The sequence below is a fragment of the Benincasa hispida genome, chromosome 1, assembly GCF_009727055.1.
Source record: "Benincasa hispida cultivar B227 chromosome 1, ASM972705v1, whole genome shotgun sequence".
NCBI classification, from domain to species: Eukaryota; Viridiplantae; Streptophyta; class Magnoliopsida; order Cucurbitales; family Cucurbitaceae; genus Benincasa; species Benincasa hispida.
The window spans coordinates 37,938,077-37,995,072 of record NC_052349.1 but is presented as its reverse complement, the minus strand read 5'-3'; the positions used below and the strand labels follow the sequence as shown (position 1 = coordinate 37,995,072).

General features: G+C 33.9%; 3 protein-coding genes across 10 annotated transcripts; 2 read left to right on the top strand and 1 right to left on the bottom strand.

The window, feature by feature from the left end:
* Window positions 1-6,004: 6,004 nt before the first annotated feature.
* Window positions 6,005-11,577, top strand: LOC120088347. Of its 8 annotated transcripts, none has more exons than XM_039045854.1 (8): window positions 6,005-6,385; window positions 8,429-8,675; window positions 9,066-9,137; window positions 9,230-9,303; window positions 9,444-9,576; window positions 10,021-10,101; window positions 10,181-10,294; window positions 11,157-11,577. In XM_039045854.1, the coding sequence occupies exons 2-8, from the start codon at window positions 8,430-8,432 to the stop codon at window positions 11,238-11,240; spliced, it is 804 nt and encodes a 267-aa protein (XP_038901782.1). In that variant the 5' UTR covers window positions 6,005-6,385; window position 8,429; the 3' UTR covers window positions 11,241-11,577. The 8 variants fall into 8 exon arrangements, with proteins under 8 accessions (XP_038901782.1, XP_038901619.1, XP_038902003.1 ...); XM_039045691.1 differs by having other exon boundaries at window positions 6,011-6,385; window positions 8,003-8,675; window positions 9,444-9,582; XM_039046075.1 differs by having other exon boundaries at window positions 6,014-6,385; window positions 8,463-8,675; window positions 9,444-9,582.
* Window positions 11,578-14,571: 2,994 nt separating this feature from the next.
* On the top strand, window positions 14,572-18,027 carry LOC120089499. The gene is made up of 7 exons (XM_039047026.1): window positions 14,572-14,728; window positions 15,520-15,661; window positions 15,762-15,824; window positions 15,913-15,960; window positions 16,069-16,122; window positions 17,186-17,243; window positions 17,703-18,027. Exons 2-7 carry the CDS (start codon window positions 15,575-15,577, stop codon window positions 17,744-17,746), a joined length of 354 nt encoding a protein of 117 aa, XP_038902954.1. The 5' UTR covers window positions 14,572-14,728; window positions 15,520-15,574; the 3' UTR covers window positions 17,747-18,027.
* Window positions 18,028-20,390: 2,363 nt separating this feature from the next.
* Window positions 20,391-29,169, bottom strand: LOC120085129 (EEF1A lysine methyltransferase 2). The gene is made up of 7 exons (XM_039040996.1): window positions 28,770-29,169; window positions 27,857-27,988; window positions 27,150-27,350; window positions 23,857-23,953; window positions 22,115-22,218; window positions 21,887-21,938; window positions 20,391-20,922 (listed from the first exon to the last, which is right to left on the bottom strand). Exons 1-7 carry the CDS (start codon window positions 28,988-28,990, stop codon window positions 20,701-20,703), a joined length of 1,029 nt encoding a protein of 342 aa, XP_038896924.1. The 5' UTR covers window positions 28,991-29,169; the 3' UTR covers window positions 20,391-20,700.
* Window positions 29,170-56,996: the final 27,827 nt, after the last annotated feature.

Here is a 56,996-nt window from a genome sequence, read left to right as displayed (position 1 = left end):
AAATATTAATTTAATATCTAAATATTAAATTAATAAAATATCACCAATAAATCAATTTTATATTTAAATCATAATTTAAATATTAATTGATTGTCCAATTTCGTTTAATTTCGATTAAACTAAACGTTTTTAATTGTATCATATACAATCAATTGAAAACCCTAAAAATTGAATTTGAACATTTCAAATTCATAACCCTAGTTTCATACATCAACACTCAATTTGTTATTCCAATTTAATGAGCTAGTAGAGGGACCTAATGGACCTATAGATCATGAGCTCCTACAATTTGTAATTAATTCGTTAAAACTCTTTAATCAAATTAATTACTATTCGTTAACTATCAAGACACACCACTATAGCTCAATAGTTGCATTTTCCTCACTGTAGATATATTTCTGTCCATATAAACCATAATTAGTAAGTCGACCTTCTAATGAACAATTTTGATTCATAATACTATTTATGAATCATGTCCTTCTCCATCATGAGAAGGCGGGGACCCAATTGTTCAATACTTGGAATCAGCATTTAAGATAGCAACCTATCTGCTAACCTTAAAATGGGTAGGAGTGAATTCTATCTTGCAGGGCTATGTCATCAGCTATCTATCCGATCGTATCCCCAAAATGGAAGGTTTATTGGACTACTCCCACCCATGCAGAACAAAGGATAATCCCGAATAAACAGGAGTTCATAACTAGCTCAGGATTAAAATCGAGTTATCCTAGGTTACTTAAGTATGAAATATTCAGTTTTAACACTAAACAGTCGTTATAAAGAAAAGTGACTATTTCATGGTCTAGTCTATATGCAAACTCATTGCATGGGATGCCCCCACTCACATGTCTCTATATGAATGATCTGTAGATCACATCATTTGTATTACCTATACAAAATGGATCGCATCCAATAGTGTTACTAGGATGAGATACTCAATTTCATCCATATACTTATAGACCATTTAGGCTATATACTATTAATTTGATCATGTTTATGTCACCACGTAAAGTTAAAGTATTCATACTATAGCCATTGATATGTTTATTGGATTTTCAAAATAGAATGCAAAATCAACAACTTTATTGAATAAGATACTCAATAATATTTTATTGATAAATATAATGTTTAACACAAAATTTACATGAGTTCTGGGACATCCCCAACATGGGGCCCATTTCCAAATTTGTAATAAAAAAATGTAAACTGATTGATGAGCGGAGTGTGCTCAATCCAATTGTCTTTTAGAATTATATCATATTGTTATTGCTACTGTTATGATTACCATTATTGTTACTGTTCCACAAGAAAAATTATGAATTTTGACATATTTACTGTTACTGTTACCGTTACCCTTAGAGATAATGATAACAGTAACAATAAATGTGACAAAATTCATAATTATAAGTAAACACAATCAAAAGCAATTCAATTACATTTGCGATTTAGGCTCATTACAATTGATTCATCAATAGAATTCCATTACGATTACACCAATATTATTACAGTTTGGTAAACATGACCTTATTGTTGTTTACTAATATTTTTTTTATCGTAATGAACCGTGGGCCCTACAACAAAATCTATAATCCCCATCTGTAATCCTATTGCAGAGATGTGATGCTCGAATCTGATTACGTTTGAAAATTATGTGGGGTCCACTCATTTTTCTGCGTAAACATTTTAAAGATTTTTAGACTTTGTCCTCGTCATCAATTATCATTCCAACCGTTATAATCGGTAATGGTACTTGTGGTCTAAATGGTCGTACATCATTTTTGGTAAGATTATAGATATTGATTTTACAATTTTGTCTGAGCCATAATGAAAATGATAATGATAAAGTATCATGTCGTCAATAATCATTCCAACAATTAGTACATAAAAATGTTAAAACTTTTTTAAGAAATTGAATGAGTACATAAAAATGATACTTCAATTCTTATAACATATTATTTAGTTATCACTTTTTAAATGATTAGAAATATAAAAAGGGCATTCTAGTAATCATCTATATTTCATAAGTTTCAACACTAATAAATTTGTTATTACAATTGCATCAATTTATAGTAACATTATCAAAGGAATCTTAATCATTTCCTTTGCGATAGAGACCATTGATACATGAATGTAAATCCATTACATTTGCGACAATTTTGATTATGGATTAATAAAAATAATTTTAGTTATTTTACATAATTTATACTAAAAGGAATAGGTATAGGCTTTTTTAGTACAATATAGATTTTTAGTACAATATAGACATGAAGATTCAAACCACAATTTTTTTCTTTATTGTTTACACATTTTGAATGTCAGTTGCGCGAACTAAAATATGAATATGTATAGGTCATATTTAATTAGATAACATTTATGATTTTATTCGACTGCCCATTGTCTAAAATCCCAAGTGTAACCATGATTTAAGCTTTAAACTATTTATAATTTATTATAATAAACTTTATCACACTAACTACTTAGAATTAATGTACTTATTAAATTTGTTTGAACTAAATTAAATTTCATCCTCATGAGTATAGATCTGTAATAATTAGTATGTCCTCTTAAAATTTGAGATTTATACTTTTGTACTCCATAGTTATTAACGAAAACTAAACAAAAATGTAATGATTATTTTTTACTAATTAATGAAAACTAAACAAAAAATGTTATAATTGACTAGGTTGAATTGAATAGAAGGAAATCAAACTCAATTACGTAGAAATTATTTGATAAATAAATTTATCAAAAACTAAATTGAAAATTTTATTATTATACACAAATAAATTCGGAAGCTAAACTTGTATTTTAACCCCTCACTCTCTCTATATATATTGGCTGAATTTTGTGGTTGGTTTTAATTTTTCCTTTAGATTTTGAAATTTTGTATTCTTACTTTTGAAATTTGAAATTTGTTAAAAAAAAAAATATCATTTTCATAAAACAAAGAATGAAGATGACATGTTGATATACAAAAAATAAAAGGCATGTGATATTATTTAGTAACTACATAAAAGATTAGGATTGATTCAAAATATATGTGTGGTTATCATCATTTATTTCATTTTAAGGTTGATTAGTATTGTATTTCATCTTTACATTATTTCTCACTTTTTCTAATTTCAATGTTTTTTTACATCAATTTTAATGATTATACTCCAACAAAGTATCATAGTTTTGGTTTTCCTTTCTTCTTTCTTTTTTTCTTTTTTCTTTTTTAAAAAAAAGAACATATTAGCACAATAAAGTATCTTGGGTTGTTGGGGGCCAACATAAGATAGTATATCCTCACATCCTATATCATCTCAGTGTTGGAGGTCCATTATCCTATTTCACCGATTTTAATTGTTTGTGGGCCCATTTTCGAAACGTGTTTCGTATCTCACCGTCATTTTCTTTCTGTGTATTATATATCATCTCAGTGCTTGAACGTACTCGATCATACTCGATCAAAACTCTCCACATTCTATATCATCTCAGTGCCCCAAACAGCCCCTCATAGTTTAATAAGAAGGTGTAAGATTTAAAAATAAAAATAAAAAAATAAAAAATCCAAAGTAAAAAGTAGGATAATTTTTTTTTTTTTTTTTTTTTTTTTTTTTTTTTTTTTTTTTTTTTTTTTTGGTTACCTTTAAACTGAGTAAGATAGGTCAACTTTTGGCATAAAGTGTTGGCATAAATTTTACTATGAATAAGCATTATATTTCCAACAAGCTTTACTTCTATTACTTTTCTTAAATTCAATGACCTTTTTCTTTTCATCAATTATAGTTGTGGTAATTCAACAAACTATCAAGTTTAATAAAGAGATGTTAGATTTTAAAACTTACAAAAGGAAAAAAGAAAAAGAATAACACAAACAAACAAAGGTAAAATAGTAGGAAAAAATTACACTTAATAAAATGGATAACTTTTACTCAAAATTTTTAATTGCATATAATTGAACTTTAGATTTGAATAGTTATTCGATAGGTTAAAATAGCATTCTAGTCTCAGTACTTTAGAGTTTGTTCAATTTGAATCTATATACTTTTAAAAGTTAAATTTTAGTCTACGTACTTTGAATAGATCTTAGATTTAGTTCATTAAAATTCATTTTTTTTATTGAAATTGGTTATATAAAAATAATAATAATTTTCAGACAAAAAAAATACCATATGTATATGTATTTCTGAAATTTGTAGTAAAAATGTTAATAGATAATAAAAGGTTTTTTTTTTAAAAAAAATCAACCATAAACTAACAACATGGGCTAAATTTAAGATTTACTGAAAGTATACGGATTAAAATTAGATATTTAAAACTAATTAAAGTTGAATAAGCTTTTCAACTTTTATTTTAATTAAGTTAATTATGGTTGTTTTCAAATATATCAAAAATGAAATAAATATTCACAAATATAGCAAAATTTCAGAATCTATCAATGATAAACACTAATAGACACTAATAGAAATTAGTGTCTATTAGTGTTTATCATTGATAGATTCTGAAATTTTGTTATATTTATAAATATTTTCAATTATTTTGCTAAAAGAAATGGTTGAAACTACGTAAACACATAATATTAAATGTGTTACAAAATAGAGAACCAACTTGACGAGGTTTTAGAGAAGTACAATGGTAAGGTTAAATGATTGGGAATTTGTGGAATTTTGGGAGAACCATTTAATAGTTGATTGTATCTCATTAAATTTTGTGTAATACCTAATTTAAATTAAATTAGCGATTATTTGGACACTTCGGTAATACTTTTTTTTATTGTTAAAATTGACTATCTTATTAACTTCAAAGTAAAAACTTAGATTTTCCTCTGAGAATATAATTCAGGGTAAAAATTGGACTAATATTCGAAGTAAATTAATCTTTTCATTCGTGGATTTTTTATTTATAGAAGGTTAGACTAGAAGTTAGTTCATTAATTATTAATTTATATTTATTTAGTCCCTAAAATTTAAAAATTGTATAATACATCAACCAATTTTCTCGAGTATGTAATCAATTTTTTAATTTTCAATTTTATATTATAAAATTTATAGATGCATTAAATATATAAATAAAAGTCGAAATACCTAATAAGTAGTCTTTAAAGTTTAGAGATTCACATAAAAAAAATAAAACGAAGGTTTAAAGGCTCATTGTGCAAACATCAAAACTGTCAACGTGATCATAATTTAACTTGTGTAGGTATATACCATTGACTTGAAAATTTAGAGGTTCAAATCATCATTTCCACGTGTTTAACTAAAATGCCAAAAAAAAAATTAAAAAATAAAAAATAAAAGTGTGCACACAATTTGTTATTTAACTTTCTTATAACTACAAATTTTTTTCCTAAAAAGAGATAGGAAAAATGTTAATTTATAATGATCCTAAATTTTGGATTGAATCGGTCAAAATAATAATCTAATAATTATAACAATTAAAATTTTATAATTTTATAATTGTATCGATTTACACATTCTTCTGAAAAAAATATGATGTGAACTTATAATTGCATGCATTAAAGTTTTAAATTTTTATAAGTGAATCAATTTAGATTCTTAATTAACATTTCATTTTGAAATTATCTATCCATCAACTCTAACTATCCATTTTGTAAAATTAATATTCGAATAAATTTACACGTGTAAAATTTTTTCAAAGATTATTTTAAAAGGTAATTTTAAAAAATGATTAAAATTGATTTACTTATGAAAATTTAAAAAAATTAATTTATACAAACAAATGATATTCTTACAACAAAATTTGAACAAGAGCATAAATTGATACATCCATAAAAGTTTTAATCAAATTAATATATAGAGTTGTTTTTAAATATAAGAAAATTGATCAAAATATTTTTAAATATAGTAAAATTTTTTAGTCTATCTACAAAAAATCGCGATATATCTATTTGTGTCATGATAGACATAGATAATAGTCTAACATAGATAGACCGTGATATTTTGCTATTATTTGAAAATATTTTTAGTAATTTTGTTATTTAAAATAATTTTTCATATATGAGAAAATGAAAATATCCCTCGAGAAATTGATGATATTCGGATTTGTTAAACGGCGAATTGAGATATCGTTTTATGAAGGACAAGGACTTACCTTCTGCGGTTGGAAGAATCTCTCCTATTTCTCCTTCTCCCGCTACATTCTCCTAGAAAAAGAGGGAAAAAAGAGCACAAACTTTGCTTCTCTCAATCCATTTTTCGCTATAAATAATTGGTTGTTTGTTGATTTGGGTTACTGAAATTATCAAATTTTCTTTGAGAAATGTAAATGGAATTGTAAGAACACTCCATCTCTTGCTTCCTCTTTCGAAAACCAGCAGGAGGAGGAAAAGAAGGCTGATATTGTTTGTTTCTTCTATCGCACAAATTCTATTCTCATTTTCGTAAGCATCCTTGTTTCCTCTTTTTCTCTTGCATTTAATCTTAACTCACATCCTGTTCATAAGTTTTTGTCTGTAACGTGTTTGTTCAATTGCCAATCATGATGCTTGTTGTTTGAAGGTTGATGCCATTGTTTCTTTTCGTGCATTTTCGTTAATTTTAGACTTTTCTTGATCTGGGTTGCTGTTTTCATGAATTTCTTCGGTTTTGATTTCTGGGTTTTGTTTTTGTTTGGTTTCCCATTGTGGGTCCAATGTTGTGTGTGTGTTTGTGTGTGTTCTTTGAGTTTTTATATCACTTATGTGGTATTAATAACTTGATGTGTTGTTTGGTTTTTGGTGTTCTTAGTGGTTTTTTTTTTCCTTTCATTCTTACAATTTTTGTAATGAGGTGCTGCCAAAGCTTCAAAAAGTGAACATGATTGTGATTATGTTTTCATGCTCAGTCTTAAACTATGAATGATGAGTTCAAACGTCTGAATCAGTTCAGAGGTCTTAGGAACTACTTTCTTTGGGGCAAAATCCATGCATAATGCCCGTGGCCCATAGGGCTATTCCTACTCATTTTTGTGAATGCTTTGCCCATTCAAAGATCAATCTCTAGGGATGATAAGTCTTTTAAATTATTAAGGGTCATTTGATATTTTTAGTTTTTTTGTTTTTGAAATTTATGCTTGTTTCTTTCCAATTTTCATACTCACATTTCTTAAAGAAACACTTGAATTCTTTGTCAAATTCCAAAAACAAAAGCTACTTTATTCTTATTTCAAAACTTGACTTATTTTTTTCAATATTAATAAAAAGTTGATAACAAAACGAAGGAACTTATAAGTAGAAATTGGTATTTAAGCTTTATCAAACAGCACCTAAGTTTTCAACCTTGGGTTTGAACCTTGAACTCTGGAGGGTACCTCCAAACATCTCTAACTTCTTTTCATTGGAGTAAACAAAATTGTACTTAGAGCAGTGATATAAACAAAATTGTATTTAGAGCATTGATGTAAATTTTCGAGTATCAGTGAAAAGTTTGTCTATTTTCCCCTAAAAAAGATAACTTAAAAGGATAGCCGTATGGAGCGGTTGGTTTTTCATTTGTCCGAAAGTGCTATATCTCATGATCTTGCTTGTTTGTCAAACTAGGATCCATTTCATTGATTAAAGAGACTTCTTTCTTCTTGGAATTAGTTTACTATTGCTCCTCCATCTTAACATATGGAGAAAATAGGGAGGGAAATAAACATCTATAAATATTTAGTTTTTATTTTTGGAAGTACCTATAGCATTATGCTCAAAATAAACTTCTCAAAAGAAATAAACAGTTTCAACTGTTCTGCAGCAGTTGAACTTTCTAACAATTGATGCCCAAAAAAGTGAAGTTCCAAGGGCTCAAACCTTTAGTTTCTTTACTTCCTTAGCAAGATGATGGAGAATCTGATTGTACATTTACACATTTTTTTACTTTTCACAACACATTTAATACTCAGATTTTTGTTCCCTTTTCTTTTCTTCTGCATCTGATGATTATTTATATGCAGATTTATTATTATTACATTATGTCTAATCTTCAGGTAAAATTAATGAATCTTTCTTCATCATCTTTTTATTTTTCTACTTTTGAAGAACTGGGGAATCAGCTGTCTCATTCCTTGCATGCTCATGGCTCACCTCATTGATCTTCGAGAAGCTTTTCCCACCATAAAACCAACTTTAGAAAAACAACAAGGATTTTAAATAAGTATTTTTTTCCACCTAGGAATTGAACTTGATATCTTGGATGATATCTCCAAACATCCCAATTCCACAGCCCTTACCAGTTACACCATCGCTCCATGGGATTTAAATTCCACAAGTTTGAAAGTTTCTTTTCTTTCTATATTTTCTGCTCTTTATCTATCAATATATTATGCTGAGAAGCAATCTGAATTCCAATGGATGTTGGTCACTGAGACAAACAAAACTGATCTACATAGTTGTCAATGTTATTTGGCTTATTTTATTTTACTTTATTGACATTCATTCATACCAATGTCTATTGGGCAATTGAAGAATGGGGGATCATTTTGTGCTGTTGGTGGATCAGTTGCTCACTGAATCAAACCTTGAAGCTACTATTCAGAGAAAAAGCAGAATTTGTCACCCTATGGCATCAACAAATGCAGATAATATGATATCTTCTCTGAATATTGATGTCGAATCCGTGTCACCTTCAAGTATTGTTCAGTGCAGAATTTGTCATGATGAGGATGATGACTCAAATATGGAGACACCATGCTCTTGCTGTGGCAGCTTGAAGGTTAGATTTAGTTTAGTCAACACCAACTAGTTTTAATTATAAAACTCAGATAGCTATTTTTGTAATCCCTCTTTTCCAAATTGTATGGGTGACTAAACTGGTTTGAATAACATTCCTGTCAACATTTGCTGCATATAGTTCAGTATCCAAATTTATCTTCCTCCCCAAATCTTTTCCCAGGATGTTATAATATGCTATAAAACACTTGCTAAGTCAGGTATCCTAGTTTATAAGTACTTGTTACTATACTGAAAAGGTTAGAATCAGATTCATGGCACGGATAGAGCATCCTGTACTATTCTTGGTTTCCTTTCCCTTTCCAATCCTCCCTGTGTTCATTTAGATGGTTCACCTTGATAATTAGCTTCCAATTAGTGTTGATAATTGCAGTATGCTCATCGAAAGTGCGTTCAGCGGTGGAGCAACGAGAAAGGCAATACAATCTGTGAGATTTGCCACCAGGTTTGGTGTTTTTATTTTATTTTGTTTTCTTTAAATGTCTCATTGCATGGCTAAATTTATGGTAGTAAGAAGCCTTTTTTCTTATTCTGTAGGACTTTAAACCAGGGTATACTGCACCTCCTCCTGTATTTTATTGTGGAGATATTAGTTCACCAATTCATTTCAGGTTATCCATTTACCTCTCTTCCACAATGCATTTCATTTCACATGCAATTTCTCTAGTATACCTTGTTATTCAATTCTTGTTCATTCATTTTTTCAACACTATTGATATAACAGTGCTATCATTAAATTTTGTGGCCTTAGGGGAAATTGGGAGATGTCTAGACTGAACCTGCATGTACCTGCAGGTACACCCGATCAGGAGTATCTCGATTCTGACTTCGATGAATTTTTCGCTCCCTCTCCGAGAAGCATATTGTGCTGCCGCGTGGTTGCAGTAATTGTATTCCCTACCTCTTCATTTTAATTCATTTCAGTTTCCTTATTTTTGTAAACAAATTTAAGTGCCTCGATAATTGGTTATGCCTTCTGCAGATCAAAAAGTATTAATTCGTTTTTTTGCTAGTTGATTCCTTTTAATTCGCTTGTGAAGGTGGTCCTATTGTGATGAAGGTCACGTGTAGTATGCTAAATGTGGGATTGTTAAATATTAATGAAAATAATTTACGTAGTCCTTTATTTTAAGTTTAGGAGATGAAATATAATATTAAAAGTTGATTTTTGAAGCTTAAGGATGAGAATGAAACACGTACTGATGTTCATAACTAAAATAGGATTTAAACATGCATTCTCCTTGCTCATATTTGTATCATTAGGTTAGTTGGATTGACCAACATTCCCCATTTTGAAACTTCTAATCATATTTGTATATATGGTGCAGTTTATCGCTCTTCTCGTTTTGCGCCATACTCTACCAATTGTAATTAGTGGAGCTGGAGGGTATTCATTCACGTTGTTAATGGTAAGTTTGTTTCTCGGTTTCCCCATCTACTTTTCCTTCCCTTGGACCTTTTCCATTGTTGAGACCAATGAAGAACCAGAAGTTCATGTGCTGTATATTTCAGTTAATGATCTTGAGAATTGTTGGGATTCTTCTACCAATATATGTCATGGTTAAGGCATTTACTTCCATTCAACGGCGGCGTCATTATCAGGTTAGCGATGCAGTCTGTATCTAGATTTGTTCTGAAGAACATTTCATCATATGAACTGCTTGGACTTTCGATGTGGTTGATCCAAAATAGGGTACCTATGAATATTGTTGGCCTATTGTGTTAGAACCTTATTCTCTTGTTTAACCATGTTTCTAATTTTAAGTACCATGTATTGGTTTAATGTAGTCTCGCTGCATATAAGCTAACCTGATTTGATCACTCGCTGTCAACTTGAATATAGTTTAATTAGTTAAAACATCTGTCATCGACTAAGAAATTGGGAGTTCAAATCTCACTCCTAATAAATATTATCATATAAAACAGAATCGGATCAGCCATGATTTGAAATAGAAAAATCATGTTAAGGACCCATGAGTCCGTGGATATTAAATGCAAAAAGGGTAAAAAAAGTAAGAATAAATGCCTTTTTAGTTCTTTTTGGTTGTTAAGCTTCAAACTCTTACCAACTAATCTTGAAGTTTTTGAAATGCTTCAAAATAGTAAATTTTCAGGGGAAAGTTAAAGATTTGTAAAAAAGTGTCAGTGCGTCACTGGGTCCAGTGTACTTTTGGTACAATTTTTGGGCAAAATAAATGATTAATAAAAATAATAATAAAGAGTGTTTGGGTCCATCTAGTTGTACTTTTTTCACTCTTCAATAGTAAGCTTTTTGTTTTTTAAGAGAAAAAAAATTATGATTGTACTGTCCTCTATTAGAACACCAACCATGATAAACATATGGTAGTAGAGAGGGCATATTTCTGAAAATTGGTTCTGGATATCTGTTCTCTCTGAAGCTTGATGTCTAGCCGTTCACATTTAACAAATACGATGTTTGAGCCTACTCGTATTCTTGTGTTAGGCTCCCCGTCTTCAGCTCACAACATCAGATGACGAAGGTGACTCGACAAACCATTCTCAATCACGCTTCATCCACTTGAGATAACAATACATTGGCCTCGTCCATAATATAATGGAAACAACGAAAACGAAACGACAAGATGGAAAATGGTTTGATGAAATGCATAGAAGGTCATCAATCGCTTTTCACTGTGAGAAAGTTATGAGTCACGAGGCTGCGTATGGTCCTTGAAGCGAGGCGATCATGACCTGGTTATTTTCTGCAGTGAAGTTCACATCTGTGGGGAAGCAGCAGAAACTTCTTTGGTTGAATCAAACTTTTTATTCCATGGAATCGTTGGCTCACTATTTAATGTATGAAGTGTGTAATGGTAAACTAGAAAGGAATTTCATTTGTATAAAATCAGTAGTTCTTTCAAAGATGGATGTGTTTTTATTAGTTTCTTTTTCTTTTCTTTTATTTTTCTTTTAATGGTATGTTTATTTGTTCATGGCTGCCAAATTTGCTCTTAAATCTGTTGCGGAAGATTTTAGATTAAAAATAGTGTAGTTTTGGTTGGTATGGGTTGAGTTTTGTTCAAAACTAAGACAACTGTGACTTGTCAATTTAAGTAGTTTAAGGATCAAAGGCTTTCAAACTTAAATATAGATGAGCTATAAAATTTAATTGAGGTGACTAAATAGAAAAATGCAAAATTCCACTTAGTTATATATGTATATATATCATGTGGGGTGGGATTGAATTTTCGACTTCAAAGCTGATTGTACACATTTATGCTAGTTGAGTTATGTTTGTGCTGGACCCACCTGGTTATAATAAGGGCCTCTTTGGGAGCAATATCCTATGTGGGAAGATGATATAGTTCCTATAACATTGTTTGGCCCACCAATATATCATCTCCCATTTTCACTTCCTTCAACATGTACACAACAACCCTCATTTAACAATTCTCTCAGCTTCTCCACCCCCAACTTTCTAGGTCTCCTCCCTTCTCATACTCGATTATCACTCCCTCCTCCCTTCCTATTGCCCACTTACGTTTTTATTTCTTTATTCTTTTCTTCAGTTTATTTCATTATACTTCGGATGTAATTTTTTTCTCACTATATCCATTTTATTGAGAAACCATGGTATTTTAAACTAGTCCCATGCGTCCATTTTTTATCTTCAATTTATATATATCGTTTTTCCCTCCAGTGTCATGTGATAGAATATATTAATAATTTATTATCCATAAATTATGTCATTCAAGTTTTTATTTTTATTTACTTAGTATATCAATTATTTATCTATATAATGCCTATTAAAAAAATCACAATATTTTAGATTAAATCTTTGTATACAATATCTCAAATAAAAAAAAAATTAAAAAAATCTTCGTATACAACATTGATATTCAAAATCTACTATTCAAAAGCCTATTATAAAACCTTAATAGAAAACTCATCCGTAAATATATATGAGAAAAGCCTCAACAAAATCCCTAAAATCAAACAGAAGCAATACTTTTTTTTAAATGTCTCACTAAAATATTTAATTGACCATTCATAACCCTTTAGTTGTCGATAGTTTTTAAAAATTAAATTTATAAGTACTACTTTTCTTCGTTTATTTTTATTTTTTATTTGTCTTACTTTTGAAGACTCTTTTCAAAATTCAAGTCATGATTGAACATTATATATATATATATATATATATATATATGTTCAGTATTAAAAAGTGGAAAAAGATTTTACAAAAAAAGTTGGTACGTCCATCCCTGACTTAGAATTAAATTTCGTATTTTTAAATGTTGGTATTTCGTTGACTATTTATGATTATTATTAAATTTTTACTGAGTTTTTTTTAAACAACAATAATAAAGAATTATTTAAAAGACAATAATTGAATACAAAAACTGAATTGATACAATAATTGAATTATAAGATTTTTTTAAAAAAATAGTGTTCATACAGGCAAATTATTTTAGAGGACAAAAAACTGAACTAGATATCACTGACATATGAACTCTGCACACTCAAACACATATATAAACTCAGACAATACGACTCTGCATCCCAAACATAGACATCAAAACTCCCCAGACATCTTATATCATCTCAGTGTTTCAAACAACCCCTAAATTTCTTTCATATTGTATCTTGAATTTATGTAATAGTTACAATTCAATTATTTTTTAGTACAATATGAAATTGGGAGATTCGAACCATATATTTGTTACTATATGTTAGTTGAGTTATATGTCGTTTAGTATTCAAATAGGAAGAATAAAACAAATAAGTCTAAATTATCATGAGCATAGTTAGCTTGTTAAGGCAGGTAATATCGTTGGTGAGGTTAGAGGTTAGTTGAAATTTATCCACCCATATGTACTGAACTCTAAAAGGACCTCTTAATAATTATTTTTTAATTTTAAATCCATACAAAGTTTTTGGTTGCAATATTACTAGTAACTAAAAATACTATTTTTGAAATTAGCTTGCATTGTTTTGACACAAATCCTAGACCTATTAATTTGTAGGGTAATTATTTTGAATAGCAAAACTACTGAAAATGTTTATAAATATAGCAAATATCACTGTTTAATAGATAGTGGTAGACACATTTTGCTATATTTGTAAATAAGTTGGCTATTTTTCTATATTTGAAAATAGTCCTAATTTGTAAATAAAATATCAATTAATTAGCTAGTTGTGAATTGCATTGTTTTGACATACATCTTAGATTTAATTATTTGTAGATCAAATATCAAATTTAAAACATTTATTTTTGTAGGATAATTGTTTTAAATAGTAAAACTGATGGTAATATTTTCAAATATAACAAAATATCATCGTCTATTGATGTTGAAAACAATGACATTTTGTTATATTTGTAAATAAGTTGGATAATTTTCCTATATTTGAAAATAACTTTTTTTGTTTAAGATAATACATTTTAATAATACATATTACGAACAAAATGAAAATTCAAATTTACTAGTCAAAATAGCCAAAAGCATTATAACTTTAATTAAAAGACTAAAGATTCAAATTTCTCTGGTCACATATAGTTGAAGTAAAAATAACTTTTTGAAACATTAATTAGTGTTAAACTATTGAAAAAAAGTCTTCAAAACAACTATTAAAAAAGTAAAAATAAATATACATCAAGATATGATTCAAAACCAAATCTAAATTAGCCTATTCGAGCATATATTTCAATTCATAAAGGCACTTATATACAATTTTCTTAGGTCGAAGATTCAATCTCCACCCTCCATTTGATCAACCTAAAAAAAAATATTATAAAAATTTCTTTAAAAAAAAGAAAGTCAAATTCACTATTTTGTTCAAAGTAGGCCACCACAAATGTACATGTGAAATTGCCGTTTACATTCAGCAAGAGCAAAAAAAATTCAAACAAACAAACAAACGAAAATGAAAATGAAAATAAAAATAAAAATAAAATAAGAAACAAACAAAACAAAACAAATAATTTGGGATCTGTCGTTCTTCGAGCAGATCAGATCCGGGGTTCAAATTCATCGTCTTCATCCTATTTCCCCCATCGCCATTTTTGCAGCTTCAAAGGTATTATTACTCTATCAATCCTCTTTTCCATTACAATATGCTTCACAGTAAGCTTTGTGTTCTTCTATATTCTCTGTACCCGATGCTTCTTTATCCGTTTTTTTCTCCTTTTTTCTCGTTTTATATTGATTTTTAGATGCATTTATGATTTTTATGTAATTCAGTTAAGAAATTTATGGAATTAGAAATGACCGTTGTGATCTCTGTTTCCGGGAAATGGAATATTATGTATGCCGTTGGGGGTTTGTGGTAATTGGTATTGATTGTCTCTGGATTAGCGTGATATGTATTCAATCTTATGGAGAAAATAAGAAGATCTTGTTCTTCTTAGTTCTAAAGTTAATTAGGTAATTTTCAAGATTAAATATGGCGGTGTGGTGGGTGGAAACATGGATCCATGGAGAGGGGAGTGAACAATGTAGTTATTGGTAGTTTCTCTTTTCATTGTTTTCTCTTCCAATACTTTTCCATCTAATGAAATAAGAATAATGTAATCTGCATAAGTTTTTTTTGTTATTATTATATGTTGCTGTATATTTTTCTTTCCTTCCTTATTATCTTTGGTTCTTCCTTTTAATGCTGTGTGTGTGTGTGTGTGTGTGAGGGCTTGAGGAAGGTTGAGTGGTAGATGTTCCTGTTTCTGATATTGGATGGTTTGCTTTCTATTGATGAAATATTGTCATATTTTAGCTCTGATTTCCGTCTGTCAACTAAGAGAGTTGGCATAGGAGGGCTGGTTCCAGTTTATTTGCCCGACTTATAACTAATGATTCTTTAAATTTTACTTGCAGGCTGCAATTTTATAATTATTGGCGTTGCTGCTTAACTAAGCTTTACTAGTTAATCATGTCTGAGCATATCAAAGTGACCGAACGAGTGGATGGAGATGAACATGTTGGATCTGAAGAATCTATGTCGTCTTCTCGGAAGGAGGTTTGCAACTTCATACATAAGCATTTAAATTTTCTATAATAGCGTCCAAATTTTATTGCAAAGTTACCAATTTGAAGTTGGTGGCTAATTTTCACTACAGGAGGAAGTTATAAAGAAAAAATATGGAGGAATTGTTCCCAAGAAGCCACCACTCATTTCGAAGGTACTTTTCTCTTGTAAAAAATTCGATATTCTGGAGATCCGTTCATCCTTCAACATGCATGTCTAAAGCTTTTGAATCCCAACTTCAGGATCATGAACGTGCTTATTTTGATTCTGCTGATTGGGCATTGGGAAAGGTATTTTGCATTATATACTTATATTGCCATTTTTACTCGATTTTGAAATTAGTTTGCATAATTTTCACTAATTCACTAATATGTCCTCCTTAATTTATCTGATTGCAGCAAGGAGTTGAGAAGCCTAAAGGACCTTTAGAAGCTCTTCGACCGAAATTACAGGTTGGAAATATGCATACATAATGTGTGTGTGTGAACAAGAAACAAACTCTTCATTATATTATGCATATGGTCTTCATCTCAAGTAGATAACTTTAACTTTTGATGTTATCTTAGGGTAGAGATCTTGAGTAAAAACATGTGCTGAACAGAGTGCATGTGTCCATCTCAAAATTTAGACCTTGACCTCTTGCATAAAAAGTTTTAAGTCATGACAATTTTAGTTTCCATTTTGTTTTCAGTTGTCTAATTTTAGTATCTAGTTATTATGTTAGAATATAAGAGTGTTTTTCCTTCAAGGCAAAAGGAGGGAACCCTTGCTTGACTTTTGTTTTTGAGAAATTTAAATTGAAAGTTTAATAATATTTCATCTTAATCTCCACCTATAGAGAATTATAATAATAACAAACAACATTGTAATTTATTGGAAGAAAATTGCAAGAAGGTAAAAAGTGAAATGTTCATACAAGGAAATTAACCAAGAAGAATGAAAGAGAGAAATTGTTCAAAGACAAACTAGGGGGAGTAATGTTTCGGTCAAATAAAGTATATCTTAGAAAAAATACATGAAAGACAATATGTAAACAAGGGATAAGTGAGAGAGTTTTCGGACAGAGATGTGTTAAAAACAATTGTGTGAAAGCATACATAGAGAGAAACACACTAGGGAAAAAAAATATTGAGACTAAAGTTGGACATTTGAAAGTACCCAAAGAAATGAAAGTGAATATTACCAAAATCAGCCAATAGGACCCAATCAATTACAGTGACACCATATAGGTTTCCCAAGAGAAGAAAAGTTCTCCAAGAAGTTATAAGTGAAAAAGTTTGAGTACTTAGAGAATATGATCGAAAAGGTTGAAAATTAATAACGGACGTGGCTTAATCCTGAGAAGGATGGTGCTGTCATTGCCATATCTGCTACTATCATTACTTTGACAAGGCATCAATACAAATATTGTGAAATGATTTGTTAGTCTTGTAATTTTCTTTTTATTGTTCTTCTTTTGTTAATACCATCATCAAGCAGGACTTATGTGATTGCAATTTCTTTTCTCTTCCATAGCCAACACAACAGCAAACACGATACAGGAAGTCTCCTTGTGCTCCATCAGATGGCGAAGGTATGCCTATTATTTGAAGCTCTAGCTGAAACTAACCAACCTCGATTAAGTCTTTAAACTTTCAAGATCATGTCTATCTACTCAAACTTTAATTATGTGTCTAATACGTATTTGTCATTAGGTTTGTAGCTTAACGCATCTACCTGGCTTCCGTACTATATTATATAATGCCATGCTGCCTCTGATTTCAAACAATTCCAAGTGATTTGTTGTCATAAACGTTAAATTTAAGTAGTTGATGCCAAATATCTATTAAACATAAATTTAAAGTCTAGTGCCCCTTAGAAACCTTTAGAAGTTTAGAGATCAAACACAATCCCATTAGTTCAAGGACCTATTAGAAACTTCTGCAAGTAAAGAATTCAATATATACAAATCTTGAAAGTTGCTCGTCCATTATCAACAACTCTACGCTGTATGGTATTGTTATGATCGTGGTATATGTTTATATTCATGCAGATGGAGGAACTGCTCCAAATGAATATGCAACTCCGAATGAATGAAGAACAGCTTCTTCTAGTGCTTGTTGTAGCTGTTTTGTTGTATCTCACTCCTGTGGAATGCCTATCTAGGTATGAGCAATTTTCTTTTGTTTTTTAGAATACAATTGCTCGGGTTCAGGATTTGTTATTGTGTTTACATTAAGAATATCTATTGTATGGAGAATGGTAACTACATTGATCTATTTCATATTTGTCATTGATTACAATTGACAAATATTATGACTTATTTTATGAGTCATTCAAAAACGTTTTAGTAGATTTCTGAGATTTTGTGTATTCTAGACTGTGCTTTTATCTTACCACCCTTAATTTAATTTGATTTTAGTCCAATTATAAGATTTATCATTGAAATTTGTATGTCATATTCTCTCAGCTTCAAGTTTAGCCCCTAAACTTTGAGGCTCGTGTGACTATTTGATCTCTAAGTCTTTAATTCTTTCATTTTTTTGTCCAACAAGTCTCAGGACTTTTGATTCGGTACCTAATATGTCTTTGACAAATTTGAAGATTTTAAAAATGAATTAGATATAAATTTAAATTTTATATCTAATGCAATCCTAGACTTTCAAATTTGTCTAAATTTGTAATTTTAAAAGTTAGATCAAATAGCCAAAGTTTAGAATCTCAATTTGTAATTTAACTTAAAAAGTTCCCATAACATTTATGTTGGAAATTAAATTTTGGAGTATAATTTTATTTAGTCTTCGATTGTACGTTGCAGCATTAAGTAGATGATGGTGTGCATATCTAATGGTTTATCACATTATTTGTTAAATTTAGCCGATTTATCATAATAAATAGGTTGTGTAGTTAAAAGTTTTTTCTAAATACAACTGAAGTAATATGTGCGTCATTTATAGTTAAATATCCTAATTAGTTGATTACTTAATCAATTTGTATTTTTCTTATTTTTATTAATGGGTTATGTAATCACAATTCACAAGGTAGAAAATAAATATTAAAGAAGCATATGGCTCAATCCATAGTGGCCAATTACTTTGTTATGTATCTAGAGAGTAAGATAAGTGAGGTATTTATACATAAAATTTAGATTATTATAAGTGAACAACTCTTTAAATACATTTTTTCCTATAAGATCAAAGTTTTAATTTTTTTTAAAATGATCTAAAATCTAAAGCTAATAAATATTTAAAATATAACAACAATAGATTTTTGTTTTATTACACTTAGAATGGAAATCAATTTAAATTAAATGTGGGACTCAATACAAAACTAGAGCTTTTTTGGATGATTAAGAGAAGTATAGAATGTGGAATCACACATTTAAAATTAAAACAATATTTATTACATTATTAAAGATATGTCAATTTCTCAAGATAAAAAGATTGATTCTTGGTTTGGTTTGAAATTCTCTTAAGTCATGAATAATGTGTTTAGAATAACGTGTGAAAAAAAAAATTATAAACAAAATTAACTCTTCTATAAGTACTTTTTTCAAATAATAATAATCATAATTTAAAGTTATATTTCTTCTTCAAAGATAAATAGATAATCGCAAGTACTTTTTTAAATATAGAAGACCCGTCATAAAAATAATAGAAAATAGTATTTGGAGACCATTAAAAAGAATGCTTTTTAAAACCAACAATTTGGTTCATGATTTGTAATATGGTTTAAAAACGAGAATGAAGAAGAATAATTCTCATCCTCTCATTTCCATTTGGGATAAGAAAAAAAAAATGAAACCTAAATACTTGAAACATATCCATAATAAAGAAAGAAGTATAGATTAAAACCTAAGATTTTAAAAACCTCTTAGAAGTATAGATTAAAACTTAAGATTTTAAAAACTTCTTAAACCAAAGAGTCAAATCTAAAAAATTTACATTACATTTTCTTCAAACTAATAAAAAAATCACGTACAAGGAAAAAAAAAATCTTCATACAAATGTGTAAAAAGATGGCCAAAATCATGCATAAAAAGAAAAATTCTAACTCAAGGATTGTTCTAATAAATATGGTCAAACAAAAATAACATATAAAAAAGAAAAAATTCTAACATTTTAATTGTGGATATTAGTATCAATATCGATATAGATTATTGATATAGGTAAGGGTATGAATCTAGAGACCATGAGGATAAAAGGGAAAAAATGCCAACTTTTAAATTATGCATATCAGTAGTCGATATTCTGATTATTGATATAGATATGGATATGGATCTAGAAAAAATTAGAAACGATGAAAAGTTAGTAAAAGAAAATGTGTGAAAAGAGATCCAATGTAATAATCAATGAGAATGTGATTGAAGACATATTTTGAAAAAATGAGATTGCGGATCAAAATTATAGATTTAAGGATAGGACCCATACTTTGTTTCGCATTTTAGAGTTCCATAAACACCATGGTAGTGAATTTTCTTATTCCCCATCTCCCATTGATTGATTATGATTTCTTGTGCATAAAAATGACCAAGATACTTAACAATTACATGACCGCAATCTCTCTTTTCAACACAACATAATAAACCAATATGATAAGCAATGAGAATAATCCCAATACATCAAATTCAAACCTAACTTATTGACCAGACGCTAGTTATCATTTTAAAAGTTGATGATTCGATCTCACTTCCGTAATGGTTGAACTAAAAACAAAAAGGCAATATCAATACTCAATGTCAAGTTACAATGGGTTGAATGGTTTATTAGGCATTTAGATCTCTCAACATCAGACAGATAAGAAGCTGCAATTTAGTAATTTTCCACTTTACTCCCCACCGTAATTACATCAGTTCCCTAAGAAGAAGCTAAACATCCTGGAAAATGGTTCGAAGTTTACACAAACGCGAAGTCTTGTGGTTTTTAAAGCAAAAAAAACCATTACAACATTGACTCTTGGGGGGCAAATTGTGGTAGGCTCAAACACTGCAAATCCACAAATGTGTATAACATACAGAGATGACTTCAATCCAAGATGGCAAGCTAGCACAATCAGTTTCTAAGGAATGCCACTGTGGCAACACGAGATCCGACAGATCCTCCAAAGGTGAATGTCGGGTACGTACGAACATGGCTGAGGTACTGAAATGTAGACGATTCTCTTTGTGTTTCATCGGATGACTCCGGTTCCGCAAAGGAATTAACCCTTCTTTGATTGAAGTTCTCAACTTCTTGCACAAGTTCATCTTTTGTGCTGTTGCAGGAAGTGATCACCTACAAGCAATTACCAGCGGCAAGTCAGTCCAGTTGCATTGCAGTTTCACCGAAGTAAGGATGCTTATGTATATGCACTAGCTCCAAGAGAATGAAATTTCAAATTTGCCAAAGAACATAAAATGTAAATGGGAAAAATTGGGGAGCTCACACGCATTTCATGAATCTCATGATAATGCCTAAATTACAAAAAAAAATATTCTTGAACTTCGTCCTTTGTTCAATTTTTCTGATGTATTAAATTTTACAACCAGAGGGGGTGGGGGAAGAAGAGCTCTAATTCAATTAAAAGGATGCAATAACAGTATTACAGATGACCAAATATAAATGCTTCAAAATAACCTTTGAGTGGAAATTCATTGGAAGTTGGGATGGAAATCGGGACTTGAATGGGCGTCGTGGTGACCTAGAATGGTGTGACAATGTTGGGTTCCCACTTTTCGTTCCAAATCACATCCACATCATTCTATGTCCCAATTTTCATCCTACATTTTAACGGACTTCTATTCTAAGGGTAATCTTGAAACATTTATGAAAGGTCAAAGGTAATATTGCAACTTTCAAAAAGGATAAAAGTAGTTTTTAAACAAAGTACAAAATTAGAAGAGGATACTTCTTGTAAATGGGCCATCTCATAAAGCTATATGTAACTCCCATATAGCTTTTATGCCTTTTTGTAATTTCATCCTATCAATGAAATTATTTTGAATGTTTCTCATCAAAATAAATAAATAAATAAATAGAACTATCTGCAAGATGCAACAATATTTGGATGTTGGAAAACTCGGACTTTAAAATTAGATGGGTGGCCATAGGTTTTGAACTCTGAAGTACTTTTACATTATCACTTGTCCCATGACATGAAAACACTAGGATGCCTCGTGGTGGTTAGCATGAAGTATCCATCATTATAATTATTTATTTTTCTGCCAGATTAGTGGAAGAGGGAAAAGAAAAGCCTTACCAAAAGCCCACCCGGAGCCACCAGTTTCGATACCGACTCCCAATACATGATCCTGGAAGTAATAAAAAGAAATAAAGAAATACCAATTACATGATCTTCCATGCAGCAATATCTATCGAACTGAAACTTGAAAATAACCAATTATCTATTTATTGTGGAGCAAGCACCGGTCCAATGTGAAACAGTCCAAATACAACTGTATTAGAGTATGCATATATTTGCCTATACCTTTTAATAGGACCATCTGGATGCAATCCAATTGCATCTAAAGTCCCTTTATCCACAACGAGTTGAAATTGCCCTTCCAACTTTGTCTCAAGAATATCATCAACCTAAGTCATGTAAAACAATACAATTATGATGATTGCACGATATCATGCAGAAACTGAGTAACAAAATGTTTATAAAAATCTAAGAAGCCTACTATTTCCTAACTATACTTCTTTCAAAACAAAGAAACAACTTCTCATTGATTGTAATGAAAAAGAATAAACGATTAAAAGATACAAACTCTCAAAAGGAGAGAAAAAGAAATGATAAGAACAACAAATACAACCACTTAGAGATAAGCTTACAAACATCTAGACCAACATGCCTTCTTCAAATACTGAAAAACAAAGGCTACTACAAAACTACCAAAGAAACCCAACAAAATGCCACCAACCAAGAAAAGACCATTAAAGAGCAATCTGAAAACTCATCAACAGTGCATGAACTACCCAATGAAAGAAGTTCTCCAAAACCCTACACTGCGATTCGTGAATCATTGAAGTGCTGAGCTTTGAAATTCTAGACATGTCCATACTATTCTTTCCTTTTTTAAAGGAAACGAAATTTTTCATTGATATAATGAAAATAGACTAATGCTCAAAGTGCAAGGAAACCAAAGTACCAAAATGAGTACAAAAATATATATATATATATACCAAACATGTCTATACTAATACACTTGAAATAAGACACTTTCCACAAATAAGGGTAGCACAAAGGTTGAGTTGGATCTTTCTAGGACGGTTGACAGCAAATGAACTTGTAATTTTCATGCTTGTAAGATTTTCTACTTCCACTTTCTTTCTGGATCTGCAGATGATTTTATTTTTATGTTTATGATGCTAAAAACTTCAAACTACACCCAACAATGCTTGATCGCCAAAATTTAACCACCCAATCATGTAGCTCAAAAAGACATCGAACGAGCTAGTATGAAACCAAGGGCATTTAACAACTACCACTTATTTAATAAGTATTTTGTTAATTTTATTTACTCAACTTTAAAAAGTTCCACTAATCTTCAAATCATGCTTGCTATCATTTCTTGAAACTTAAATGCAACATAATCTAACAAACAATTGGATAGATTAGTGAAATGACAAAACAGGTAACCACCCACCTCTATTACATTCCCAACCTGCCTCCTGAATCTAATTTTTCAATTACTATCCCTTATACAGAAAGGGGAAGAGAGGGGGAAGAAGAAGAAGGAGGAGGGGAAAAAAATTAACCCAACAGTGAGTCTATTACCAGCTATTTCGTATCCATGATAACTGCCAAATAAGGTTACCTAAATTTCAAGATCAACCATGCATTATTCGCATCAAAGTGCAAGTCATATTATAGCCCAGTAAAAATGTGACAATGTCATTCAGAAAACATTTTAATTCTTTTTTTAAAGGAAAAAAAATCAGGAACATGTAAGGCAAAAACAGATATATGTCCTCACAAAAGACAAAAATAAATCCCTACCAATTCCCAGAGTCCAAAAACATCAATTTTGTTAGTAGAAGGTCACTATATCCCATATTACATCCAAGAGAGAGACAACGAGATTGTCTGTGCAATAGTCTCTTTTCATTTCTTCATTGAAAAATTTTGCTTCTTGTTTAAAAAAGAGAGAGAGAAACACATAGATTTGCAAAGACTACAAAAGAGAACAAGTACGGTAATCAAAATATCCTCGAGCCAAGTCATACCAAAAAATTAATATTGGAGAAACCATCTCGCTCTGCAAGGCTTCTAGCAAGATCTATTGCCCCTTCACTATAATCAGTTCCTGTCAAATTAGAGAATCTGCAAGGAAATGCAAGATGACAATCAGTAAGTACTGATGCTAATTGCAAGCTTGTTTATAACTTAGTAACTAAAATCTTTCAGCCTTTATGATTGAATTGACTTCAAAACTAAAGCCTTTCACTTAACAATACTGGACAATTAAGGCCCAACAACTTCTGGTTGAGTACAAAAGTCTTAATCCCCTAGATTAACCGTTAAGTTACTTACCTGCAAATGCTGCACAAAAATGCTAAGAATCTACATAATTGAAAAGAAACATACAAAATGGTAGAAAAGAAGAGCCTAAACTATAACCTTTCTTTAGAAGAAGAACCTCAACCAAAATGAAGGAAGATAGAGATGCCTGATTTCTCCATCCCCATTGGCACCAATAGAAGCTAAGATGTAGGTGTCAAGCAACAGCTGCAGAAAGTAAGAAACTAGGGGAAATAAGGGAGGGGAGTTGTTTTTCTTTCTCCTCAACCTCAAGATATCTTTTCTATTTCTTTCATTCCAAAAGATCCACATATGAGGTCTAATCAAATTAACTTGGTTTTTCCTTCAAGAAAAAGCCCTCCAAGAAAATCATGCAGCAAGGCTGGAAGTTATTTGGAAAGGAAGTCAACAAACCAACATAACCTTTCATCAGAGAATACAAGAATATGCTGGCAATGAGTATCCTAAAGAAGTGATCATATAATGTATATTTATATATATGAAAGCTTCTGAGATAAACCAAGTGTTCAAGGTACTTGGACCTTCCCTTCTTGAGATACTCAAGTCCTAAATCATTTACCAAAATATGCTTATCTTTTACATTCCCCTCCCCCTCTATTTATAACGACTTCCTATCTAATTACTAATATGCCCTTAATACCCTACTTACCCCCTAATATTGTTCCTATCAGCTTCCTAGGGGCAAGAGGTGAATTCTAGTGATCTAGTGGCAACTAGGTTGCAGATCTTTTCTTTGGAGACGGAGGATAAACCCAGCAAAAAATTCCAACTACTATTGAAGTATTATAACAAGAATCCAATAAAGAAGTCGAAGAAAAATCTGACATTTAAGAAACAACTAGAGATGGTGCTTTTTCCCTTTATTTAGATATGTCTTTTGAGTGATTTCTGATATCAATGTGGATGATGTAGTTGAAGGTTTTTTCTGCCTTTCTTTAGAAATTTTCTTTCGAGGGATTTCTTATGGGAGGAGGAAGGAGGGGGGTTAGTATGTTTTGGTCAGGTTGTAGGTGGTGTCAAAGTCTGAGGAGGCAGGGGTTAGGCATCGGTAAGTTGAGATGTGGTCATGAGGCTTTATTGGCTAACCGGTTATGGTGCTTTTTTCAGAAACCTAACACTCTGTGGAGGCAAATCATAGTCAGTAAGTACAGCTTACACCCTCTTGATTGGGCTCAGCTAGTGGGATTAAGGGTTCTGCTACAAACCCTTGGAAAACTAATTCCATCATTCTTTCTTCTCTTGATTCCTGAAATGCTCAAGTGGAGGTGAAGACTACGATACCTACTTTTGAGAGGATTGTTTAATCCTCTTTGTTTTATTTTTCCCCATTTGTCTATGTGGCTTTGATTTTGTAGCCTTCGACCAGTTCGTTCTCCATTTACTCACCATTCGCCCGTCCTCTGACATGTAAAAAAATGTCGGAGGTTACAACCCTACTTGGGTTGATTGGGGTTTAGGGATGCTCAGATCAGTCAAGGGAGAAGGATTCTTCCTCAGGCTCTCTCTTTTGTTTTTGAATATACACATCTGTTCCTTATCCCCCCACCCCCAAAAAATGAATAAAAAATAAATAATTGCTTTTGGCCCTTAAACTCTTTGGGGGGCTTTTCTTCTAGCTCTTATTTCAGTCTCTGTGTCTTCCCTCTCCTTCCCCAAAAGCCTCTGTGTTTCCTTCTTTCTAGAAGGTTGAAATTCCAAAGAACGTCAAATTCATTGCCAGGTAGGTTTTGCATGAAAAGGTCGACATTTTTTATTATATTCAAAGATGATCTTCTTCGTGTTTACCCCTGCATTATGTGGAAAGGAGCGTTGGAGAATTTTAATCATTTGTTCAGCAGTGGGCAGTTTGTGCAGTTGATTTTGGGGTCATTTTTCGGATTCCTTTGGAGCTCCATTCGTTCGTAATAGAGTGTATCCATGATCGAGGGGGTCGCATCGTTCCCTCCTTAGGAATAAAGGGAGTTCTTTGGTAGTTTTTTCCCCCCTCGGCGTTATAGTGTATTTGGCTTGAAAGAAAAAATAGGATTCCCAGAGAGGTTGAGCATTAGTGGGATGTACTTTTGAAAAACATTAGGTTTAACACCTCCTTATGGGCATTTGCCACTAAGGCCTTTTATAAATATCGGCTAGGTTTTGATTGGAGGCTCTTTTTGTTTGGGCTCCTTCTGTATAGGTTATTTTTTATATGATCTTGTATATTCTTTCATATTTCTCAATAAAACCTCAATCTCTTACCAACAAAAAGAAATGCTTTCGACAACCTTAACCTAGTGGATATTCCTCAAGAGTAGATGTACATGGTCAAACATGAAAGAAAAGTCAGTTTCTTCCCTTATTGTCCATTTCCTAGTTTTAGCTAATCGGTTGCTGTTCCCTAATTCATAAGATAAATGGATGGGAGAGAGTAATATTATGCCACTCTCCTCTTTCATGGAAAAAGAAGATTCCAAATGATCATATCCCCTCTAATTGAATGCCAAGATACACTAATAACAAAGGGAGTTTTGATGAGATGTGTATAAAGGAGAGGGAAGAAAAAACGAAGAGCAGCACGCTTTAAATTTCTACTACCTAAGATAATCTCTCCATCATTATCAACTAGTATACCAACCAATGTTTGCATCTCTTTGAATTGTCTAACCAATGGAGGAAAAAGAGGGGTGAAAAAAATAAGTCCCTTCTAAATTTGCCACTTCACTTTAGATTTTTGCCTCCAACTTATTTTGTTCGACGAAAAGATAATAAGAGAGAAAAGGATCTAGCATCTAAAATATATTTATATATTTAAAAAATTAATTATAAAACGTCCCCAGCCCAGAATATCCTTTCTCCTACTCAATTTATTTACTGAAGCTTATGCCTTTACTTGGTTCATCTGTTATGACAAAGTTTATCCACTTGAAATAAGATGTTAGTCAAAGAAGAAAACCCTTCTCATATGTTAGCAAGAATCAAAAGGCAAATTTTCAAAACATACCCCTCCTTAGCAAGTTCTTGAAGCAGCAAACCATTTCCCGTCCCAATATCAAGTACACTCCAACTAGACAAGAATTTGGAACCCTGATCAACATTCAGTGACTTAACATTATCAGCTTGATTGGGAAACCGACCTTGTGAAACATCACAACACAAGCTCTTTGTCCAAGAAGCAACAGTTTCCATAACTTCAGGTCCAAACCTGAAGAATGAAGAAAGTATGAAAATAGAAAGCTAGATAAACAGATACAAGTCAAGTCTCTCTCTGATTCTACCCGATCAATCTAAAAAATCTACTTTATTTTTTAATCACTATAGATTAACTAATTAATGAATCAAGTTTAACAACACAAATTGCATTCAAAAGAACCCTAGTCCTCAAGATGAATTATTGAGAATAACTACCAGGTATAATCATCCTTAGGATGACAAATACCTAATAATTAATATCACGTTCAAATAGTTAAAGAGTCCAGGAATAGTTTTTTAATTTCTCAGCGGAACTAACAGTAGTACACAGAGAGTACCAACATATACACAAGGAAAAGTGATAACAGAATACGATCTGGTTGAATAATATAGAAGGCTAAAAAATTGAGCAAAATTCAAGTGCAGCTAACTACTAACTACATCTTTAGCCAGAATGGCAACATCATAATGATATTACAAGAATATTAGAACAAGATACCTTAAGCAATTCTTACGTACCAGACTTCACCAACATGACCATGTTCACGGAAATTTGTCAATTCATCAGCATACTGAGAATCCCAATAACTTTGGAGACCTAGCATTGATGTCACAGCTTCAGCATCTGGTTCCATTTCATCCTTGTCAGAACTGAAAATGTAACAAGTCTTATTTAGAATGAAAATAAGCCCATTAAAAAATATCCCATTACACCAGATTAATAGTATTATTATATTCTAATCTGTTCATGTAGATAAAAATGGAGCATACGACTTGCTGTGCTTTATTGAGATCCTAAGATATCTATGCGTGTATAGATCAATTTATACGTATCTCGACTATTCATGCAGGATAACCGTCAAACTCTAAAGACACTTGTAGGATATTAGATCTACGTAAGTGCTTACCATGCTTTGAACCCACTACCTACAAACCAACTTTTTCATTGGCCGGGGCAATCCAGGATGGTTTCAAATCAATTGTTATTGTAACATTAGTTAAAGCTAAAAGAAAGTGAAACATAGATCTAATCTCTAAGCAAAGTAAAAAGGGACACAATACAGCTCTCCCATTCCTCCAGATTGAAGAGATAAAGGGAAAATAATATAGGAAATCCGCCCAAAGTCCATAGGACTAAGGAAAGAAATAGCAAGAGATAATAAGATTCTACTCACACCTTCAGGAATTCAATATAAGTGTAAGAGAAATGTAAACTACATGAACTGCGCCCCAGAACCATATTCATTAATTCCAGAAATGAATGAGAATAACATGACCATTGAATGTTTTAGGAATCAATCTAAACTAAAGAAGAAGAAGAAAACGCCAAGTTCCCAACTGCCAAATAAAACAAGAGTTTCAAAACAACTCGGGTTTCTTTCGACTATTTCCAGTTAGAGTAAACAATTCAAAAGAAGAAACTACGCTAGACCTGTAATCAGAAGCGGCACGCAAATTCCCAGCAGATAGAGCCTCAGCAGCGTCGGCATTACGTTGGTCATCGTCGAGGGTGCTACCATACTCGCTCTTGATGGACCATGAGTCAGCCGCCACTGAACGGTCATCGTCAGAGACCAGATCAACGGCGGACGGAGCAGCTCGAGCCTGCTGCAACAACTCGGCATCTTCCGGCGTCAATCGAATCGCAGCCATGACCGGAAGAAATGGAAGAAAAAGAGAAACCCTAGAAGGAATCTTAGGAGTGGGGTTGAATCGGAAGAACCTTGGTTGGTACGACACGGAGCCGATCACAGCGGAGGGTGGATCGATCTTGTGATAAGGCGTCAAATTTGGGCTTTTTCTGCAAATATAATACAATATTAAGGTGGTTCTGTTATCTTAAAAAATATGAAATTGATTTCTCAATGTAATTTTATTTTAATTTTGCATTTAATGGGATAAGTTTGAATGTATTGTTTCTTACCTGGATGGTTTTTTTTTTTTCTTTTTCCAAATTCGATGATTTTGAGAACGTTGACTTACAGTATTAAAATGGAATTCATCTAATAAGGAAATAAAAAAAAAGTTCCTAGATTCCAAAAGTGGATGTTTAATTTATCTAGTATGGATAGTACAAATAAAAGTCATTAGTGTTTATCTCTTTATTTAAAGTTTGAGTTTCAAATCTCTCATGCTTACTAAAAAAACGAAAGTAAGAGTGAGAACAATTAAGAGATAATTGGCATACATTTTTTTTCATTAAAATCTGAGGCTTGAATATCCATATTGATAAAAAAAAAAAAAAAAACAAGAGCTAGAGCTAAAAGTCTTCTTGAAGTTTTAAATGTTTACTTTCAAGCTATGATGAAGAGCTACGACCTTTCAAGCTCCAAGGCTATCCAAGAGAAGCAGTGAATCTCAATATACGGATACATCTACGTCCTAAATGCATTGTGTATCAATTTAATTTTATGTATTTGCATTTATGAAGGTTCATGTATGGTTATGAACTTAGACAATATAGATGAAAGGTTGTGTCATTTCATTTAAATAGTGTTGTATTTTTCATAGAGTCAGAGCTATGATACCAAATGACAAAGGAAAGTACCTCATTTAAAATTGAGAACTCTCCTTATTCAAGGTGAACTATAGCAACCCAACTTTCTATTATAATTTTTGGATATTACCATATGCATGCATAGGCTTTACAATAAATTCACCAAGAAAAAAAATAAATAAAATAAATAATATTTTTATTTCATTAAATAAAACTCAAATAATAAAATCTTGAAAACACCGTTCAGGGTGCCATTGACTTTGTTTTAGAATAAATTGAGCCAATGAATAAATGAAATAACCAAGGGTTTTAAAGAACTAAACTATTAAACCAAATCATGTCAAACTAAAGAAATGAACAAATGCAAAAGCAACGTCTTGTCCCAACGGTCGAATCAGGGATTCTTCCTGTCATTCGTCGTCTGATCCCTTCCCTCACCTGCAAAACATGGAAAGAAGATAATGAGTATAAAATATACCTAGTAAGCAACCCACTACTGGGCCCCCTAAGTGAACTGTTAGCATTCCTATCGGGACTCAAGGGCACAATACACATAGTAGGCATAGGCATAGGCATAGGCATAGGCATAGGCATAGGCATAGGCATGAACATAAGGGGCGAACCCGAATGCACATTTTCATAGGTAATGACCCTAGAGGGACACAGTCATAAGCATAAATGGTGACCCCAAGAGAACACTATAACATAGGCATAATATGTGAATCCGAAAACTCACAACATGCGATGTGCATAGCCTGATAAAAAAGCTAACAGACACTATTAGTCTCACGTAGGCATAAGCATACAATCAAAGTCTTAAATCGTGCTTAGTTCAGAATAGTCTCTCTAATTCATCTATCAATCAAACTCTGCAACAATACAAAATATCAAAATTTCATAGCATAAACATAAGCTTCCATACTCTCCACCAACAGTCTAACAGCCATGAATCCATACAAAATTAATTTTTCTAATAAAATTAATGATAATTAATTAAACAATTGAATTAATTCTAATTAATTTAATATCAAATATTAAATTAATTCGATACTAATTCCACCATCATGAATCCCTATTCATGGATTTCATATTTAAATCATATTTAAACATTAATCAATTTTTCAATTTCATTTAATTCCAAAATAAAACGTGTAATTATATCACATATAATTACTAATTCCCTTAATTCGTATTTGAACTATTCAAATTAACTTATCATGCTATTCTAAGACTTATCCATTTGTGAGCTAGTAGGGGACCTAATGGACCTACAAATCATGGGCTCTAACGATTCGAGATTAATTGGCTAAACTCTTTACACTGAATTCTCTCATTCGTTAACTATTGGGTCACTCCACTAAAGCTCGTAGTTGCAAACTTACACTCCTCTCACTGTAGATATATTGTGTCAACTCGATATAATCATGATTAGTAAGTTAACCCTTCACAAGTTGTTCGTAATAACGACTGGGTCAAAAGGCTGTTTTACCCCGAGATTACCTCTTGTTCCTTAAGTTCCACCGATCCTCTAATGAACAATTGGTTTGTGATCCGATCATTAAACTGAATCCCTCTCAGGCCAAGGAGAGGATGGGGCCCCTTGTTCAAGACCGGGAGTCAACACTTAAGAGAACAACCTCTCTACTATCCCTGAAAGTGGGTAGGAGCGAATTTCATTTTGCACCATATGTCTCCAGCTATCTACCCGATCTTACCCCTGAAATGAGAGGCTTATTGAGCCGACGCTGTTGAGTCAATCCTCACCTATGCAAATCTAAGGATAATCCCAAATAAACAGGAGTTCATAGTTAGCTCAGGATTAAGGTCATCGTTTTGAAATAGTCAATCTTAAACAGTAAACAACATTATAAAGTAAGAGTGACTTATTTCTTGGTTCGATCTTGCGTAAACTCATTGCATGGGATCAGGATCATTTCGTCTGTAGCACTTTACAACTCCTTGTAACAATTATAGAGTGGGTCGCATCCGATAGTATTACCAGAATAAGACATCCAACTTTATTCATATACTATAGATCATTTAGACTATTTACTCAAATCTAATCCACTATGTCTCCACATAAAGTTCAAGTACTCATGTAATAGTCATGAATCTTTTAGTTTATTTAATTTATTTATAAAACGAAATAAGTCATTCATATATTCAATAGAACTTTATTGAATCAAACTTCATTAACAACTTTATTGAATTTATCACAATAAATTTAATATTTATAAACTACGAGTTTTATAACATAAAATCAAACATACCCAACACATGATTTGTTTCAAAACCACTCCAAAACTTCAATCGAGCAACCCAACATGAACATATGCCACACCTAATAATTATGAACTTAAATTACAACATCCTTCAAATTCTAATTGACCATAAAACCTCAGATCCTTACCAAAATCTTGTTGAAATCAATCTTGAACTTACTGGATAGCATCCCTATACTTTCCAAAAATTAACCCAAATGTCAAGAACTCGCCCCAAATCGGCAAGTTAAGCGATGACACATGGTAGAGCCGACGGCAGCGAACAGACGATAATCGTTTGGGCGAGGAGAAACTGGTGGCAGCGCGACTGGGCCTAGATCTGGGCGGCGCGGCTGGCGAACTTGGAACTCAAGTGGACAAGCGATGAACGGCACTGGCAGCTTCGACGAACCCCTTACACCAAACAGAGAAGAGATGAAGAGAAGGACGGAAGGGGAACGGCGTTGGCGGTGTTAGCTGGATTTGCATGCGTAAGGGAGGTTGTGAGAAAGAGAGAGGTCTGAAGGAGGGGTGGGTCTTGGTTGGAGCAACTAAAAAGATGTTTTTTCCCCTTAACTCTCCACCATACAAACATATATATATTTTATAACCCATAAAGTCAAACGCTAGTTGACCTACCAAATCACCTTTAATATATACTCCTCTTTTCCTTCATAATTCCTCCAAATTAAACCAATTCCTTCCAAGATTCTAAACCTTCAAATTAAATTCAAACTCCAGAATCTCCCAATTAAACTCAAAGTTCTTTATCGAATTGATTTGAATTAATTATCTTCCCTAATTTGACTCCAAAATCAAAATTAAATAACCATAAAATCCAATAAATTTAAGATAATTAATCTAAATTCACCTGAAACTCGGGATGTTACATTCTTCCTTTCTTAAGAAACTTTTGTCCTCAAAAGTTCAAATCTTGAAAAAATGTGGGTAATGTGTCCTCATCTCGTCCTCACGTTCCTATATTACATCCTCAAACTGATGATTAAGCCACAAAACTTTTATTAATATTATCTCTCTGTTGTGTAAAACTTTCACTTCCCTTGCAAGGACTTGTATCGGCTTCTCTTCATAACTTAAGTTCTCATTCAATTGTAAGGGATCGAAGTCCAACACATATGATGGATCTGTCATATACTTCCTTAACATCGAGACATGAAAACATTGTGAATCAGGAAATAGCGCAAAGCTAGATGATAAGCCACTGGGTCAATCCTTCCTAAGATCCTAAAAAGCCCAATAAAACATGGACTTAGCTTTCTTTTCTTTCCAAAACCCAATATACTTTTCATAGGTGCTATTTTTGAAAACACTTTATCACCAACTGCAAACTCAAAGCCTCTTCATTTAGTATCAGCATAATTTTTTCGTCTGCTCTGTGTTGTTTCCATCCTTACTTTAATCTTCTTAATAGACTCCTTGGTAGTTTTCACTAACTCAAGTCCTACCAATTTCCTTTCACCAACCTCAACTCAATAAACGGGAGATCTGAAACTCTTTCCCATATCAAGCCTCAAAAGAAGTCATACCTATAGTAGCTTTGTAACAGTTATTATAGTGAACTCCATGAGATGCAAATGGAAGTTCTAACTTTCTGCAAAATATAATGCATAACGCATAACATGTCCTCTAGTAGCGTGACTGAAATTGGTACCTTAAGAAGTGCGACAACCTCTTCCATATATAACTATGAAACTTAAGATGATGAAGACCAACAGTACTTTAACAAATTCACTTTGAGAATTGCCAAGAACTTAGGAAGTCTTATTTATTAAGAGCGTGCATCTAAACTGATCATAGTAACATAGAGACATCTCCATATGTGCGTAAGTTGGAAATTGCTTCTACTCTAGAAGCATCAACTGTCTTGCCCTCTTTAATAGCTATGTGTTTGAGAAACAACTTTGTTCAATTAAGGCCCAAACTCTCTAAAACTCGACATAAGGCTTTCTACTATCCCAGGCTAAAAACTTACTCGAGCCAATCCTCATATTACTCCTTAGCTTAAAACCGTTGCATATCATTATTTAGATCCTACTATGAATTGAGTCTAAAAATATCTTTAAAAATGAAGTTCCTGAAATCCATGGATACTATAGAGCATCAGTCAATTTGAATCACGTCCCTTATAACCTCATAATAACCGTATCTAATGATTGAAGATAGTCCTTGGTATAAACCCTTTCTGATTAATAAATATAGGCTCTAAAACCCTTACTCCTTTAAGTTGGAATCTGGATTCGACACAAGATGGCCTCTACATTCCCCTGTGATTTAGTTATGCTATCAAATTCAGTTTATAACAGTTGATAACTAATTGTATGGTTCCATCTTTCCTTCTTAATAAACAAAACTTGAGCACCTTGAGACGAAATATCTAGCATAAGATAACTTTGTACAACAATTCATGTATGTGTTTTGAGCTACTTCAACTCTGTTATAGCAACCTCTTTCTATCAACACAAGCTCTATACTCCAGGTTGGCCCTTATAGCAGTGACAAATCTAACTTACTTTACTATTACTAGCACCAATCGGTTGTCTCCTTCAAGCAATATTTCTTTTCTCTTTTCAATCAACATGATGGTTTCAATAACTCTGCTATAACAATATTTGCGCTGGTTGTGGAGCAATGGCTCCTTGATTAATGGCCATTGATTGGAGGATCGAGGTTACCGTGGCCATCTGGGCGGCCAATGTAGTCATTGTCTCCGCAGGGACAATGGCTGTTTCGAATTTTCTTCTATCGGCACCTCGGCCTCTGTATCCATCATCTATCCAGTCATCCATATTCCGTGAGATGCGGTCAAGAATGACTTTGGCCTCCGTGTATGTCTTGTTCATAAAACCTCCTGTCGCAGAGGCATCAGCAACAACCTGCGTTGCTCTGTTCAGGCCATTGTAGAATGTTTCCATCAAGACGCAATCGGGAATCCTGATATGCGGGCAATTTTTCACCAATCTTCTGAATCGCACCCAGGCGGTGCTCAGGGTCTCATTTTCTTTTTGCTCAAAGTTCAACATATCCTTTCATCTTCTTGCGTTGACAATCGGTGGGAAGAACTTCTTCATAAACCGCTCAACCAATTGCCCCCATGAAATGATTTCATTGGGCTCTAGTGAATAAGCCCACTTTTTAGCCTCATCACTCAAGGTTTAAGGGAACAGATATAACCGAATATTCTCCAGGGTCACGCCAGGTAGGGAGAAATTGCCACACATCTCGACGAAGCTGGTCAGGTGGGCATGCAGGTCTTCACCTTGCAGACCCCCAAATTGTCCTGTGTTCTGAATCATTTGTAACATGACCGACTTGATCTCAAAGCGCGCATTCTCCTCGACAGTTGGCCTTGAGATTCCAGGCGAAAAATCATACAGGTTAGGTGCCGCATAACTTCACATTGGGATGTTGCGATCGCTGCCAGGAATACGGGATCCTGGGCTGGTCGAACAGCCCCTGGGTTTACTATTGGCAATGCATCGTCGTGGTTATCTGCCATGCTGGCTGTTTTTTTTTGTCGATTTCTGTTATGGCGTATCCTCGCGCGAATTTCGGTTCAGCACCAGGATTCATAAACTGTCAGGCTGCTCTCCACGTTATACAACCAATACAATGAGATCTGTCCTACGAAATACCAAAAACTACTCAAACAATAAACCGTTAACCAGAATCCCCGGTAACGGCGCCATAAACTTGTAAACATAAGATGTATCTTATGTCATACAACGCATGGATGATTATAACGCAAGTTTATGATCCCCGGCAACGGCGCTATAAACTTGTAACGACGGGGTTGGGATGTATGATATTGAGTGCTCATGATGATACGATACTACTTCTATTTATGCGTTAATTTGGAATGTTCATGTAGTATGCTCTGCGTTGTCACAAGTTTCCTTACGATGGAACCAAGTGTAATTCCATCGCAAGTTTCTCGGTGTGATCCGAGGTCGAACACGGAGAAATGGTGTCGGTTATTGCGGTATGTTCATGGTATATGCAACCAGGTTTTCAATTCTTTATAAAGGAGTTTGTACAGGTAAGTAAATTGCAGTAAAATAAAGGAAAGCAGTAAAGATGCGATAAAACATAAAGATACAGTAAACCTAAGCTAGATGTTACAAGATACAGACTTCATGTACAAGATGCTAGGATTAAGGTCGGCTGTGAAGGTTGTGCAAAGATGTGGGATGCGGCACAAGGCTTATGAACAAAATAGAAAGAGAAAGATAAGTATTACAAACAACGCAAGACCTTAATTGGATTTAAAGGTACAAATACTGTTCCACTCTTCTCTTGGCGTACACCTCTCAGTGATCGGCCGTGTTCCCCACATGTCTGTAGTGAAACAGAGTCTAGCGTAATGAACGCAAGGTTGCTTCCATGTCTGGAAGTACTACTCGCTTTAGTTAACGCACTCTTCTGACCTTCTCTCGATAGATCAAAATGACATCTTCACTTCTGCTCTCACAGGTGAGGATGCCGTCTAGCATGCTTTCTGTCTCTTATACACATCTAGATGTGTATAAGAGACAGACTAATAGGTGAACGGAAACAGACAGAAAATGGTAAATGGAATCTATCGAAACATTTAATATTTCTACTAAGCGTTTGATACATGATGTGTGAATGAAGAGATAAAAAAAACTATAGAATACAATGAAAGAGAGATAGAACAGATATAAACAAGTGCCAATGTCTTGGCACAAATTCGATGGAGATCTGCTTGCCGGATAGGATGGTTTCGATGGCAGGAAGAGCTTCCCTCTCAGGCTTGCTCCATCGGTAGCAGGGGTCTCTGTACAGAGCTTCAATCGGGTATATGGCAGGTCGGATATGAGATTCACCTCTCGGCCTTATCTCTTTCTCTTCCCGGATTTCTTCTCTTCAGCACTCAGCTCAGCCTTTTCTCTCTAAAATCTTATAGCACTTAGCCCCGTATCAAATAGCATACTTTTCTCTGAAATCAATAGGGTATTTATAGGAACAGATCTTTGACTCCGGCCTTATGGTTCCCACTTGATGGTAATTCCGCAAATGGAGGGATATTATTCCTTCTGTTATGCAATCAGACCATCAATTTTGCACAACCGTTAGTTGTACACATGTCTCAATCCCCCACTTTCGCATTGCTCAGTTGCATATTTTGATCATAGATTCACATGCGGTGCTTGTTTTTATTACCGCATGCGGTTGAAGCATAACTCTAGACCGACTGTCACATTGTGTCGTTACTTCGATAATCGTCTCTTCATGGTTGACCGACGGGCGCAATGTGGCAGAGATGCGTTAATTAGTTTCTCATGAGCCTTGAGCACAAGCGGTGACTTGGTCTCCTGCAAAACAGAGTAAAGTTTGGCTTGTCTTCCATCTTTTTGCCGTTAGTGGGTGTAAGCGCAAACATTTATAATTATTGTCATACTGGGCTAATCTTCAAACAATTGGCACATAATTACTAACTTTTGACCGCAATATCTTGATAAGGTGGCATCAATAACTTGTATTTCTACAAATTATCAATATGAGGTGTGGATGAAGGATAATTCATTGGCCTGACTTCATATATTGGCTAGCATACCTAATGTTTTGGCCAAAAGGGTTAAGAACGTGGTCATTGCATGTGAGATCATATACTCGTTACAATATTTATTTGAATGTCAGTTCTTACTTTTTTAGTACAAAGGGATGGATGACAAAACCAGTAATGTCAGTTCCCAAGTTAACCTTTAGGAAGAGACAATAAGTGTTGCTGACTCTGTTAAAGTTCATCGACAAGAAGTGTTCTCTGACATGGAACTAGGAGCTTATTTAGGTTTTGATACTAATCCCACTACTCTCCAAAAGAGGAGGATGTCTAAAGACAATAAATATGATTTATTGGTCTTGAAGATGTGTTTGGTAGAGAATGATGATTTTGCTTGAATCCTTGATTCGGGTGCTACCAACCATGTTAGTTCCTCTTACCAAGGATTCAATTCCTGGCAAACCGTTTCTACAGGGAGAGATGATTCTTCGAGTCGGTACTGGTGAGGTTGTTTCAGCTGTTGCTTTAGGCAGGCTGAAGTTATTTTTGGACAAGAAACGTTATTTGTTACTGGATAATGTTTTTATAGTTCCTCATATCAAGAGGAACTTAATCTCAGTTTCTTGTCTCATCGAACAAGGCTATAACATATAATAGTAGGCATATTAATTCGACGACTTGAGCCACTCTCATCCATGCAAATTAAATGATGAGACCTCACAGAGAGAAGTTCATAATTCACTCAGGATTAAGATTGAGTTGCACATGATCATCTTATGAAATATTAATCTCATCAATTAACGAATTTATGAAGAGAGATTAAATATTTCGTTGCAGTTTTATACAAACTCTTCAAATAGGATATCCCCACTCATATATCTCCACATGAATAGTTTTGATATAACCAATTGTAATTATTACAAAGTGGATTGTTCCATAGTATCACCAGGATAAGACACCCAATCTTATCCATATACTATAGACCCTTTAAGTTATTTCTTGAACATGACCCACCTCATATGTCAACTACATATTGTTCAAGACTACATGTAATAACCTTGAATTTTTAATTGTTAATGGAATTTAATAATACATATTTAATAATTAAAATAATTAACTAATTAATTACTAAAGAATTTAAGGCACAAATCCTAATATTTTTCCCTTACGTGACTATTGTTCTTTCAATTTTACCACTCTTTGTCCAAAATGGTCCTAACATAAAACATTTTCAAATGTTCTTATAACATTACATAAACTAAACATTCTCATTAAGAAAACACTAAATTATTGAAAATTCCTTTTCTGAGAGTAAAGTGTTTATTTTCAAGAATGGTATGGAGATTGGTTTTGGATCAATGGAAAGTAACTCGTATGTACTAAGGCCATTAGTCATAAAGACCTTGTTTAATACTGAAATGTTTAGTACAGCGACAATAGCTAAAAGACCAAAAGCTTCTCCTAAAGAAAACACACATATTTGGCATCCTAGGTTAGGTCACATCAACCTCGATAGGATTGAGCAGTTGGTAAAATGCGGACTTCTAAAGAGTTTAGAAGAAAACTCTTTGCCGGTATGTGAATCATGCCTTGAAGGCAAAATGACCAAACGACCTTTTACTAGAAAAGGTTATAGAGTCGAAGAAACCTTGGAGCTTATACATTCAGACCTTTGTGGTCTGATGAGTGTTAGGGCTCGAGGTAGGTATGAATATTTCATTTCTTTCATAGATTACTGTTCAAGGCACGGTATCTCTACCTAATGCAATGTAAGTCTAAAGCTCTTGACAAGTTCAAGGAGTATAAGGCTGAAGTTGAAAACTTGTTAGGTAAGAAGTTCAAAACACTACGATCTGATCGTGGTGGAGAGTATATGGATTTCAAATTCAATAACTATATGATAGAACATGGAATTACGTCCTAACTCTCAACCTCAAGTACACCTCAGCAGAATGGTGTGTCAGAAAGGAGAAACAGAACCTTATTGGACATGGTTCGGTCTATGATGAGTTATGCTCATCTTCCATACTCGTTTTGGGGTTTTGCAGTGAAGACTGCAAGTTACATTTTGAACAACATTCCCTCTAAAAGTGTTTTTGAAACACCTTTTAACTTGTGGAGAGGTCATAAAGGTAGTTTACGCCACTTCAGGATTTGAGGGTGTCTGACCCATGTGCTTGTGACTAACCCGAAGAAGTTGGAATCGCGTTCGAAAGTTTGCCTCTTTGTAGGCTACCCCAGGGAAACGAGGGGTGGATACTTCTATGATCCGAGTGAGAATAAAGGTGTTTGTTTCTAAAAATGCTATATTCTTGGAAGAAGACCACATTAAAGATCATAAACCATGAAGTAAGCTTGTCTTACGGGAGACTTCTAATGAGGCTACTGAGGGTTCAACAAGAGTTGTTAAGGTCGGTTTATCTAGTCAACCATCTCAAGAATTGAGACTGCCTCGACATAGTGAGGGGGTTATGAACCCACCAGAACACTACTTGGGTTTGACTGAAGCCCATAACATCATTGCTAATGATGAGGTCGAGGATCCATTGTCTTTTAGATAAGCAATGAAGGATGTTGACAAAGATGAGTGGATTAAAGCCATGAACCAGGAGATGGAGTCTATGTACTTCAATAACATCTGAGAACTTGTGCATCAGCCTGATGGGGTAAAACCTATAGGATGTAAGTGGATCTACAAGTGAAAACGAGGTATAGATGGAAAGGTGCAAACCTTTAAAGCTAGACTCGTGGTAAAGGGTTATACCCAGGTCGAGAGAGTGGATTATGAGGAAACTTTCTGTTGTCATGTTGTAGTCTATCAGGATACTCCTATCAATAGCCACATTTTATGATTATGAGATATGGCAATAGAATTCAAGACTTTTTTTTTTAATGGTAATCTTGAGGAGACCATCTACATGGCTCAACAAGAGGGGTTCATTGTTCCATATCAAGAGCAAAGAGTTTGCAAGCTTAATATGTTATGAGTTGACAAGTGTCTCTTTCATGGAACATTAGATTTGACAGTGCGGTCAAATCGTTTGGCTTTGATCAGAACGTTGATGAGCCTTGTGTTTACAAGAAGATCATCAACAGCTCGGTAGCTTTTCTGGTACTGTATGTGGATGATATCCTATTCATTGAGAATGATGTAGGGTTTCTGACTAACATTAAGAAGTGGCTAGCCGCCCAGTTCCAAATGAAAGATTTGGGTGAGGTGTAGTATGTTCTAGGGATCCAGATTATTCGGGATCGTAAGAACAAGAGGTTACCCTTATCTCAGGCATCGTACATCGATCAAATGTTGGTCAGGTACAGGATGCAGGATTCCAAGAGGGGTTTATTACCCTTTAGGCATGGAATCGTTTTGTCTAAGGATCAGTGTCCTAAGACACCTCAAGAGGTTGAGGATATAAGATGGATTCCCTATTCTTCAGCTGTTGGAAGCTTAATGTATGCAATGTTATGTACTAGACCTGACATTTGCTATACAGTAGGGATTGTCAGTCGTTATGAGTCCAATCCAGGATTAGATCACTGGACGACTGTCAAAATGATCCTCAAGTATCTACGGAGAACGAAGGACTACATGTTTGTGTATGGAGATAAGGATTTGATCCTTACAGGATACACAAACTTTAACTTTCAAACTGATAGAGATTCTCGGAAATCGACATCAGAGTCAGTGTTCACTCTGAACAGAGGGGTTGTAGTGTGGCGAAACATCAAGCAAGGATGCATCGCGGACTCCACTATGGAAGCCGAATACATAGCCGCTTGTGAAGTAGCAAAGAGGCCATTTGGCTGAGGTAATTTCTTATAGATTTGGAAGTTGTTCCAAATATGTATTTGTCGATCACTCTTTATTGTGATAACAACGAGATTGTGGCGAATTCAAAGGAACCTCAGAGTCATCGTAGAGTCAAGCATATAGATCGAAAATATCATTTGATTAGGGAGATTATGCATCGCGATGATGTGATAGTCACGAAGATCGTGTTAGAGCACAATATTGCTGATCCGTTTACAAAGGCTCTCACGGCTAAAGTGTTCGAAGGTCATCTGTAGAGTCTAGGTCTATGGGACATGCCGCATCTTGTCTAGGACAAGTGGGAGATGATACTAAGATATAGAGTATGCCTTAGTTTATTGTATATTGTACTTGTGTTTTTCATGTATTATACATTAGTCTCCCGAGGCATTAGGACAAGTGGGAGATTGTTGGGATTAGTGTCCTAATTCTCCCGGAGTCTCGTAGTTTATAAATATTATATACATTTTTATGAATAAAATAAGAGTTATTTCATTTTTTTCATTTACTCATATCCAATAAACAAAGCTCCATGGTTATTGTATGTAAACTTAAGCATGTATATGAGATATACAAGTAGATCATGTCTTAAGTGATAATCTAAAAAGGTTTGTAGTATAAGGAATAAGGAGGGATACTTTATCCTTGTGACACTACGGATACGACCTACTTTGTAACGGTTTACAAGTGTTGTGAACTACTACAAATGGTTGATTCTGACGATTCATGTGGAGACATACGAACAGGGGTGTCCTATACAAAGAGTTTGTATAAGACGGGACCACGAGATGAATAGTTTATTTATATAACGTCGTTGATACTTGAGATTTACATCTCACCTAAATGACCATAAGTGACATGACCTTAATCCTGAGTGTTTTGGGAACTTCTACCCTTGAGGGCGGTCCTTTAATTAGTATGGGTGAGAGTGGCCAGATTGTCAACTCAACAAGTCTACCTTTTTGAGGATTTGTCTGATTAGGGAACTGGGAACTCAGTTACACCTGTCTCTTATACACATCTAGATGTGTATAAGAGACAGCGTCTATACGATAGACTGTGTCATCTCCCACTTGCTCAATCGTCTACACGATTGTTGTTCCTCCAGTCTCTTCCTTTAACCAAGGTCATACGTAGCCCACAACTCCTTGATTCTTACATCGAGAATACCAAGGTGACCATTGTAGTGGTGTTCTCACTCAACTCAATTGAGTTCGAGGTTTTGGAGGTCGTTTGTTGAGTTTGTGTTCGTTGTGCCCGTGTTGTATCGATCGTTGTGTTTGAGCGTTCCTGTATTGCTATCCCTTGATTATCTTAAAGCATGCTGTAATTTCTAGTTGTTGCATGACCTGTTAGTTTCCGTTTTATGACTGTAATTGTTTATGTTCAATTTCAAATGGAATTTGGAATGATCCTTCCGCTGCTCATGAAAATTCTCATGTCTGATTTCCTTCATCTCCATATAAATATATCCTTATAGCCCATTTAGGGCAATGAGGTTTTTTTTATTACACAAAAAACGTAGCCTCCAAGCCTCCACATTCTCTCTAACTTCTCTCTAAAAATTCTCTACCCTTTTCCTCATTAAAAGTTTTTGGAGATCACTCTTCCAAGTTTTCTGGAATCTTAGATAATGGCACGATAACTTTGTTGGTGGTGTCATTCTCCATTAGAGAAGTTCGAGATCGTTGGTAACGATGGAAGAAGAAAGCTAGAAGAATCAACAAAGATGAGTTTTGATTTCTTCTTTTCTTCCTCTTTTCTAGCATTCTTATAGTTTTCTTTGAATGTTTATCCTACAAATACATGTTTTATTTTACTATTTTTGTTTCAAATATCAAATGTCTAAATACAAAGTGTTCACACGCTTTCGTGGGAATTCAGTTCCTTCATTTACATAGGTCAATATCAAGGTGAATGGAAAAATTCTTTATAGTGAGTGGGAGAAGGACGTGTGTCAACATATCCTATAGTCTTCTTCATTAGTTTGCTTAGTGAGATTACATACTCGACCATGTGGCACATTGGAAGTGTTTTTCCTTTGGAAGGTGTTTGTATGAAATCAATATTAGGGAAAACTCCAAAAATATATAGGATCACTTTAGTTTTTACTCCAATTTGCTCTTCCCTTTGGCAGACTTATCGGGGCAAAACTCTAGTATCTAAAATGAAGGGTCATACTCACAATGAACTATTAAGGAAGTTAATAATTTCTTACCAAAATAATGGTAACTAGTTGTTATAGGAATAAAAGTTATTTTGGTGTAATAGTTAGTTGAGAATGTCTCAATTCAGTGAAGGTGTGACTGATCACCTGTTGGTGGCTTTGTCCTAACTCACGGAAGTATCATTGCAAAATTTAAATGATTTAGGGTACATTAAATTTTTGCTAAAACTTGATTGGAATCAAATAGCTATGTATGTACTAATTTAGATAATTTTGTTTGTTTCAAATATCTTGAAATGACAAGCGCTATAATTAATTTACTAGGAACTGACAAACTAACTGATGAAAACTACACAAGTTGGAAAAACATGATCAATATTGTGCTAGTAATCGATGATCTTAGATTTGTTCTGATTGAGGATTGTCCATAAATTCCTACTTCTACTACATCTCAAATGTTTGAGATGTATATGATAGATGGATGAAGGCCAATGATAAGGCCAAAGCATACATCTTGGCAAACTTAACTAACAGTCTTGGCCAAAAAACATGAAATCATGATCATTGCACGTGAGATCATGGATTCGTTGCATGAGATGTTTGGAAAGCCTTCCACCCAGCTCAAGCATGATGCTCTAAAATAGAGACTAAAGAAAGTAAATATGATTTACTTCTTTTAGAAACTTGCTTAGTGGAGAATGACGATTCCTCCTAAATAATTGATTCAGGGGCTACTAATCATGTTTGTTCTTATATGCAGGGAATTAGCTCCTAGTAGCTTGAGGTTGGGGAGACGTCATGTGGGTTGGGACAAGACATGTCGTCTCTATTGTTGTAGTTGGGAGAATTAAATTACTGTTTCATAAATCTTACTTATTATTAGATAATGTGTATGTAGTTTTTAGTTTGAAAAGGAGCTTGATTTCTGCATCTTTTTTACTGGAACACTTGTACTCAATTTCTTTCCATATAAATAAAGCATTTATTTTCAAATTTTGAATTGAGTTGTGTTATGCAAAGTTAGAAAGTAATTTGTATGTGTTAAGACCATTAACATATAAAATGCTCTTGAATACTGAAATGTTCAGAACTACAACAACTCAAAATAAAAGATTTAACATTTCTCCTAAGAAAAATGTCCATCTTTAACATCTAAGATTAGATCACATAAATCTCAATAGGAGGCTAGTAAAGAATGTACTTCTAAATGGGTTGGAAGAAAATGACTAAGAGACTTTTTACTGGAAAATATCATGAGCTGAAGAACCCTTAGAACTTGTACATTCAGACATTTGTGATCTGATGAATGTTAAGGAAAAATGAGGATATGGGTATTTCATCTCATTTATAGATGATTATTCTAGATGTGGGTACATTTACCTAATGCAAATACAAGTATGAAGCTCTTGAAAAGTTCATAGAGTATTAGGCTGAAGTTGAGAATTTGTTAGGTACAACTATCAAAACATTTTGATCAGATCGAGGAGGAGAGCATATGGATTTGAGGTTCTAGAACTATTTGATAGAACATGAAATCTCATTTAAACTTTTAGCACCTGATACATCTCAACAAAATGGTATATTAGAAAGGAGAAATAGAACCCTGTTAGATATGGTTTGGCCTATGATAAGCTATGCTCAGCCACTTGATTCGTTTTGGGGTTATGTAGTAATAATTGTTATTTATATTATGAAACACATTTGTCAAAAAGTGTTCCTAATGCACATTTTGAATTGTGGAGAGGTCGTGATGAAGTTTACAACACTTCAAAATTTGGGGTTGCCTAGAACATGTGATTGAGACAAATTTAAAGAAATTGGGACCTTGTTCAAAGGTATGCCTATTTGTAGGTTATCCCAAAGAAATTGGAGGTGGGTACTTCTTTGATCTAAGAGAAAACAAAGTATTTGTATCGACAAATGTTATGTTCTTGGAAGAAGACTGCATCAAGGATTACAAACTGCGCAGTAAGTGAAGGAACTGTGAAGTTCCGTAGGGGAAACGGGGATCGACTCAATTTTTATTTTCACATAACAAGATATGATTATCACATAAAATTACAGCATACAAAAAGAAAAGGAAAAGAGAAATAAGGGTTAGGGTTTCAAGAAAACTTACCGTTGAAAAATACACAACTTTCACGAAATTCCCCTTCTCTACGAACAATCTCGAACTCTCGTACTAAGAACTTACAAAGAGGACATCACCAAGCGGAGCCTTCTGTATTCTCTTTTGGGTAAAGAATCCTCAAGAGTGTGTGGACTCTGAGTTTTGGGAGAGGGAGGGAAAAAAATTTAGAGAGGAAGAAGATCTCAGTGAAAATTACAGAAAGCAAATTCCTCCTATAAAACTTCTCGTAGAAGATGAAGATCTCCTCAACCAACACCCATTCACCACGTTAGATCAAGAGAGAATTAAGGGAGGGAAGTTATTTCCCTCCCTTAAATTTTAAAATTAAAATTAAAATTAATTTTAATTTATATATATATATAACTATATGTTATATCATATATAACAAATAACCTATAGTTTAATATTGTATTAAATACAATATAACCTATAATTTTAATTCTCTCATTAACGCATGATATTTATTATAAATCCCATTTATACTAAATTTAATTATATGAATCCAATTCACATAATTAATATGAATCATATTCAAATATTTATTTCCCATCAAATCAACTTTATATAATTTATCAAATACATCATATTAATTATATCATATAATTAATTTCATCAATTAATTTGAACAATTCAAACTAATCCAAAATTAATTCTTATAATCCCTGTTGAGCTATAAATAGAACTTTATGGACCTGTAGATTGAAGCTTCAATGGTACTTGAATAATTAATTAAGAATTTAAACTTCTTTGATTAAATTATTCAACATTCATTAACTGTCGATCACTCCATTAAAGATCGACAATTGCACTATTCACACTACATATATATTTTTGTGTCCATTGGATATAACTAGTCAATACTGCGTTGACCCTTCAAAAATTGCTCATAAGTATAGCTGGACAACAAATTACCCTTTTGCCCCTATAGTTACATATAACTTCTTATATACCACTGATCCCTCTAATGCGCAATAAGTCATAGTCCAACTATGACCAAACTCCTCTAGGGCCAAGAAAGGGTATGGTGCCACATTATTCAAGCCCCGAAATTAGTTCTTAAGGGAGCAATTTATCTACTTACCCAGACGTTTGGGAAGGTGTGAATTTTGTTTTGTGTAGCTGTGTTCCCAACTTCTCAATCAAACAAATCTCTAAAATGGTAGGCTTATCGAGTCGACGATCTAGCCATTCCCACCCATATAAATCAAAGGACTGCCTTCATAGGTAGGAGTTCGCAACTCACTCAGGATTTAGATCATGTCACCTATGGCCATCATGGTGAAATGTAAGTCTCTATTATAAACGGTGTTATATAATGAGACTAGTCATTTCGTGGTCCAGTCTTATACAAACTCCTTTGTATCGAACACCCTTGCTTATATGTCTCTACATGAATTATCAAGATCGGATTATTTGTAGTACTTTACAATAATTGTAATATCTACAAAACGGGTCGTATTCGTAGTGTCACCAGGATAAGGTACCCAACCTTATCCATCTACTATAAACCATTTAGGTTATAACTTAAACATGATCTGTATGCATGTCTCTACATACATGTTTAAGCTACAGATGATAACCTTGGATGTTAGTTTATCGGTTTGTGAGTTAATGCTACTAAATGTCAAATAAAACATCTCATATTTTATTAAATAAATAAAATGTTTGTATGTTACAATTACAAACTACAAGACCCAAGAGATTTAGGGCATCAATCCCAACAATCTCCCACTTGTCCTAAAGCTAGTGGAGTGTACAATATAAAAGTCATACTAATATAAAAGTACACATTAAATAATAAACTAGGGCATAGTATGCATCCAGTACAAAATCTCCCACTTACCCTAGACTAGATGTGGCCTGTCCCGTAGAACCATACTCTGCAGGTGACCCTCAAACACCTTAGCCATGAGGGCCTTTGTAAATGGATCAACAATGTTATGCTCTGAAGCTATCTTTGTGACGATAATGTCCCCTCGATGCACAATCTCTTGGATGAGATGATACTTCCGCTCTATGTGCTTCCCGCGCTTGTGACTCCTAGCTCTCGAAAATTAACCATAGCACCACTATAATCACAATAAAGAGTGATGGGCTTTGACATGTATGGAACCATTTCCAGATGAGTCAGGAACTTCCTGAGCCACCTAGCTTTCTTAATAACTTCACGAGCTACTACGTACTCATCTTCCATAGTAGAGTCAGCAATGCATCCCTATTTGGTGCTTCTCTAGACTACTGCCCCTCCATTAAGAGTAAACACTGATCTTGATGTGAATTTCCTAGAATCTTTATCAGTCTTAAAATAGAGTCCATGTATCCTATAAGGATCAAATCCTTAGAACCATACATGATCATGTAGTCCCTCATTCTCCGTAGATACTTGAGGATGTTCTTAACGGTAGTCCAATAATTAAATCCTAGATTAGACCGATATCTACTGACTATTCCCACCACATAGCAGATGTTAGGTCTAGTACATAATATCACATACATTAGAGTACTAACAGTCGATGCATAGGGATCTGTCTCATTTCCTCAACTTCTTGAGGTTTCTTAGGACACTGTTCCTTAGATAAAATAACTCAATGCCTGAAAAGAAGTAAACCTCTCTTGGATTTCTGCATCGAAATCTTGACAAACATCTTGTCAATGAATGATGCTCGAGACAGGGCTGGCGATTTGTTCTTTTGATCTCTAAAGATCTGAATGCCCAGAACAAATTGTGTCTCTCCCAAATCTTTGATTTGGGACTGTTTCGCTAGACAATTCTTAATTTCAGTCATCATTCTCAATGAGTAGGATATCATCTACATACAACAATAGAAAAGCTACTGAACTGTTGATGATTCTCTTGTAAACACAAGGCTCATCGACATTCTGATCAAAGCCATAAGATTTGATTGCAGTATCAAATCTTATATTCCAAGATCGAGAAGCTTGCTTCATCCATAGATGGACCGATTAAGCCTGCAAACCTTTTGCTTTTGACTTTGGTTTATGAATCCCTCAGGTTGTTGCATATAAATGATCTCTTCAAGATTACCATTTAGAAAGGCAGTCTTGACGCCTATTTGCTAGATCACATGAGGCAATGGATAGGAGGATTCAGATAGACTTTAACATGGCAACAACTGAGAAAGTCTCCTCATAGTTGACAAAAATGAGTGGATCAAAACTATGGATCTCGAAATAGAGTCGATATGACAAAAATGATATTAATAACTAAATCCACTTAATAACTATGACAACTTAGGTTTAATAACTTAATTATCGAATCCGTCTATTTTTGTCATAGCTATGGATCAAAGTATGTCATAGACGGGTTGTTATCCTCATAGTTAACATGGAAACATCTCTATCAGTTACGATAGCTAAGGTTGCTATTAAACCCATATAACGAATAGATGGGTTCGTAACCCTCCCACTACATCAAGGCTCCCTCAACACTTGAGGTGGATTTGACCTACTAGATGATCCAACTTAAAAAACTCTTATTGAGGTATTGGATTCTTCACCAACTCTTGTTGAACGTTCAGTAGTTTCGTTGGAAAGTTCACTCAACACAATCTTATTGTGGGGTTTATACTTCTTTATGTGGTCCTCTTCTAAAAAGGTAATGTTTGTCGACACAAACACCTTATTATCCTTAGGATCATAGAAGTAACCACCTCTCGTTCTTTTAGGGTAAACTACAAATAGGCACAATTTTGAACGAGGTTCCAATTTCTTAGAATTTTTTTCAAACACATGTGTTGGGCAACCCCAGATCCTGAAATGGTATAAACTACCTTTACGACCATTCCATAATTCCAAAATTGTTCTAGTAACACTTTTGGATGGAATGTAGTTGTAAGCTACAGTCTGTACTACACAATCCCAAATCGAGTCAAGTAAGGAAGCATAACTCATTATATATCGAACCATGTCTAACAAGGTTCAATTTTTCTTTTCTGATACACCATTCTGCTGAGGTGTACCAGGTATTGAGAGTTGGGATACAATTCCATATTCTATCAAATAGTCTTGGATAATGCATAACCTATGGTTGGATTTTACTATATGGTAGACATTATGACATATAATTATATAAATTAAACCATACATCATATGTATAATTTAAATAATTATTGGATCGGGATTGGACTTCTAAACAATTAATAAAATTAATATAACACTTAAATTAATTTAATTTAATTAAAAACAGTTAACTATTGCAAATTAATAGCTTAACCAGTTCAAAACAAGCAAACGGGACCTTGAACCACACGAACTGGACTGCCCAACACCCAAATCGACCACGAACCGCATGCGCACCTGGAATTTTTTTTTTTTTTGTCTCGAAGCGTTGCAACCTACGAAAAATTCTTTCATTTGTTGTTCGCAACGTTGCAATGCTACTATACAGTAGCCACTGTACAGTTGCGAAATCCATAGATCCTCTCCGATTTTGGCCTCGTTTTCTTCGAAAATCCACAGGAATGAACAGGAACGACTCAAGACTTTCAAATAAACCTCTATCGGCAATTTATGCCAAAAAATAAAAGGTCCTTACAAACCAATTTGTAAAATTAAAGTGATAAATCTAAAAGGATCCAATCCCAAACATCCAAAAATTGAAACCATTCACATTCAATACATTCCATCTATATGAAAAAAAAATACATAATGCAACCCATCAATTTTGGAAAATTAAAAAATTGGGACAAAAAACCACCATTCTAATACACATTGAAGGAACTGTGAAGTTCTGTAGCGGAAATGAGGATCGAGCCATTTTTTATTTTCTCATAACAAAAATTTATAGAACAAGATATGCATTATCACAGAAAATTACGAACTGCAAAAAGAAAGGAAAATAGAAATAAGAGTTAGGGTTTCAAGAAAACTCACCCTTGAAGAATACATAGTCTTAGAAATTCCCTCTCTCCACGAACAATCTCAAACCCTCAAACTAAGAACTGACAAAGAGGACACTAACAAGCGGAGCCTTTTGCATTATCTTTTGGGTAAAGAATCCTCCAGAGTGTGTGGGCTCTGGGTTTTGGGAGAGGGAGGAAAAAAAATTAAAGAGGAAAAAATACTCAGTGAAAATTATAAAAACAATTTCCTCCTGTGAAACTTCTCATAGAAGATGAAGATCTCCTTAACCAACCCCCACTCACCATATTAGATAAAGAGAGAATATTATATATATAATATATATATATTATTATATCATATATAGCACAATAACCTATAATTTAATTATGTATCAAATACAATATAATCTATAATTTTAATTCTCTCATTAATGCATGGTATTTTAATATAATCTCATTTATACTAAATTTAATTATATGAATCTAATTCACATAATTAATATTTGAATCACATTCAAATATTTATTTTCTCCTCAAATAAACTTTATATAATGTATCAAGTACATTATATTAATTATATCATATATAATAAGTTAAATGAATTATATCACATATAATTAATTCCCTCGGTTAATTTAAACAATTCAAATTAATCCAAAATTGATTATCATAATCCCTATTGAGATATAGAGGGGACCTTATGGACTTGTAGATTGAAGCTCCAATGGTACGTAAATAACTGACTAAACTCATTTAGTTAAATTATTCAACATCCATCAAATGTCAGTCACTCCACTAAAGAACGACAGTTATACTCTTTGAACTACATATATAGTTCTATGTGTTGGGATTGTTGTCCTAATTCTCCCGGAGTCTCGTTGTTTTAATAAAGATACACATTGTTCAATGAATAAAATAAGTGTTATTTAATTCTGGCATTTACTCATATCCAATAAACAAAGCTCATTGGTTATCTTATGTGAACTTAAGCATATATATGTGATAACAAGTGGATCAATGCCTTAAGTGATAACCTAAATAGGTCTGTAGTATAAGGATTAAGGTGGGATACCTGATCCTTGTGACACTACGGATACGGCCCGCTTTGTAGGTTTGTAAGTGTTGTAAACTACTACAGATGGTAGATCCTGACCATTCATGTGGAGACGTGCGAGCGGGGGTGTCCTATACAAAGAGTTTGTATAAGACCTGGACCATGAGATGACTAGACTCTGTATATAACGTCGTTGATACTAGAGACTTACATCTCACCCAAACGACCATAGGTGACACGACCTCAATCCTGAGTGTTTTGGGAACTTCTGCCTTTGAGAGCGGTTCTTTGATTAGTATGAGTGAGAGTGATAAGATTGCCAACTCAGCAAGCCTATCTTTTTGGGGACTTGTCTGATCTGGGAGCTGGGAACTCAATCCACAAGATGGAATTCACTCCTTTTCCGAAGCAGGGATAAGTAGAGAGATTGCTTCGTTAAAGGCTGATTCCGGGGCTTGAGCATAGTGGCCACAACTTCTCTTTGGAAGAGAAGATTCAATCATAGCAGGACTATGACTTATGTTCATTAAAGAAATCAATGGTACTTAAAGAGACAAATGTAACTACAGGGGCATAACGATTATTGGCCCAACTGTACTTACGAGTAATTTGTGAAGGGTTTTCGCACTGCTCATTAGTTAAGATGGACACATAATATATTGTTGGTAAGAAGAGTTCAGTTGTCGGTCTTTAGTGAAGTACCTAGCAGTTAACAAATGATGGATCCCGTGACTAAAAAGTTTAGTTAGTTATTCCCATACCGTTAGAGCTTGAAGCTACAGGTTCATAAGGTCCCCTTGGTAGCTCAATGGATTCAGTTGAGGATCAGTTTTTTGTGTTGATTTGAAATGTTCAAATTGACAAGAGGTATTTTGATTATATATGATATAATCGGTATAATGTATGAGATACATCTAGTGGAAGATTTATGTAAATGAGATTTACATTTGTTCTATGGAATAGAAAAAGAACTATGGTTTATATGTTTCATGAGATGATATATTAAAACTATAGGTTATAAATTAGTATGATAAGTTGGTATCATTTATATTTATAATAATATTCATTATTGGATAATTAATTCTTTTTCTTTAATAACCAAATGAGTGGGTGTTTATTGGATTCATGGTAATTGTGAGTTTAAAAGGAAAATGGTTTCCTATTTTTAAAAAGATGATTTACAAATGCTGAAAAGTTTTCGTAATTTTTTTTAGTTTTCTCTCTCGTGCAAAAGAACTCACGTAGTCGTTAAGTAAATATGGATTTACTAAACGACGGCTAGGGCGAGCTAAGCGATCATGCAGTGGCGAGTTAAACCATCGTATAGTATTTACCAAACGATCGCATAGTTTTGCTAGATGATCACTTGCCCAAAGTAAACGATCGTGTATGTCTCTAGGCGAAAGACCGACCTAAACGATGAGCTAAACGATCGCTTAGTTCTATCTAAACGATTGGGCATCGACCTATACGATAGGTCTCCGCTATCTCCCATTTGCCCAGTCGTGTACGCGATCGGTGTTTCCTCTTCGTCTGCCTCATATCAAGTCTGAACAGAGCCCACCTTCTGGATTCTCATGCCGAGAATACCAAGGTAGCCTTGTTGGTGGTGTCATAATCAACTCGACATCGTCGAGGTTTTCTGGAGGTCGTTCGTGTTGTTGCTGAGGAGTTCGTGACTGAGGCGATTGTGGAAGACAAGTGGGTGTTCATTGCTGTGTTGCAGTCATGTAGATCAAGCATTCAAGGTTGCTGTTGTTCAAGCGGTCGTGCGAAAGGAGCGTGGAGACGCATCTGCCATTGTTTGTACAGTTTTTCTCTTTGTGCATTTGTAGTTATTCATGCTGTAATTTTTGTATGAATTGTATAATCATTTGTTTGAAGTCGACTGTAAATGTTATGTTCATTCATGATATTGATTTGGAATAGTCTTGTTCCACTGCTCATGGAAATATCGAATCCGATTTCCTTCAATTGGTATCAAAGCCAGGTTCTCTGATATTCCAAATTACAGATTTGAATTGAACACATTTTTCAGTCGCGGTGGATTTGCATTTGTGGTTAACCATTTTCTGCATCTGTGGTTGCGTTGATGAATGTTTCAGGTATAAATTGCCTTTTTGTTAAAGCTTTAGTTATTACAAAGTGTGAATTATAAGGGCCCCTGTATTTTTGGGCGAAATTAACATCACAATCGAGTTTGTAGTTCAAAAGTTTTGAGTTCATCGAGTCATTCGGGATGAAGCTTCGGTGCATGGAGATGCGGTTCTCAACGAAGAAGAAGACCAAGCATTGGTCGGATCATGTAGCCTCAGGTAAACGATCGTTGGGATTTAACTATGTGATCGTTTAGTATTTTTTTCTAGATGATCATTTAGTATTTTCTAATCGATCGTTTAGCTACTGCTAAGCGATGGGGTAAATCGTTTACCATATCGCGTGGTATTGGTTTCCCAATCGCGTAGGCGCTAGAGGTAGACGATCGTGGTGGGAGCATGCGATGCTCATCGTTTAGTAAAAGGCGCACGCTAGACAATCATGTAGTTAGCCAACTTCATCGCTTAGTTACAACCTACGCGATCGCGCATATGTGATACGGATGCGCTAGCTAAGCGATCACTTAGGCGATGGTGCTTCACGGTATCGTAGTCGTTTAGACGATCGCGGAAGGCGGGCATTGTGCGGAGCACGCTAAGCGATCGTGTACCTCAGGGTTCATCGCTTAGTAAAGGTACACGATCGTATAGTAATAGCTAAACGATCGTTTGGATTTTAGATGATCGTATAGTTGGAGAAGCGATGCTTTGCCCAAGCAGTTCAAGACCCAATTTGTCTGTTTGAACCGGAGACTCCTTGTCTTTGTAATAGTTACCTTTATTTTTGTATTTTTAAGGCAATTTTACCCGGTTCATCAGCATTGGTAGTTTATACATGTGATGTATGGTACTTATATGCCAAAGTGTTTGTCATATAGTTAAAAACCTACCTTAGGTTGTGCAATTATTCATGCATCATGTATCATAAATGTTATAATATTGCATGAAGAAATTACTTGAAAGCATGTGCATGCATCATGAAATATAAGAGTTATATTTTGCATGCAGTGAGCATTATCATGCATCATCTTTTTATTATAATTGTTATAGTCTAAAGGTGAATGGAAGCATGTTTTGCTTGTTTCATTGCGGTTTTGTATAAGTGTTATATAAAAGAAGTAGCAATGAATGGACAATGCATTGAGCATGACACTTAGGTTGTTTATAAGCGTTATGAATGTCTTGCATGTGTTAGCTTAGCATTGTGGTTGTTTCCGTTTATAAGTGTTATAAAGGAAATTAGACCTAAAATCAATAAATTAGAGTTGCATGCGGACTTAGGGTGAACTCAAGTTTTTTAAAAGGGTTTTAAAATTGGATTGAGATAGACCTAAGTTCAAGTGGTCCTAAAGAGTTTAGCAACCTAGATTAATCTTTTAAAATGATTTAATAGAATTAAATTGGTTGGAATAAAAGATTAAATTTGTTGTAAACTTATCTATAAGGGACCTTTTGTCTAAGGTGGGTTCTGGCTAGGCAGGGGTTCTTAAGTTGATGGAAACGTAACACCCCTACCTGGGAACCTACCTGGAAAGGTGAATTAGATAGATTTTCAACAAGCATGTGACGTTTTGATCAAAGATTCCGTTAAAGAGTTTGATGGATGATGATTAAAAGTTGTTCGACTATCCAAGGTAAATGTTACTCTTGGGCAAACCTAAAAGTCACTTAGTTAAAATCCTTAGCCATGTTTTTTCTAAGGAAACTAAACCCTAGGTATAAAATACTCAGTGGGAGGAAGAGGCGTATCGGATATGTCTATGATTCCATTCACGTTTCTCCCTGTATGTTCACACGCGTGAGATTCATGCTTGGGCTCGTGGTGCTCAGGATGCATCCCCCTTCGGATGGTGTTTACATGAGTCAATATCAAGGTGAACGAAGAGAGTGTTTATAGTAAGTGGGTGAAGGGTGTGTGTCAACATGTCCTATGGTCTCTGTCATTGGTTCACACCGTGAGATCATTTTGTACTCCCTCGTGTCGCCTTCGGAGCGTCCCCCTTCGGATGGGTTTTGTGCAGTTGGTCAATATCAAGGTGAACTCCAGAAATGGATAGGGTCGCTTTAGGTTTTGCCCTAATCATATTTTTTTCCCTTCGGATTGGCCTTTTGGACGGACCTCTAGGGCTTTAAATGGCGGGTCACACTTACGAGAGATTGTTAAGTAAGTTAATGATCTCATGGTCAAATCAATGATGGCTTGTCGTTATAGGAATAAGAGTTGTTCTAGTATTAATGACTGGTTGAGAACTTCTCAATTCAAAGGAGGGATAACTGACCTCCCTTCAGCGGCTTTTGTCCTAAACCTTTGAAGCGTCATTGTGAAACTAGATTGTCACACGGGGTTCCGGGGTTCATGTTAGTTTTCTAAAACCTTATTGGATATTGTTTTGTTTTACAACGGGTATTTGTTTAAAACCTAACGTAGGTCAATGTGTTTTTCTTTTCAGCATCTCGTTAGTATTTGTGTTTAAAGCTTTTAAAAATGACCGATTACTTACAGTGGAAAGAATCGTGTGAAACAAATTTCGTGGCAAACGACCTCCATCCCACTACGCCCCAAAAGAGGAGACACGACATATGATTTATTGGTCTTGGAGACATGTCTGGTAGAGAATGATGATTCTTCCTAGATCCTTGATTCAGGTGCTACCAATCATGTCAATTCCTCTTACCAAGGATTCAGTTCTTGGAAAATGTTGCCACTGGGAGAGATGACTCTTCGAGTCAATACTGGTGAGGTTGTTTCAGCTGTTGCTGTAGGCAGGCTGAAGTTATTTGTTGACAAGAAACGTTATCTGTTATTGGATAATGTTTTTGTAGTTCCTCATATTAAAAGGAACTTAATCTCGGTTTCTTGTCTCATTGAACAAGGCTACACTATCTCTTTTTCTGAGAATAAAGTGTTTATTTTCAAGAATGGAANTTCGGATGGGTTTTGTGCAGTTGGTCAATATCAAGGTGAACTCCAGAAATGGATAGGGTCGCTTTAGGTTTTTCCCCAATCGGATTTTTCCCCTTTGGATTGGCCTTTTGGGATGGACCTCTAGGGCTTAAAATGGCGGGTCACCTTTACGGGAGATTTTTAAGTAAGTTAATGATCTCTTAGCCAAATTAATGATGGCTAGTCGTTATAGGAGAAAAAGTTGTTCTAGTATTAATGACTGGTTGAGAACTCAATTTAGAGGAGGGATAACTGACCTCCCTTCGGTGACTTTTGTCCTAAACCTTTAAAGCG

Bases quoted from the DNA above. Each gene is read 5' to 3' on its own strand.
- LOC120088347 (XM_039045691.1), top strand. From the start codon at position 8,430: ATGGGGGATCATTTTGTGCTGTTGGTGGATCAGTTGCTCACTGAATCA. The intron at 9,138-9,229 runs GTTTGGTGTTTT...CTTATTCTGTAG, and splicing joins TCTGTGAGATTTGCCACCAG to GACTTTAAACCAGGGTATAC. The intron at 9,304-9,443 runs GTTATCCATTTA...TTGTGGCCTTAG, and splicing joins AGTTCACCAATTCATTTCAG to GGGAAATTGGGAGATGTCTA.
- LOC120085129 (XM_039040996.1), bottom strand. From the start codon at position 28,990: ATGGCTGCGATTCGATTGACGCCGGAAGATGCCGAGTTGTTGCAGCAG. The intron at 27,989-28,769 runs GTCTAGCGTAGT...TTACATTTTCAG, and splicing joins CGTGCCGCTTCTGATTACAG to TTCTGACAAGGATGAAATGG. The intron at 23,954-27,149 runs GTATGTTTTGAA...ATTTCCTTGCAG, and splicing joins CAAGAACTTGCTAAGGAGGG to ATTCTCTAATTTGACAGGAA.
- LOC120089499 (XM_039047026.1), top strand. From the start codon at position 15,575: ATGTCTGAGCATATCAAAGTGACCGAACGAGTGGATGGAGATGAACAT. The intron at 15,662-15,761 runs GTTTGCAACTTC...TTTTCACTACAG, and splicing joins TGTCGTCTTCTCGGAAGGAG to GAGGAAGTTATAAAGAAAAA. The intron at 17,244-17,702 runs GTATGCCTATTA...ATATTCATGCAG, and splicing joins TGCTCCATCAGATGGCGAAG to ATGGAGGAACTGCTCCAAAT.